We start from the raw sequence: 60948 nt of genomic DNA on the forward strand, positions 1-60948 counted from the left end.
GAATGCAGCTTATGCTGTGAAGCAGGAGTGATGTAGGCCCAGAGGTCAAGTCTAAGGAGGCAGTGAAGCTGCATGACTTACCCTGGAGGAAAAGCGAGACCACGGAGGTCTGGAACACACCATTCCGATGCTTGGTCTAGAGCACCAATCCTGTAGCTCTGTGACAACACACTATTTCAGATACATGAATTTCCATTGTTCTGCTGGGGTTAAATCCTGATAAAAAAATATAGGGGGATGGATTCATTTTGGGGACTGACTTTCCTGGCTTTAGATCAGGCCCTAGATTAAGGGTTGCCAACCCTCCAGGATGGTATTGGAGTCTCCAGGAATTAAAGATTAATCTTTAATTAAAGATTATGTCATGTGATGAAACCTCCAGGAATACATCCAACCAAAATTGGCAACCCTACCTAAATGCCTTCCAGCCAACATTTTCCATCATGTTTTTGTACTTTCATGCTAACTGGAGATGTGTGCTTACCAGAGGAATACAAGTCTGTGTCAGTGTAGAGTAGGAAAAAAAATACATTTTCAAAGAATAGCTTCTACTTAAAAAAAAGTGTTCTATTAATATTTTACCACTAAACTGCGACACTGTAAAAAACATCTATGGAAACCTTGAACAGTGACATAAGAAATCCATTAAAGTCTTAATTAAAGTGCATTTTGCATTACAGCAAGCCTTGGCAATGGAAGTAATCTACCAAATACTATTAAATGCATTTGAGAATTGGGAGGTAAATTTGTAGTCCTTAAAAAAAAATCAGGATATAATTTAATTCATGAGGTAAAGAAAATTAACAGCATTTGACTCGCCCAGTATTTTAAGTTTGCCTGAAATTCTGCATTAGTTATGGAAGCAGATGCTTACTACAATTATTATTTCTACTGTAATAGTGCACAAAGTCTCCAATCAGGCTTGGAGCCACCGTGTGCTCAGCACTGTACAAACATATGGAAAGACATGATCCCTTCCTTGAAGAGCTTACAGTGTAAGGCCCTGATCGTGCAAGCCTAAGTAATATATTAGATTCAATGGGACTTCTCATATACAGAGACAAAAGGTGGGCAAAAGGGGTAAAACAGAAGCAAAGTCATCAGCGTGATTATAAGAATTAATGAGACATGTGCCTTTTAAAAAAATATATAAACTAGACCCAGTTACCCATCTATTAAGTTATTGTTAGTTCATTTTTTAATGTATCTGCTTTCCTTCACCTGTTTTTAAAAAACAGATTCCAAACATTACACATCTGCCTTTTTGTTTATTTTTGGAGGTTTGACAGATTTTTTTTAATGGAAAAAATAGTAAATTTCCTTCCAATGCCAAAGTCTCCTCTCTCAAGACTCTGCTCAATGTCCATTGAGGCAGCAACTCTTCTCCTCTCTAAGGGTCCTTCATAAGCCTCCGTGTCAGCAGCAATGCCATTCCCTCCACATAATAGCCTGGGCATACCTGATGTCCTAGGGGGAACTCCCAGGATTATGACAGTGTGTTCTCGCTCCTCATCCTGCTTCTCTAGCAACCACCTGAGGCAATCACTGGCTTGCCAGGGGGTCTGGGCCTCTGCTCAGAGGGCTGGTGGGAATTCCTAGTGCACGTGGCTATCCTGGAGGAGGTTGGACGTCTAAGGTCTATTTCTAAGATTCAGGAATGGCTTAGAAAACGGCTCATACCTGAGCTAGCACATCACAGTCACACATAGGCAAAAGAGAACAGTTTACATCGTTTAAGAAAGGGTTACTGTATCCTTGTGAAGAAACGTTACGAACAAGGAGATATTTAAGTACTCTGCCAGAGTCAACACTTGTTCCTAAATCTTAAGCCTTTGAAGATAGCAAGTACGATCATAATTTTCCTCTGGCTATAAAAATCAATGCCCTTAGGGGGTGGCAAGATAGCATGCCACATATCATGGCTAGAGAAAGATTTCTTTATTTCAAAACATTCATCCTCTGAAGAGGGTAAAACAGATAACCTAGACAGTCAAACCTTTGACACAGCTGAGAAGGAATAGCTTCTAGAATGGTTTTGAATTCAGCAAATTACCCAGAGCCCAAGAAGAGAGCTGAAAAAGACATCAGCATGGTTTCATGACAGTGCTAACTTTAAGGCCTGCATTTTCAAAAGTTTCAGCATACATCCATAGACACTGGCACACAGGTTAAAATCTGCCTGTGCACTTATTAACCCATCGGGGTTTTTTTTTTCCAAAAAGTTGGCGTGTAAAAACATTTAATAATCAAAGAAAATGCAGCCAAAGGAAAAATGGGCAGGCCTCCTTTCACTTGCTTAGGTACCTGCCCAAGTGACATAGCTGGCCATGACACAGTCATATTTGAAAACACCCTGTGGAACTGCAAATTGTGCCTTTAAGTGGGTTTTCTTAACCAGCGGCGGCTCCAGGCACCAGCGCTCCCGCGGATTCGGCAGCAATTCGGTGGCGGGTACACTGAAGCTGTGGGACCAGCGGACCTCCCACAGGCATGCCGCCAAATCCACGGGACCGGGGACCTCCCGCAGGCGCGCCACCGAAGGCCACCTGACTGCCATGCTTGGGGCGGCAAAAAAGCTAGAGCCGCCCCTGTTCTTAACAGACAGAAATCTGGAGGAGGGGTGCTGCAGAAGCCCCAGTCTGTTATGCAGAGACTGTTGGTATTGTGTCACTGAATAAAGAGGAGCTCTTTCAAGCACATTGGGCTCAAAGTGATTACTGACCACCACACCCCAGATAACTTGAAACGGTGGAACAAGGGAAGAGGCCATAGACGTTTCAGTTCAGAGCAGCAAAGTTAGGTTATTAAATCCTATACTGTGGTGCTCCCGGGGGGTGTCACTCTGATGCTTTGGGATTCAACCCAGACCAGTAAAAGGTTGTGTCACTTCCTGTCCTGAAGCTCTGGACACTTTAAATGCTCTGCTGCTGTGGCTCATAGCCTTGACACCAACAGCAAACAAGTGTGCAGGTCACATCCTGCCTTCAACTGCCCAGTTACTTTATACAGGGAAACCCCAACACTCTCCGTCCCAAGTTTCCCCCAAACTGCCTGCCCTGTGGTGTCCAGCCCTCTTGCTGAACACTTACAGAAGTTATAAAGTTTGCTGCTCCCCTTAAGAGACAGCGCCCACCAGCTTATTACCTTAAATGGGGTTAACACGCAATTTTTTTCAAAGCACTGAATTAACTTACAGTAAAAGAAGAACAAGCTTATTAAATAAAGAGTCACATTCTATCAAACTCTGATTTAACAAAGCAGAGTCTTTTGTTCAAGAAGAGTTTCTCACCAAGTTTCTTTTCCAGCATGGCTGGCCAGATGCTCTGGCCAGGATCCTTCACAGAATTCAAAGTGCTCAGGTCCTTTGTGTCCTCAGGTGAAGGATAATTGTGGGGTTCTCTCCCCTTCTTTTTATAGCCCTGTAAAAATGTATTATTTGAAAAATAAGCCCAAAGCTTCTTTCTTTGTTTATTTGATATGTAAAGTGACCTTCGTTGTCTCCACCTGAAGACCAGGCTGCTCAGACAAGCAAATACATATTCCTTTAGCTAGGGCAGACTGGCTTTATGCATTGTTTGCCAAACACATCAAGAAAATAATTTCAGCACATGTTTATAATTCTTTGTACATATCCCATATATACATCATGCAAGAATATTAATGATCAATGAGTTATTAGTTTTCTAATAATATATTACATGCCACCTTTTGGGTATATATAATGACAACAGTGTGTCAGATGGATTGAGTTTGTCAGGCCTGACAGAGGTTGCTGACACAGAATAGTGAACTGTCAATGGGCCTCTGTGTTACAGTCACCCAAGGTCTGACCAAGTAATAATTTCCAACCAACGTCTTATTTTCTGCTGCTTTCTATCGAGTGTTGTCATTGGCACCTGTGCAAAGTTAGTGTAAAATGCCACCAACTCAGAATTGCTATGGTGATGAGGTCTATATAAGTACCTAGATTGATTCCAGGCACCTGAACAAATGGCTGAAAGGTCAAAACTATCTACTGTAGACCAGCCCCTATATTAGTTTCTGGGTTAACAGGGAACTGAGTAACGTTGCAAAAAAAAACAAGAAGGTAGGATTAAATGAGGTAGGTAGATAAATTAATTAAGTGTGGACATCTTGGATTTGATATACTGTTGTCTTATTAAATAATGTATATTCGGGATTTGAACTGCTTTCTACTTTACTTTTCAGACTCTTTCTACAGATCCCAGCCTCAACTCTACTTCATGATGTAGCAACTTTTATACTGCCACCACAGAATATGGCACTCTAAAGGGGGCCCTCTAGCCAGTGAGGAGATAGCATAATAGCTCAACATCCACCACCCTCCCAATTTCAGGAGCCTGTCAGGACAAGCTGGGAAGAAGGGGGTGCACTGGAACCAGAACTGGGGGGGAACCAAGGGACCATGCCCCCCCCCCCCCGCTTTTTAACATGGGTGTAGTTTGGAGGTGGTAGAGCAACACTGGGGAGAAGGGGCACAGGAGGAGGGTGCAGGGATTAGGGTAGAAGGCACACAGGAATCCACTTGGGCCTTGGCCCTCCCCACCCCACCCCACATCTACAAAGATTCCGGCACTCTTGAGGAAGTGTGGTCAAATAGCAGCATGCTCCAGCTATTCTGCACCAGCATAATGTGCTATGGTGAGCTCTAAAAAGCCAGCACAATTTAGAATAGCCCCAGACAGGGTACAGAATTAGGTTTGCTCATTTTGTGGGCCTCAGTATCTTTCAAAAGATATTGGGGTGGGTTTCCTGTTATGCTTTTTTTAACCATTACACAGTAATCTAGCTGAAAGAGTACATACATTTCAATACATCCTTTGGTTTTCTCCAGATGTTCTTCACACAGATGGCAATGTTTTATCTATTTTTATACGTGTATTTTACTTTGAGGTGGTAAGAAATTGTCACTAATACAGTAAAAAATATTTCTTTTGGTATGCAAAGTTGTTTTTAATCCTCTGATTGGTCTGGATGGTTACATGTCTTCTTAGAGCATTATTTTTGCAGGCCTAATGGAGAAAATGTATGCATTTGGGCAAACTAATTGGATTCTAGCTGAGAAGCAACATTTCTGAATACAATCAATAAAGATTTTTGTCATCTAATATTTTAAGTTTTGTATATTGTGCATACCGTAGGTCAGTGTACAATTATTAAAAGTTGATGGAATGCCTCTTGAATGCATTGGGATATCCTGGGATGACATGAAAGACGTTGCCTAGGAAACCAGAGATGAACCTTTGAGCATCTTTTAGGTGTTTTGAAATTATCAGACATTATAATACAAGAAGTTGTCATGGAAATGAAGTTCAGTACATAGTTAGTGAATAGCCAAGTTAGACAATTACTGGAGATGGCAATGTCAAAATCAGTACAGAATTAAATAACCCTGAAAAATTTCAACCCAAAACTGTGTGGTGTTTTTCCCCCTATGCAAGAAGGATCACTGCATGGTAATAGACGTCTTAGGAAAACAGTCAATAGGTAAATTTCTTTTTAATCTGGATGATAATTTTCCTGCACCAAAACTCCTTGATTTACATCTGGAAACTTCTCAATAACCAGTACCCTGCTTTGATTGTTTCAGGTTCTAAATATACTTCTGTTCTGTTATATTGAGCACAATGTTTGGTGTGTGATATTTTTAAAACTCGATTTCTTGTCTTGATTGGTCTCTTCTATCTGCCAAGGTTTGTTTTGTTGTTATTGGGGTTTTGTTAATTCCCTGTCTCCCCCCGCCCCTTAATAATGTTTTCGTGTTGCAGTTATTTTAATCCCTGTAGCTCCTGTGGCAGAGCATATTGATTGTTTCCCATCACCACCCTGAATAGGGAGTTAGCATTTTATCTCCCTTTGAACGCCTCCATTTCTCTTTGCATCTTTTCCTCCCTCTTGATTAGGAATGATCTGTTTCTTAGGTTTACTCACACTGCTATGGGGCTCTGTAATAACTTGATACTTTTATAATTGTAGCTATCAAATTCAAAAAATCTGCAATCTCTCTTCTTCATAATTTAAATGAAGCCCTGGCATTGACACACTCAGGGAAGCTGGCTGACATAAATACCACAGCTGTAGGGGTACAGAGCACACATTAATTCTGTCAGAGACAAATAGGGTAACATTTCCACTTGGAAATTCTTTTCCCAAAGCTGCCCACGATTTACAGTAATTGTGGTTTCCCAACAAACAAAATTAATTAATCTCTTATTTAGCCCTCTAATATTTGTCTGCTAGCAAGTTTTCCTCTCAGATCAACTGTTTCAGAAAGACACAGTATCCCAGTTTCCATAAAAATCGCTGATTGCTACCTTTTAGAACCAGCATTGTTATGTTAGTTGACAAATACAACAATTTACCCCCAAAAAATTAGTTATTTTCATCTGCCTACTAATACCAATAATTTTAATTCACTTATATTTAAAACTATACACTCTTTTCCTTTGACCTTGGATGCTCCAGGGCAAGACTCATCCCTGCACAGTGATGGAGGAGGTGCAGCTTACTAGATAGAGGGCTGCAAGAGACCCTAGAGGGCATTAATGGGGTAAAGATTTTCCCTGACCATGCCTCCACCCCCACCACAGAACACTGCTGTAGAGGCAACTCAGAGCTGGTGGTGGAGCTCCACCTGCACCTCTTGGGGAGCCCGATTAGGCCATCTGGCCCCATTGCCGTTACTGCACCAGCTATATTAATGCAAGCTAGGCTGGTGCAAAGTGACCACAAAGCAGAGGTGAATTCCTTCCTCCCTGTATCCCACCTATCTGCTGCATTCACAGCCTCCTGTCTATTCCCTCATCCTACCTTTCACTGATCTGAAGATGCGCTAATGTAAAACTGGTGTATTAAAGTAGAGAATCAGGTCCAAAGATTGCAAAGTGTTTTAACAAGACAGGGTGTGGTTCTCCAGCCTTGCGTATTCTTTTACACCTGTGTACAATGCTAGGAAATTAGTGGCAGCTTTCTACACCCTCCTCACAGTCACTTAGCACAGGTGTAAAAAAGGCTACACAAGATGTAAGGCATCCCCAGTGTTGGCAACTCTGGTTATATTTAGTCTTTCCTCAGCTCCTGGAATCATGTTACTTCATAAGAATCTCAGCTTTCATTCCAAAAGTGTCTAGCCCCCATAGTTGTGGAGCAAAGTTTAAGAACATGACCCAAATGCATCCAGAAAGAAAAAAAAAATACAAAATTTATTATTTTTTTAATATTCCATGATGTTGTAGGGGCCTGACTTAAGATTTTTTGAATGGTTGGGTTTGACAATTTTGAAAATCAGGCCTATAAATGTTGCACAATTTTGGCATGAATGTATGCACTTGGACAAAACATTTGACTTCTTTTTGCCTTGTTCATCCCAGCAGAAAAAATGAATAAAATGAGGACAATACTGAGTATCTGATGCCATACTTGAGCTGTGTAGGCTAAAATAAGCTAGGGGGAAAAAATCACTCATTGTCATTCCAATGCCATGGTTAAGACTACGTTGTCATCTTGAATGTATTTTGCAACTTGCATAATTCTGTAATTGCACAGCTTTGTGTTGAGCATAATAGAACAACCTTGAATCATGATGTCTGACAACACAGTCAATTAACTATTTACATGTGGACAAATGCTTGACTATATTCTATTGCCTCTTGATGGTACCTTAAGCTCCTTTCGCACATTGCATTCAATGAATTCAAGGCTGTTGATTGTTCCAATGAATACATGAAGTTAAAGTCCTTTTGAGGAAGGGCACTTGCCTCTTATGCATCAACATTTTCAAACTCTCTGCCCCTGGATACTGTGGAGCTTTACTTTTAACTTTTACTTTTAACATCACATTTAAAGCTAAGAAGTATGGGGGGGGGGGTTAAATGTTAAATTTTAGTTTGAGACACTGAAGAAGGGCAGCAAACTGGTGTTCAGGATTCAAGGGAGGTTCAGTCAGAGTCAGACAGAGATACATAAGCCTATGGACGAAAAAGGTTCAAATGGTTCTGTTTGCTTTTACCTTGGAAACATCAGAATTGTTGGATCTTCTTTGGTTTTGCTTGCATCCTTACTAATGTCCATTGTGAGCTTTCCATCCCCTTTAATTAAGGTCTCAAGATGTGCGGAATCTTAAACAAAGTGAGTCCTTCTCTGCAGGGTTTCTCAGATGTTAAAAATAAATGGGTGTTAACAAAAAGCAAAAGGTCCAGTTGGGAAAACTTTATTCACACTGGTGGTAATCACTTACACAAGCAAAGAGTCCTAATGACATCAATGAAACTACTTACATGAGTAGGTGTTCACCAATGTGAGTAAAAGTTGCACAGCTTGGCCAAAGAGTTCTTAACACTCTGTATAAAAACCACTTGCCCTCTTAGTTATTAAGGCTTCAATTCCTTGGTACTCATAATGTAATTGTGCTATCAGTTTCCAGTCATCACTATGGAGTCTTTTAGGATAAATAAGACCTGATTTTCTTTATAAAAAGAATGGGGGGACCCTTTAATAATAGGAAAATGGTTAGTCCTTCCTCATGCATCACACAGAGACCAAAAAGGATACACCCCATTTCTTTCATATCTGTGGGTTACCTTGAGCCCAGGGTTTGAGGTGCACAGGGTTTGTACACTGGGGTGAATTTCACCTTTAGGTTGTCTCTATTTCAGCTTGCAAAGCCTAAATAAGGAGTGGTGTTGAGGAAATTGAATCCACCTATTCATAGAATGGCTAAAGAGCTGCCAGTTTGGTCTCAGATTAATCAGCACAGTCTTTAGCTGAGAACCAGGTTTGGGGTTTGTTTGTTTTTTAAATAAAATTCAAAGCACAATCCAAAGACACACACAGCTGCTTCTGCAACTTGAAAAATAAGCAAAGAAAACAATGCATGATCAGTTCCCCCATTCTCCACCCACCCTAAGGATACGATACATTCCATACCATTCCAGTGAGCAGTGCAGAATGCACATTAATGTACTTCGTAATAATCAAAACAGACATTAAAATCATTTTGCTGTTAGTGTTCAAATGGTTGCTTGCAGTAATGTGGAGGAGTTGTCCTTGTGCAATCTGAATTTCAGAGTGAAATGAAAAGTCTCTAAGATGATTGATGTCTTGGTGACCTTTTCATAAGGATTCATTCTTGAGAACAGATTAATAGGACCAAAGCCTGTCTTCACTGCCCTTTGCAGGGACGTGGAATGCCTAAAAGGCAGCAGAATCACCAAGGTTCCAAAGAATGAGGAAGCCCAATAGGAAGATTCTATATGTCCCTGAACACCTGGGTCCACCACACAGGGCAGAGGCTGTCTGCACCTGCATGCAGGAAAGTTAGAAACGGGGTGAGATGATGGAGTGGACACAGTAACACTACTCTCCAATGGTCCTAGCTGCCAGAACTTCTACTTGGGTTGGGGGGGGAGGTTCCCCTTCACAAGCATCCCATGGTTAGACTGTCATGAAAAACCATTGAGAGACTACTCATAATCAAATGAAATAGTTTTAATTGTTATTGCACAGGATTTTTCAAGTGTCACAGAGATCTACTAATTTCTACTAGATTAACATCACAGCTAGAGCAAATACTGCAAACAAAAATTGCAGCTATTCATTTGAATTTTTAATCCAATTTGCTTTATCTTTGTTTGTATTTGTCATAGGGTAAGATGTCCCTTTAAGGTTTAGGGCTCAGCTTTACCTGTAACAGGTTTGGCACCAGCCTCCCCAGGTGAAGGGAATGGCACCAAGGGTCATGTGATGATAGCAGGTGATTAGAATCCAGGCTTGCAGGAGACTATAAGTGCGGCCTGTATTCCACTAGTGAGTTTGGGGGTAGGGGCTTAGTAATAGTTCCTTAGAGTTGCCAAGCTGGGAAGGAGACTTGCAAGGAAACCTGTTGAGTGACAAGCTGTAGCTGAATAGCCTGCAGGGTGAGAAACTACAGGGTAGGGCTCTAAAGGACCATACACCTGGAGGGAGGACTATAACAAAGGGGAAGCCTTTGTAAAGAACTGACAAGTGTTTGGAACCTAGGGGAAAGGCTATATGAATGCTGAAGACAGTCCTTTCAATTTATAACAGACTGAGTGAGGGGCAGAGGTTTGGAAGGGTCTGAGTATTCTATTATGGTACCAAACCACGCCTAGAAGGGGAGTATTAGTGGGTGACCACTAAGTGTGGTGGTTTGTGTAATGTAAAATGGAAGGCAAACTGAGGCAGCAGCATGGCCCAAAGACAGACTAAGCCCTGTGACAGTGCCCCTCTTGTGTTCACTTTCCATAAATATTCTAAGGAACAGACTTCACTTGTGTGAATACTCAGAAAAGGTGAATTTTAAATCTAAATGGTTGAATAGTCACTGAAAGCAAATATCTGATTGTATAACTAAATTATACCATTGTTGGTCTTTACATAAATCATCCTGTCATGGAACTAGAAGTAATACCCCAGGCTTTGTGTAACTAACTAATACAGCATGAATTTCAGATTTTGAATATTCACAGTGAACTGTTTGCAAACTTCTGTGGGCCAAGAATTATTCACTGAAGCAATACATGAATAAATCTAAGAGGATTGCAACTTGTTTAGGCACAAAAAGGCAAAATTCCTCAAATTATTCATTATGAATTATCCATCCAGCTCTAATCAGGACAACTGAACATTTAAAAAATCAACAATGCAAATTTCAGTTAGCATAATTCTCCAAGTGCCATCATTCATGTGTTTTTATTCTTGATAAATAGTCTGAGTGTTCAGAACAGTGCTGCCTTCCCAGGAGGTATGTGTTAAATGATAAACATAAAACCAATCACTTCCAGGCTCTTCAAACCAGGAGCAAAATAGAGGAAACTTGCAGTTGTTAATCAGTACATTGGAATCGGTGCTTCAGCCTATTAATATTCACTAGTGCAATTTCAAGTGCTTTGTTTTCTGTGTTATGTGGCATTCGATGACTCCATAGAGGAGGAGATGTCTAAAATAGTTCAGATGTAACACCCCATTAGAAAGAATATGTTTAGACAGACAATCTTGGTAAATAATAAAAAAAAAAAAAAGGAATATTAAGGTTGTGCACCAACCCCTGAAAGAAAGGGAATTCTTCACAATGAAACAGGCATTTATCACATATTTCCACAACATAGGGGCAAATCTTACCATTATTTCCATGCCCCTAGAAAAACCCTGGCAGAAAAGCAGTGTGATTCTGCAGCAAAAGGAAAAGGTTTAGGTTTAGTGAGTAGGTGGGCAAATTATTGTACTCCTTGCATGGTGTGGAGCCCTGCTCTGCAGGAGATCTTTCTCCAAGGGCTAGGAGAACCAAGCCCAGGAAAAGATCTGGGTGGTGCCAGAGGATCATCTGATAAGAAGATTCCTCTAGTTCTCCCCTGTTTGTCCCTACAGGACAGTCCCATAAGAGGTGTCATAGGCTACCCTAGCCACTAGGTTACAGTAACCTCTGTGGGAAGGCTACATTGTCACTCCACCCTCTGAACCACAAATTCCTCCCTGTTTCCTGTCTCATCAGCAAAGAAGGACATCCCCTGTGCCAGCTCAGCTGCATTGGCACAGTGGTTTGGGAGCAGGGCCACAGCTCTGTACTTTCCCTCACCCACTTGCTCCAGAGTGAAGTAAATAGGCATGTAGTGCCCGCTATCCGGAGTGCCTAGATCCAAGGTCTGAGTAGCTCCTCTAGTATGTTCTTATGGTCCTGCAAGAGCGTGTGGTCCATGATATAGGCCTAGCCATAAGCCATTTAGCCAATGCCATCTGGTATCTAGGATTTGAAGAAGCTATAGCTTGATTTTTCACTATGTGTTGCTTACTTTTAAGGGCTTGCATCAATACCGTTTCTTCCAATGTAGTGTGTATATGTGAATATTTTCAAGAGAGAGGTCTGTATTGACTTATATGACTCATCTGGCTCACTGGGGCTACTTGAAAAATGTAGGTGGGTAACAAGGTAACTTCATCTAGCTTGTCTCTGGAAAACTGCAGGTTTAATGTGCAGCATACAAATTTGGTGTAGTACCATATTTTTATTGTTCTAATTTACAGTCGCTAGCATCAAAGGGGGGAAAGAGTGAAACAGAGAGAGGAGATGAAAAAAGCGAAATTTGCATTTTCTTTCTTCCTCTTGGTAATCCTTGTGTCAAAAAACACATGATATTTTTGGAGGATGGATCAGCAGTTCACACATGAAATACAGGTCCCTATTTCTTGTACATGCCATACATGTTCAAGATTGTCGTTTTCAGCTAACCAGTTGACAGTGTGGGGTGGAGGGAACAGGAAAGGGGTGTCAAAATCACCCAGTTTGCTTTTGAAGGAGAAAGTACTGGCCCTGTCCAAAGTCACTAATTATAATAATAACTTAAAGCAGACTGAGGAGTGCGCTTGAACCACTTTTCTCAATTCCCTCTCCACTCTCTTCACACTCCTCAGTGTCAGATTCTTTAACTTTTGCCACAACTTGCTGGTAAATAGTCTGGGCTGAAATTAGGTGTACAGCAAAGGGTGTTACCATCTGCTGCATGTCACTAGTGCTTGATAGCCCAACAACAGTTATTTTTGAGGCTGTTTATTAATTTCCAGGGGATGAGGATGAAGGGCCTCCAGTGCCACCATCAGTAGTTTTCAATATTTGCTACTTTTCTTAGGTTGACAGTCAGCATTGCCATAATGCTGTTTTTCACAAGCACGGTAGCCCAGCGATGCTCGTCTCAAGCACCAATAGCCGAAGAAGAGGCAGTAACATACCAATCGAGTTTAGGTTTGGTTTATGGCCAGTGTGTCTCCCTTCAATATAACTGTGGATAATTTTCTCCTTTGTGATTCTTCTTTCTCTCTCTTTCATTATGTTTGGCACTTGAATCGGAGCATGGCTGGTGAGATGAAATATCACTCAGACATGAAGCAAAATATATGCCAGTTTCAACTACAAACTTAGGCTAACAGCAAGTTGTTGATGTATAGTAGCCTAGGTAGCTTGTTGCATGCTAGAAAAGATAGCACATTCAAGCAAAATAATAGTTATAGTAATTGTGAGGGTCCCTAGATCTTTTTTGTCCTGGTATTTTTATTGTTTAAATATAAAGAAATGAAATAAGTAAAGTATTCTGATTAACACAGGCTGGATTTTCAAAGGAGTTTGAAGGAATTAGATGCCCAAATTGAATGGGATTTAGACTCTTAAATCCTTTATGCTCCTTTGAAAATCCCAGCCCCAGTGATTTGATCTCTAGCATGAAGTGGTAATGAGATCAGCTGCTATGCCCAGTGCAGCGTGTTGCATGTTTACGGAATGTTTCATTAACATCTAATGTAATGTAATCTCTTTCAGTTAGTTTTTTAGGGTATCCATTATTGTAGCATCTAGGCACAATCATCTATGCTTTTTGTCATCCTCATGTTCACCCAGCATTAAACTTAGAGTCACAGGATATCTTAATTGTCATCTGACTTGGACACTCTATTTTCATTCTCCCATTAAAAGCATCTCCAGCAAGGATGGAGCAGGTAAATCGTATGAGTTGCTCAGCATATCTGATTATGATCCAGCTAATTGGCTCTGATAATGTAGGAGGAATTCCTTTAAAAATATCAGCTGGAGCCCTGAGTTACCTTTCTGACGTCTTCCATCACACATGGTTGAGCATGTTCTACCACACATGATTGAGCATGCTGCCCACTTAAGCTGGTGAGACACTCATCTACAAATTAATTAAAATTGTATGTTAGACTAAAATTTTCATCAGAAGTGAACCTTGTATGAAAGGTTCACTAAGGTCAGCAATTAAACGAGTTGGGGAAAGTCTATATCTATTGCGTTACAGTCAAACTTCCAGTTATTCAACTACCATTAAATTCAGGATTCTTGTCTTCACTTTGAAGACATACTCAAGTCTGACCCTCTTTATATGTCAGCTCTTGTCGCACAGCATCCCCCACGCCTTTGCTCTGTGACTGATGCCTTCTTGGATTCCTCATTGGTCTGCTCCTCCTAAACCTACCTGTCTCCATGCTACGCCTTATGGTTGGAATGCTCTTCCTGGACTGATCTGTAGGGCAAATACCCTCTCCTACAAAGTTCTCCAAAAGACTTCTTCCATTGCATCTACATGAAATATGTAGCTCATAAGGGATTGGTTGGGGGGCAGTCAAGTAGAGTTGTCTACAACCTCTCCATTAATGACCCAGTGAAAAAGCTGTGCTCCTCTTGAATACTTGGATGCCTTCACAAAGAGAGAAGGCATTCTAATACTATAGAGGACAACCTCCAGACCAGATAAGACTTAGCCCAAGCCTGACTGATTTCAGAAAATGCTGCTAAACTCAAATTCCTGAAACAGCAGAAGTCAAAGAATGGCAACAACAGTAAATGTGAAAAACAAACAACACTAAAATAATTAAGATACCAAACCAGGGAGAGGCAAAAAGGAAAGAGTCAACTATTGAGTCCTCTGTGAACACCTCTGTGCAAAGGTTAATTAATATGATACTTAGAGTATTATACTAATGGCTTTCCTAGAAACACCTAAGCTAGATATCAAATATCTGTAATCACAATAAACGTGTGTTTCAGATAGATAGGTAAGACACTTTTATTTATCTGGATTTTTAAAAACTGTCCTCATCCTTGCAAACTAGGCATACAGACATTAAACATGAATAAATTACATTGAGACAGATGAGATAAAATTAAGTGGAAAACATTCATAGGCCATATCGCTGCAGTGAGAGAGAGGTGGACATGTCCAGTCTATTCTGTAATTCACAGGCCTGCAACACTGGATGCTTTAGCCTTACACAAAAGGCCATTCTATTCTCAAGAATAGACTGGCCTGCTAAGGAGCTTTCCATAGCCTTCTGCAGCCTGAATAGCTCAGAAGGCCATAGAAGAGAATGGAAAAGGGAAACATTAGCATGTACCAAATTGGGGGCCACATCCTCAACTGGTGCAAACCAACATAGCATCATTAACTTAAATGGAGATCCCTTGATTTAAACAAGCTCAGGCAGGGCCGGCTCCAGCGTTTTTGTCGCCCTGAATTGCTGCTGCTTTATCCTTCAGCGGCAATTCGGCGGTGGGCCCTGAGGGACCCGCCGCCAAAGCGCCGGATGTGCCGCCCCTTTCCGTTGGCCGCCCCAAGCACCTGCTTGGAGCGCTGGTGCCTGGAGCCGGCCCTGAGCTCAGGATCTGGCCCCAAGAACTGTCACTACATTAAACCCAGAAAGACTAAGGGTGTCACAAAAGTGTAGTCTCTACATACAGTAGCTACTGAGAGAGAGAAAAATAACTACTAATACCCATCAGTCTCACACACACAAAGTACGCAAAATGATAAGCTCTGTTTGCTAATCCCTGACTATTGCAAATGAAGATAAGTAATCTTCTCTAATCAGATCTGTATGAGGTTTCTATTTTTTCATAATAAAGCATTTATGTTACAGATGCCCTGACAGATTTTACCATCTTGCCATTTTATTGATTCTTAAATAGGAAAGCTATCATAATTCTGACTGCTTCTCATGAGGAGACTAATTAGATTATTTGATCGTCTGGTTCATCAAAGCAGGAAATACTTAAGTGTCACAGCTGGTCTCAGACTAAATAGCTTGTACCAAGATTTTAAATGAAAACAATTCTATTTTCACTGGGTAAGCATTTCATAAATGGCTAGACAGTAAAAATTATCAAGACAACAACAGATATCATCGGATGACTGCAAAGGAAGTCTAAACAGCACCAGTGCTCATGGATTTATTTTCACTTGCTCTTCTTATTACTGTCATGCAAGAAGATTTTGTATAATAAACAGTCTTTAAAAATTTCAGACAGCTTTTTATATTTCCAGTAAAGACTTAAGATTAACTTTTAAAGACGCAGAGGTGATTTCTACATTTTAACTGATTCGCCAACTCCTGTTACTGATGCAACCTTTGCAAATTATGTCTGTTACTACACGTGGCCCTGCTTTAATGAAAATGAAACATCCTCCACAGACTGAACCCAACTCAATCATCTCTGCTTCTCACCTCCCATCTTTCTCTCTCCAAATTTGTGGGTCTGGAGGGATCTCGTTCACTCTTTAGCATGCATACATCTCTATTGGTTCACAGTATAAAAATCAAACCATGGTGAAAAGAAGAAAAATCTAAATACGTACATTGCGCACCCTAACTCAGTATAAAACACACATTGTCTTACACCTACACATGTGATGTCAATGGGAAATTTGTTCATTTAAAGGAAAAGTTGCATCCTGTTTGCTCATCTCAGCACTCTGGCAGTTAATATGGAATGAAATCCCCTCCCTCTTCTTCCCCCAGGGCCAACACAAGGTCTGTGCGCTTAAGATCCACTTAAGGCCTCAAAATAGCTGTGTGACCTTGGACACATCATTTCTCATTTCTATGCCTCATTTCCGCCCATATGTAAAGTGGGGATAATGGTTCGTATCTTCCTTTGTAAAGTACTTTGAGATCCATAGACAAAAAGTGTTATGTAAGAGCTACGTACTATTATTATATAATAACTAAGCTATGGAATGATGGTACAACCCTAGTCTTTACAGGCTGTAACATAGTTCTGTAATATGTTGACAGACAACATTCAAATTATGTGGTAACACTGTTCCCTCATGGTAAATGTTACTGTTCAGATGAGCCCTGCAGCACTGTAAGAATTGAAAGGTTGCTCCATTGACCTTTTTTCTTTAACTTGTTGATGCTATTCTCTCTTATGTGTTTTGGTTTTTGTTGTTTGCCTAGAGAAGAAAATATAATAAAGGTTCACCATGCAATGCAATTTATAGCTGTATTTAGATTGGTGTTATGTTCTTCCTCTCTTTGTCCTTATCAAAATCCAGAAGTCCTTGTAACTTTGCCCATCAGTTTGCACAAATTGCCCTTTCTAACCTAATCCAATTTATTTGTCTTTAATGAGTTTGGCCATAGGCCTCACAACTTTTTGGATAGAAAGCTAGAGCTGGTCACTTTGATGTGGGAAAGTATTATTTTTTATTGCAGAATTGTCTCTTTGAAGTGAAACGAATCAGTAGATGAGTCATGAACTATAAAAAACAACAGCTACTTTCTTCTTAACTTGACCTAACTTCAGGAGTATTGTAGTGTACAGCAGGGGTTCTCAAACTGGGGGTCATGACCCCATGGGGGGTCGTGAGGTTATTATGTGGGGGGTCGTGAGCTGTCAGCCTCCACCCCAAACCCCGCTATACCTCCAGCATTTATAATTGTGTTAAATATTTTAAAATGTGTTTTTAATTTATAAGGGAGGGGTCACACTCAGAGGCTTGCTGTGTGAAAGGGGTCACCGATACAAAAGTTTGAGAAAGTGTGTACAGAATAACAGAGGATACAAAAGTGATACGTGTAGTACTTTGAGGGGCTTAGCATTGTCATAATGTTATTTTCAATGAACTACCTCTTTCAAAATTGTAATTATTTATCCTAGTATAAATATTTACTATGTATCTATTCAGCAACTCTGAAAATAAGCCAATTGTTAGATGCATAAATAAAGACTTAGGTGGCTAGCTATAGACACCAAACTTTGAAAATTATGATCCATATGTCTGGCTGATTTTTTTTTAACCTATGGTTGTTACAAGTAACCCTTAACATGGCTATCCCTGAAAGAGATTTGAGACAAAACGCTTCATGATTTTGTTTTCATTTATTTCCTCTACATTTGAGAGTAGTTTGTCAATTTCCTGTTTTGGTTACAGTCACCTATGCAGTTCACATGAATAACATTACTCGCACACATTAGTGTTTGCAGATCAAGGCCTTTCTTTTATGTGGGCCTTTCACTCAACCAAATATGTGGTGGTGTTTTTTAAAGGAGGTGGGTGGAATATGATTGTAAAACCACACAAATTGGCAGGGTACTCAGAAGTCATTTTGTACTTAAATCTTTTTTGACTAGATTTTCAAATTTAGGGTGTCCCTTGAATTGGCAGAATATCACAAATCTTGTTGTCAGCAGTGATTGAACTTGGGACCCGTGGATCTAAAAGCATAAGCTTTTGTTAAAAGACAAACCTCTGAAGTTTGTAGTGATTCAACCCTGCATGTGATTCAGCCATTAGTGGGGGCTGCAGAGCCACACTGGGTAAGTAGGCTGCAGTAGCACTTCCTGTATGCTGAAATTGTAACCTTTGTTATTCCTCAGCATGCTGGACCTCTGCTTCCAGCTTCACCTTTTGTTTCCTGCTGTATAGTCTCCTTTTCTTCTATATTCACTTTAATGGAAGAACTCCCTATGGGGAGAGAGAAGATGGAAGAAAGAGCAGGAACAAGAGTGTGATGGGGTGTACAAACCCTACACTGGAAAGGGAAGAGTTAAAGAGCTACATTGGTCCCTGGCAGCTCTCATCCTGCCACACCTGCAAAGCATGCAGGAGGAGCTTAAAAGGGAGCTGAGTAGCACAGTAATAGGCAGACAGTAGAGATGAGTTGACATATGCTCTGAGCTTCTGGGAAGGAGCACAGCACAGCACGAGTGCCTACTGCCTGGCTGTGACTGCTTGGTCAAACCCACAGAGAAGGGACTTGAGACTCTCAGAAGGTCTGAGACTTTACCTTTGATTTCAGTTATTTATAGTCTTTACTTTACCCACTAGGAAAAGAGGGGACTGGCAGGAAGTGATCCAGGAGGCAGCAATATTCACTTTGGGGTGAGGGATTTAGCTGTTTACCACTGGGCCCTGGATTGGAGGGTGGAGAAGAGGGTGGGCCCAGATTCATTTACCAACCCCTAGCCAGTGCTGGAGATAGTAGCCTGCCCCCGATATGGGGAATCCAGTTGAGACAAGATGCTGCAGGCAGAAGTATCAAGATCATGAGCTCTTGATCCATTGGCAACCCAGAACTCCTTGCTTAACCCAGAAGCCTAAGTGCATTGTTGGACTACTTATGTATCCCCAAAATGGGTGGACATAAATATGTGGCCTGGCAAGAAAGCTGAGTCACAGAAGGGGCAGACCACTGAAGAGTTCAAGTAGCTATGAACACGGGTGCCAGGAAAGGCTCTGACCTTGCCTGACCAATAGGCAATACCTGCGGTGAGTGATCCCATCCAAAGGAGATATCAAGATTCTTTTTGAATGTATGACACTGTCTCATAAATGGTCAGAATATCCCATCAGTCCAGTGTGATTACAGAATTTGCCATTTCCACCAGCTTCATTGTGGTGCAAAAGGCGAAGGTGCATTATATTTTTACCAGTGTGTAGAGGGATTATTATTAGTATTACATTGGTTGGTTGGTTTTTTTGCACAACTGCAAGATGAGTCGCAAGAAGAAAAATGTCACTAAAAATATCTACCTCTCACCATGGGTCTGAGTAACAATAGCAAGTTAAACATGAAGATCATGTTCTTAGATGATTTGAAATAAATGATCTATTTGCAGTGTCTTGCTCATCATATTCCTTGTGCTCCCTGGATGATACCTTGCTTTGTTCTTCTGTTATCACAGAGCATTGCTCCTGATATTTCATAAATTAATTCCAGCTCATTGCATGCATTCATGTCCTATTTCTATTGAAGTGTTTCTACTCATGTCTTAATTACTGGTGGTACTTTTCAATTTCTATTATTTCACTCACATGGAGATGGTAATACATAGCAAAAATTCAAAGGCAGAAGAAACATATGGCTGAAGTATTATTATGCATTGTGGTAGTACTTAGAGGCCCCAAATTGAGACTGAGGTCCCACTGTGTTTTGGCACTGTATAGCACAGAAAGAGACAGCCCTTTGCTACTGTGTGTAGTTCAATTGAAATGATAATAAAATTCATATGGCTATTTTCAGGATCCATGCCTTAATAACAGTTTGTCCTCTACAGGGGAGATTTTTACTTTCAAAGAAAGTTGGGTATCTGTCTGTCCTTGGAGCCTTTGAAAATCTCCCCCAGATAAACTCTTACAGTCCATACACTCCCTCAGTAACCCCCTGGGGCCAAGATTGTACTCCAAGTGTGAAGTTAACAATGTGTATAACTCAATGGTTCTGAATATCTTTAAAATTATTTTATATTATACAGATAAAAGTTGGGTGAGGAAACCGGCAGGGGGAGATGTTCATCTGTTAAAGAAGGAGGAGGAAGGAATAGAGGACAATGCTTATAGAAAGCTATAATTTATGGCCAGATCAAGTCATTTTTGCACTGCTCCAGTGGTGCAAAGGGGACTTAAATCTGCCCTAATGGGGTCATTGGGTATTCCCTTGATGGGGTTGGAAGGAAACCACCTGGTTGCCTAGTTACTTACATACCACCTGCTCTCCCATGGAACAAGGGCATGATGGGGACAGGGCCACATGAAGAAACCACAATGCAATGATGGTGTCTGTGTTGCTCTTTACATTACAAAATCTCAATACCAGAGAGATTAATAAGACTGGGACTTTTCAGCTTGGAAAAGAGATGCCTATGGGGATATGATAGAGGTCTATACAATCATGACTGGTGTGGATAAAGTAAATAAGGAAGTGTTGTTTACTCCTTCTCATAACACAAGAACTAAGGGTCACCAAATGAAATTAATAGGCAGCAGGTTTAAAACAAACAAAAGGAAGTATTTCTTCACACAACGCACAACCTGTGGAACTCTTTGCCAGAGGATGTGGTGAAGGCCAAGACTATAACAGGGTTCTAAAAAGAACTAGATAAATTCCTGGAGGATAGGTCCATCAATTAGCCAGGATTGACCAGGATGGTGTCCTTAGCCTTTGTTTGCCAGAAGCTGGGAATGAGCGACAGGGAATGGATCACTTGATGATACCCAGAGGGAATGAACAGAACAGGTTAAGGCTACATGCCTGTCATGGAGGTCATGGTTTCCATTACTTTCTGTGACCTCTGTGACTTCTGCAGTGGCCAGTGCAGCTGGCTCCGGGGCTGCTCTAGCAGATCAGGTAGCCCCTGGGCCAGCCGTTCCAGCCGCTGCTGGGGCAGTTTGGGTGTGGGAAGAGGCTCAGAGCTGGGACAGAGGGTTGGGGTGCGGGGTGGCACTTACCTGGGTGAGTCTCCCCGGAAGTGGCAGACATGACCCTGCAGCTCCTAGGAGGAGGGGCCAGGGGGCTTTGTGCGCTGCCCCTGCCCACAGGTGCCACCCCCGCAGCTCCCATTGGCTGCAGTTCCCGGCCAATGGGAGCTGTGGAGCCAGAGCCTGTGGCGGGGGCAGCGTGTGGAGTCCCCCCTGGCCTTCTCTCCCACTAGGAGCTGCAGGGACATACGGAGCCAGGTAGGGAAGCTGCCAGCCCCTCCCCCCCTCCCCCAGCACCAGCGGGGGTCCTGTGCCGCACACAGCCAGCTGGCCCCTCCTCTCAGCATCAGCAGAGGTCTCGGGCCACCCCCCGCCCCAGAGCACCTGCAGCACCCCAGACCAAGTTTTAGTTAGGAGTATATAGTACAAGTCATGGACAGGTCACGGGCCATGAATTTTTGTTTACTGCCCGTGACCTGTCCATGACTTTTACTAAAAATACCCATGATTAAAACGTAGCCTTACCTCTGGGGCACCTGGCATTGGCCACTGTCGGAAGACAGGATTCTGAGCTAGATGGACCTTTGGTCTGACCCAGTATGGCCGTTCTTATGTTACCATTGGTTTAAAAAAGTACTATGTGACACATATACCCATATCTTATAGTTCAGTCAAGAGTATAGACTATGCTTTCAGGGTAGGGCTAATCAAATAAATGCTTGTTTCCTTTCAAACATTAACATTAAAAACACTGGAAAAAACACCTTCAAAAGGATCCAATTTTCAGTAGTGCACAAGAATTTTTGGCTGTACCTAATTTAAACAAACAATAATGTTCCCCTCTAAACCCAGATTTTCACACACAAATAATTCTCTGTATGCGCAAAGCAGGGGTTGTACACTGTCATAGATACAGGGCTAGCTAGGATCCTTCTCTGGATTCTCCAAGTGCACCCCTCCAGATGACAGGGCCCCTGCCTTTGCCTCCCTCAGCATGGAATCTCACAATTTGCTCACTCTTATATAGGATTCCCAGGCTGCAGCCTCCTGTTTATTTCCTGTGATTACTCAGCAGGCCTGACTCCTGGTCTCTCCTTTGGGACTTTGACCAGCTGTTAACATGCAGTGCTCAGGCAGCCTTCTCCAAAACAAGTATTGCTTACTGATCAATAGTAGGAATACAGTGCTGTACAAAAGAGTGAGGAGTTTTATGTACTGTGCAGTACACACACACACACACACACACACACACACACACATCTAGCTTATTCTTGCTCTCCTTCTCCCCCTCTCCCCGCAATCCTCCATAGCAGCCATGAAGGTCCAAGTTAGCCAGACTCAACCACAAGAACTGTCTCTCTAGGATCTCTCTCTAGCAGGTCACTTTTTAACTGTTTAGTGTCCATTTGATCTTTAGGTTCCAGCCTTGGCAGGACATAGGGGTAGCTGTAAGTTTTAATTGCACTGTTAATAGAATACCAATTGAAAGTTATTAAATATTTTGGATGTTTTTCTACATTTTCATATACATTGTATTGTAATTGAAATCAAATATTTGCAATATAAAAATGATAAAAGAAATAGTATTTTTCAATTCACCTCATACATGTACTGTAGTGCAATCTCTTTGTCGTGAAAGTGCAACTTACAAATGTAGATTTTTTTTGTTACATAACTGCACTCAAAAACAAAACAATGTAAAATTTCAGAGCCTAAAAGTCCACTCAGTCCTACTTCTTGTTCAGCCAATCGCTAAGACAAACAAGTTTGTTTACATTTACAGGAGATAATGCTGCCCTCTTATTTACAACGTCAGCAGAAAGTGAGAACAAGCAAGCATTTGCATGGCACTTTTGTAGTTGGCATTTCAAGGTATTTACGTGCCAGATATGCTAAACAACCGTATGGCCCTTCATGCTTCGGCCACCATTTCAGAGGAAAATGCTTCTATGCTGATGACACTCGTTAAAAAAATGTGTTAATTAAATTTGTGACTGAACTCCTTGGGGGAGAATTATATGTCCCCTGCTCTGTTTTACCTGCATTCTGCCCCATAGATCATGTTATAGCACTCTCAGATAATGACTCAGCACGTGCTCATTTTAAGAACACTTTCACTGTAGAGTTCACAAAACGCAAAGAAGGTACCAATGTGAGATTTCTAACCAACCCAAGGTTTAAGAATCTGAAGTGCCTTCCAAAACCTGAGAGGGACGAGGTGGGGAGCATGCTTTCAGAAGTCTTAAAAGAGCAACACTCCGATGCAACTTCAGAACCCGAACCACCAAAAAAGAAAATCAACCTTCTGCTGGTGGCATCTGACTCAGATGATGAAAAGGAACATGCACTGGTCTGCACTGCTTTGGATTGTTATTGAGCAGAACCCATTATCAGCATGGACACATGTCCATTGGAATGGTGGTTGAAGCATCAAGGGACATATGAATCTTTAGGGCATCTAGCATGTAAATATTTTGCGACGCTGGCTACAACAGTGCCATGAGAACGCCTGTTCTCACTTTCAGGTGACATTGTAAACAAGAAGCGGGCAGCATTAGCTCCTGCAAATGTAAACAAACTTGTTTGTCTTAGTGATTGGATGAATAAGTAGTAGTACTGAGTGGACTTACAGGGTCTAAACTTTTACAGGGCCTAAAAATAAATATATTTGAAAATGTAGAAAACATCCAAAAATATTTAAATAAATGGTATTCTATTGTTGTTTAGCAGTGCGATTAATCACGATTTATTTTTTTAATTGCTTGACAGTCCTAACAATACTCACAGATTAATGCAGAGCAGCTCCACATCCCACCCCCCCACCCCCCCACGTGCAATAGAGTTGATGTGGAAAGATATAAAAAGATAGCTTACTTTGGGAACTTTTGGTAATCAGGGCCCAGATGTAACCTCATGACACAAGGTTTTACAGAGAGTCAAGCAAGGCTCTTCCACTCAATAAAGATCTGCCAATTGAGTCATCATGACTCTTATAACAGTTTGGATAAATATGATCTCAGATCTTGCCCACCTCTATCAATAATTTATATTTAAATACAGGTGTAAAATGGTAAGTAGTCTCAAATGATGTGTTACGGTTGATGAACACAATACCCAGAGCATATTTGCAGCTGTCATCCTTGTATCTCCTGAATTATCACCATGTCTTGGAAGCAATTTTTCACAGCTTTTTCTTTACTGTCCTTGCCATTTACATAGACTGAAAACTTATGGAAAGAGAAAAAGCACATTAGACTGCTACTTCACTTCTAAATAAAGTTTTATCTTCTCATAACAGAAGCTTTGTAGTGTTAGTGGATAGTTTCAACAGGAGCTCATATCACAATCAACACCTAGAAATATAACTATTCCAGAAAGTATCTTAACAGTATAAAAGATTTTATTTATTAGATTTTAAAAATATAAGTAAAGGTCATATGATAATTTGACATTTCAAAATCATATTCAATCCTTCAGCTTCATAAAAATGTTTAACTCATTAATTCTAAATATGAAGACAGCTTTAAATGACTTAATATTCCCTTTATGAGCTAAGATTTTTATGTAATTGTATAATTCTCAAAGGATCTTAAGCATTGAGCTTCTGCAATTCTTCCTCCAATAAACCTTCATATTTTGATAATAAAGGGATATTCCAATTTAAAAATCTCACTTGTCTGAAAATGACCTACTGTACTTCTAAAGGCCTAATATTGCCACAAGTGAAAATTAGAAAGAAAAATATTCTTCAGTGTATGTTTTGTTCATTAGACAGCACTCTGCATAAAGTCAGCATTCCTTGTTGCTGTGTTGAGACCCATGCAAACAACAAGAAAGAGGAAAACCTTTTAAAAATAGGAAAATGATGACAAAACAACATTTGTCAGGAAAACTAAGGGGCACACAATACATAGGCAGCTGCTGTGTATCACACTGAATTGAATTAAATTCATATCTTGTGCTCCTTTATGTATTTCCAACTGTTCTGTCATTTTATGCCTAGGTTGCAAGCTCTTTGGGCCAGGGATTGTCTTTTTATTCCACGTTTGTATAGGGCCTGGCACAATAGGCCGGGGTTCCTTTCGCTATCACCACAATACATAATAGTATCTGTAATTGCTTTTTAAAAAAAAAGTAACTAGATTTCAAGTTGACAGAGGTCCACTTAAATTCATTTGATTTTACTCTGCTCTAATTTTCAATGTGCATCAGATATTTGTATGGACAACACAACTGGCATTATAGAAAGATTTGGCAGCTGGTAAGAGACAGATGGAAACTTTTTGCAGCCAGGAAAGTGTGGGAAGCAGTTTGGGATTATGGGACAAACATAATAGCTGGCTATTTCTGCTAAAATAATCACTGACAATATCAGTGTCATTAGGTTTCAGAGTCAACTGTTCACTGAGAAAATTAGGGCAACTCATACCTTGTTAATGCCATTGTTTTAGATCTGTTTACACTGGTTCATGTTTGGAAGTATTTCTCCACAGCCATAAGGACTAGGAATGTAGTGGTTTTTTAAATAAATTTTTGACTCCGCCACATAAGACCTGATCATGGATAAATCACTTAAGCCTAATCTTTCAACTTTTGGCAGATCTGATTTTTGAAGATGAGCTCATGGTGCATCTGCTGAGTTCAACTGGAACTCTGGATTCTCATCTTCTAAAGATCAGGTCCCAACTCTCTTTAGATGGAACCCTGAAATTGAGAGACATCTAAAACTAGTTGACATTTTAACAATGAAGGTGCCAGTTCTGTGCAGGTGGACTGTGGCACCCATCTGGACTCCACAGATTTCAGTGCGGGTCCCCGCTGGTCCAGAGCTCTGCCTGCCTGGAGCCAATAGGAGGATTAGGCCCTCAGACTGTAATCTCTAGGGGTGAAAATATGTTCTGTGCCTACAAGAGGTGCAGCACAAAACAACCTCTGTGGGGCCCATGGTGGCTTTATGCTACTTTTGACTTCTCCGTATTCTGGACTGCTATGGCACCCAGAATAAGTCACACAGCCCTGGAAGGCAGCCTAAGTTATAGCAGCCTGTTGCCAGCTGCCTATGGGTGGTAGCGGCATCTCAAATCCCCAAAATGCTAGGTGCTGTAGCCCTTCCCCCAACACACCCTTCTCACCATTAACTCCATGGCACCACACCCCCTTGCTGGTGCTTGTAGAGGTGGCTTTTTAGAACTGCACAAGATGTGTTAAACAAAGCCCAGAATAAGTCTCACAGCCCTGGTACCATGGAGCTTATTTAATTACATGTTTATAAAAAAAGTCTCATGAGATTCTCAGTTTGGGAGCTGCTCTAGACATTCTGAGTTTTATATAGCATTTATTTCCTCTTGTAACCCTTGACATTCAACTATCTTAAAACCATATTCTACACTTACTCTGTAAGCAAAGCTCCCATGATATCAATAAAAGTTTTGCATAAACATTTTGCCCTTAATGATTAACACAGAACAATGTTTTTTAACTAAGAGTTTAGCTTCCTAAGGGAAGCCTAAACAAACCCAGGGAAAATGTAATATATACACATAGACATATTAAATGCCAATTATATATATTGTACATACTTAGCGTTTTCCCCCTTACACTTTGGACAATTAGAAATCCATAACTATTATTTAATACTATAGCCAATAGAAGGTTTTTGCCTACTGGTAGGATTATAACAGCTTGCACTTCATTGTTGAAATATTTGCGTACATTTTTTGTTTTAACTGTATCTAGTGTAAAAACAACCATTATTTCAGCTTTGCTAAGTCTACTGCCCAAATAAAGAAAAAAAATGTGAAATTGAACCACAATATAAACTATAACAAAGAAATTAAAAACCTGTGAATAATACACTGACAAAACAAATTGAATTTAAAAATCATTGTGTTCAAGTTACAAAAGAGACAACTTGTGAACATCAGGCTTTGGTTAAAAACAATCAAAAGTTTATTTAATTTGAGGTGTATGATTTATTTTGCTCCTTGTTATCAATAATGGCAATTTATCTTCCGAGGATCACTTTGCCTCCAATGTTGCATACAAACAGCAATGTTTCATTAAAAACAGTTATCTTTTTTTATAGTAAAACCTAAGGGAAGCAAAGGACATATGCAGTACATCATTCTAAAAATAATTTAATTATTGCTGAAACAGTTATCAGTTCAAAAGAACAGATATGAAACTTATAATAAATATTTTTCAAGAACATTACAAGAAAGAGGAGCTAAAAAAGTAAGTTAGGTATAAACTGAAACATGAAGCATAGCTTAGTTTTTAAAATGTTTTCAAGAATGAGGAAACAAGATTTATAAAATATTTATATTCTGCTAAACTTTTACCATACACATATGCCTTAATATGCAGAATTTGTAAGATGTTGAGACTATACTCAAAGTATTAACAGCATTAAAAGAAGATGGAATTGTTGACTATTTTAAAAGTGTAATTTTTAGAAATATAGAATATGTATATAGAATATGTACCAGTCAACAGTCCACATACCTATTAATGTGGGCATTGCTCCCCTTATCTCAGAGGATAGAAAGACACATGACTATGTGGTAAGATATGTTGTATTTATACTTATTTACTTCAGTTTCCCTTGTTTTCTGATTGGTCACCAACCCAAAGTAGTATTTTCTTTCAGAAAAATCAATCCGATTCAGAAGCATGTACTTCAAGTGATCTGCCCTACTTCTCAAGGGGAATCAAAATACAGGAACACCTTGTGAAACTGAAGACACCACCATAATCTAATCAGAAGGCTAATCACTACAAGGATTTCAATTTAAGTGTCTGTTTCATTTACATTGCCTTTTGAGTGTTCTAGAACTATGGGGAGTGGGGAAGTTTTCAAATTAAGCTAAAAGATCCTACTTCATTTTCGTTGTACAGAGCAATGAAATAATCAATGTGTTGGAATTTAAGAACCTCATTTCCCCAACTGGTCCAACCAGGTTGCAGGCAGCGAGCAAACAACTCCAAACATTCTGCATCAGGTTTGATATATTTTGTCAGAATCTCTGTGCAAAAGGAAAAAAAAGAAACAAAGATGATGATGAAAAAGGAGTGTTTAAAAAAAAAATCAATTTCCTCTGAGCTGTTGGGAGATGAAAAAAGGAATGTTTCATTAAAAAAAAAGACAGCAAATTAATTTCAAGGATTTCATCAACCAGCTTGACTATTTATAGTCAGAAAGTCATTTGAAATAAGTGCCCTCGAGATTTTGAACAATACTGTCAAAGCCTTCAATAGCCCTGATTTATCGGTTTTCATTTGGAGTCAGGGAATGAGGATTTCAGTGCCTACATAGGTGACTTTTCAATTTTTCAATATTGTCATCATAACATCTCCTGAGTACTGACTTGACTCGCTTTTTTAATACATGGACATTCAAAAAAGAAGTTTTCTTTCTTAAAGAGCAATTGCTTCTGATTATTTATTAGGACTGCAGTGCTCCCCACCCTTCACAACACAAAAAGGATAGAGCAATTAGAATCATAGAATATCAGGGTTGGAAGGGACCTGAGGAGGCCATCTAGTCCAACCCCCTGCTCAAAGCAGGACCAATTCCCAACTAAATCATCCCATGAATTAGTGATGACATCCTGTAAAAAGGTGAAAGAGAAACACCAGTTCAAGCATCTAGTAGTTAGTAGGTAGTTAATACAGAGACGACGACTTCTTCATAACACTAGAACCATTGTATCCTGGAAGCATTAGGAGAAAAGTCTATAAAAGTGTTCTTTCCTTTAGTGTTACAAATATAATCACATTTCTTCTACAATTTAGTATTTTTTAATGTTTAAATCTAAATAAATTGGTATTTTCTGTTAAAATACCAATTATTTCACTTATTATGAGGAATATTTGGTATGGGAGGGGCAGGGAAGGTATCTTGATTCATTGATTTTATCTGAAAGGCATTATTGCAAATATTTCTTACATTTTTGAATGGGGTACTTGTCAGACAGATCAATATAGCTCGCTGCTGGGTCAAAGGGATTCTTAATTGTTAAGTTTCAGGGAGAAGGTTTAAAGTACAAAAAAAAAAAAAGCTTATTAAGTAAAAGGGTTTAAAAAGTGACATAGTATGTAGGAGTGGGAAAGCCTGAAAAATACCCCCAGAACAAAAATATGCCCCAGCAATGTAATTTTAACTTCTGACTGTTACTGACTAGAAAATTGAAAAAACTCCCCCTTTCTAAACTTTCCTCCAGAACTCATTCAGAATTTTCACTATTCCTCATGAAACATGAGGCATAGAAAACAATTCATTATTATAACAGGCATTTTGTTACCTGAACTGATCTCTCCTCTCACTATCATTTCAGAAAGTAGAAATACATCTGATCAGCATACATCAAAGCAAAGGTGAAAACATTTATGGCCAGAATCCATTGTTTGATTTTCGGGTCAGAGTTGCCCATCAAAGAATTACACTTTCAGGTAGGTGGCCACTTGCAGATTTCCCATCTGTTCAAATGCACATCATGAAATGCTCCTGCTGCTGGAAGATGAATATGCTCCCAAAGATCTACTGTGTGGCAATCTTACCACATGCTTTTTCTACCCAAACGTTTTCCCTTCTCTGAAAGCTGCAACCCACTTTAAACTCATTCTAATATTTTTAAAATATCTAAGGTTTTTTCCCTTTAAAGTTTCCATACCTCTCATATTTTGGTACAAGCACAGGTCATGTAGTCCTGCCCCAACTCTTAAAAAAAAAAAAAAACCCACAGAAATTCTACAGGTGACTTATTCACACTGGGGTTTTTTTTGCCACATAATACTGCTATTACTAATAATCTCATATTGGAAAATCTATTCCTTCTAATAAGCAGGCTAGAAAACCTAATCCAATCTAACATTTGCATACGAGTCTAGCAGCTTTAGAACAAAATGTGCATTCTGACAGCAAGCCTGCTACACTGCTCACAAGCATTTCCCTCCCTCTAATTAGACAGCTAGATAGTACTCCTCAAAAAAATGTGCCAATATCATTTTGCAAAGCCACCACCTTAAGAAAAAAACAAAACAAAAACTGTCATTCTTTTCCATGCTCTCTTTAGTTAAGGATTGTTTGTGTACTGATCTGCTGCCAGTATTTTAACAAACGTCTCCTAAAAATCTATCCCCCTGGTCATCTAAGAAAGCCCATGTAAGAGTGAATCTCTAAAGCCCCAAGCTTTCAATAAATTCTCCCTGGGCAGAATTCTGCTCTTTTGACTTCAACAGGGACCAGCACATGCAGAGCTTATTGAAACATCAGAGCTTTAGTTTCTTTTCCACATTTAAAAATAAAACCCACTTTTTATAACCAAAAAATCCAAATAAGAAACCATTTGGCCAACAAGGTTTTATTAAATTTATATTTTCGAGTACTTGTATTTTGTTCCTAAAAAAATTAATTTTTATATATATATATATATACACACACACATACATACACACATACATACACACACAGAGAGAGAGAGAGAGAGAGAGAGAGAGAGAGTGTGTGTGTGTGTGTGTATATATATTGATGATGCAACAGGAAATCCAGTGGCACTAGTATTACTAATTATCGAGCACCAAAACTTTCATCTTCTGAAAAGAATTTTAAAATACCTACTATCTGACACAGCACAAGGGAGAAATTACTTCTGATAGGGATTTAACCAGAGGTGCGATGCCAACATTTCCATCAATTTTGGCGACAGAATTTAACCAGGGGTTCCTAGGAGTCTCTCCCACTTTCCCTTCCCCTATAGCCCCTAAAGATCCCACTCCAGAACATGATGACTGTGTGCACAGATGCAGCCAGATTATATTTACAATAATTCAAGCTATCACAATATAATTTTTCATAGCTTGGATTGGGTATTTACATAATCACATCAGGCAATAACCCTCAGTGCAATGAAAATTAGCATATATAGAGGGAAATAATATGGTCGTATTTTGTTGGTATAAAATCTAATGCCACCAGTTTACCTGAACATTAACTTTCTATTTTAAGCTATAAGTCCTACCTTCACAAGTATATGTTAATATACTCTTGGGACTGATCTTTAGACATTAAGCAAAACTCTTTAAGAGAGTTAAATTTGTGCTTAGCACAGGACCAGGAAAGGGTGGGGAGGGAGTGTTGTGGGTTGGGCAAAGGTGGCATTATACCACCTTGCCTTTGTCTAAGCCTCCAGTTGGCTGAGTTCCAATTTATGCCTGGCTGCCAACAGCCCCACAGACTATTGGACAGCAGGGTATCACATGGGACATAAGGACTTCTTTAATTCCCTCTCAGGCATGTCTCTACAACATGGCTCAAGGGGGCAAAGAACTGCTACAGGAAGCAGGTTTTCTCTGGGCTTCCAATGCTTTGCTCTGCTAGAGCAGGGCAAAGTGGCTGGGGAAGACCCAAGAATAAAGCCCAGGATTTTTAAGTTGGCTGTCTCTTCATAGCCAATAACTTCTTTACAAACTGTGGAAGAAATCTGAAGTCTCAAGAGCCAGTCTAGGAACCTGTACAAAAACACAAAAAATCCCCAAAACATTATTTGAAATTCAACATTGGTCAGTGTCCTCCATGTAAGAGAGCCACCCTTTATGTATCCTAGCAGCAACAATGAATTGAACTAGAAGGAAAACCTGCTGTTATTTGAAACAAAATCATAAGTGATAAAATTTCATTTTAAAGTATTTGCATAAACCAGTTTAAGTACATCTATAATGACATATTAAAGCTGTGAGCACTAAACGCAGAACATGTATCACCAGAAACCCCTACAGTCATGATTTCGTAGTTAAATGCACTGCAGGAACCCGAATGTCTCCTTTTGATGGCTTGCTTTAATTTGCATCTTCCTCTTCCCCCAGAGAAATAAATTGTTATAATCAGTCATTAAATGGCTACGTATGTGCCAACATAAAACTTTACAATACTAACAAGAAATCAAGTGCCAGACAATAGCAATAAATACTAATATTTTTGGCTTTGTTGCTACTTAAACAAAACACAAAGAATGTGTGTGTGAGTCAAGTTTCCTTCTCCCCCATCCCCAAACTTCAGCTTCTGTTCATATTGTTCTAAATAATCTAGGAATGTGGATCAGCTGCTCTCTACTGGCAAATCTAGAATACTGCCTTAAAAAAAACAAACCAAATAACCCTGTGTAATACTACTACAGTACTAAGAACATCTGCAATATCTTTAGACAGAAGCAACACCTTTATTCTTTAATTTTTGCTGTTCTAAGAGTAACCTTTACTTATTGCAAATATACATGTACATTAGAAAAAAAGTGTGTAAATCACTGGCCAGATGATCTGTTCTCAGTGGTAAATTTATTCTTCCAGCAATAAAAATGAATAAAGCACAATAGGCGTGCAGCCAGTCTCCAAAAGAATTTTTGGCATGTAATATACTCACCTTACACACATCTACATCAGATATTATGTGAAAGCTTATTTTATGTACCTTTAAAGGAATATGATGTGGAACTGTCAAGTGGTGCGGTAAGGCTGAAGAGCACAGTGAAACAATGGTACCCAAAATGAGTATCTTTTTTTGCAGTTCTGGAACCACTACAATATGACTGACTATAGTTTTTACTGTTCATGTTAATGTCAACACCTTAATGTGGTGTTTATTGGTCAAAACTACCAAACATCAATGTATTGAAGTATTTTTATTGTTTTTTCATGGGCAAATATTTTTTCCAGCAATGATTTTGCCATGTGCGAAATAGCTTAAATGGCAAATATCAACATTTTGCAATATACTAACGTGAAATGTTTTCAGATCACATTCTTAATTGTCAAAGTATCTCATGAGTGATAAGTTTTATATTTTCAGTTAAAATTTGCTGAACAGATCAGTCTCACACTGAAGATTGTCTGCCTATAGCACTGCTCTACAGCCAAAATGCTTCTGAAATAAATGTAGTCAAACTTTACTAATCCTGGGTCACTGAGAATGAAAATGGTGCTTAAAATTGTTGATTGGCTCTAGTTTTCAAGATATGCTATTGGGTCAGTATATACGACCCTTGACTTGGGAATGGCGGAGGATAAGTGAGTTATAAAGGGAAGGGATCTCAATTTAAACCAGAAATGACTAAAATACATCTTTGACTGGATCTATGAATAAATCTATGACTGGGTTTGGACAGTATTTGCTTTTTAGGCAAAACAATGAATGATGCAATCTGAAGCTGGTATTGCGTCATACATGATATGAATTGCATCAGGTTATTCCTAGAAGTCATGGATGATGCAATCATAACGAAGCATACATCACTCTGCTGAACAAATTGCCCTATATCAGCTCTAGAAATCATACAGTGTCGTGCTCTCTTATTTGTCAGTGTTTGATTTTGCAAAGGGACACATTTCTGTTTAGCCAAAGTGAGCAGAGATGCCTCGTACTTGTGTGAACAGTGCAGATAACTTCTGCTCTGTTTGTGGTGAAGTGACTTTTGCATCACAAAAGCGCAGTATAACTACTATGGTTAAGAAAGCCTACCACCTTTATTTTGCTGCAAAATTGGAGCTCAGGACAAGAGGTGGGCCCCACACATATGCTGCAACAAATCTTCGCCAGTGGTTGAACAGGAAAAGGAAATCTATGCCTTTTGCAGTGCCAATGATTTGGAAAGAGCCAACAGATCATACCAGCAATTGTTACTTCTGCATGGTGCCTCCAGTTGGGAAAGGTGTGTCAAAGAAGAAAAAGTGGACTGTGCATTATCCAAACATTCCATCAGCTATACGCCCAGTACCCCACGGAGAAGGACTGCCGGTTCCTGATGCACCAGAATCATTCTCACTTGAGTCAGACGAGGAAGAGGAAGAGGATGAAACTTCTGGTCCTGAACCATCAATGTCACAGGACCCACATTTTCTCCCATCCTCCTCCTCTGAACCACACCTCATAACACAAGGTGAACTGAATGACCTTGTCAGGGATTTGGAACTACCCAAGAGTAAGGCAGAGCTGTTGGGCTCCAGACTACAGCAGTGGAATCTCCTGGCAGGTGATGTTAGGGTTTCCATGTTCAGTGACCGTCAAAAGGATCTTGTCCCATTCTTCTTCATGGAAGGTGATCTTGTAGCCTGCAAAAACATCGATGGTGTGATGACAGCCCTCAACATCGTTCACGATCCAGATGAGTGGAGACTGTTCATTGATTCATCGAAGACGAGTCTTAAAGCTGTTTTACTGCATAATGGCAATGTTTTGCCATCAATTCCAGTTGGTCATGCAGTCCATATGAAGAAAACCTATGACAACATGAAACAACTTTTGAGGTGCATAAACTATGACCAACATCAGCGGCAGCTTTGTGGCGATTTGAAGGTTGTTGCTCTCTTGCTTGGTCTGCACACTGGATACACAAAGTACCACTGTTTTCTCTGCAAATGGGATAGTCGTGCAAGAGATTACCACTACATCAAGAAAGATTGGCCACTCCGAGAGTCATTGGAGCCTGGGAGGAAAAGTGTTCAGCATCCACCACTTGTTGAATCAAGGAAGATTTTGTTACCACCCTTACACATCAAGCTGGGTCTGATGAAGAACTTTGTCAAGGCCATTGACAAAACACAAGCAGCTTTCAAGTACCTCCGTGGAAAATTTCCAAGGTTAAGTGAAGCTCAGATAAAGGAAGGTGTCTTTGTTGGTCCTCAGATTCGTGAACTTCTTCGAGATGATGCATTTGACCATGCACTGCGTGGCAAGGAAAAGACGGCATGGAAAGCCTTCCAGTTAGTGGCAATACATTTTCTCGGAAACAACAAGGCAGACAACTACAGGTTGTTGGTGGAAAACCTCCTCAAGGCATACAAAAGCCTTGGTTGCAACATGTCACTAAAGATACATTTTTTGCACTCTCATCTAGATTTTTTTCCACCGAACTGCGGAGCAGTGAGCGACGAGCACGGCGAGCGATTTCACCAGGACATTGCAACAATGGAGAAACGCTATCAGGGCAAATGGAGCCCATCAATGCTTGCCAACTATTGCTGGACAGTGACAAGAGATGCTCCATTTAATGAATACAAGAGACAAGCCAAGAAGCGCCGAGTAGACACTGAATAAGACTAAACTATGTACAGAATAGTTTTTTGCCTTTTGTTTCATAATAAATTTTATTTATATAACCCTTTTGCTGATTTTTAAAGTGTTACATAAACAGGACAGGTGAAATATTATCATGTAAAGCAACCATAAACACATGAAAAGACCTAGGTTTACAATTTATGATTAAAACTCTACTATCTACACAATATACATAGACATAAAATGTAAAAACTTAAATATCTTAGAAACAGTAGCCAATCAGTTGTATTAATTGTCATATTTGAATTCAGCACATCAAAATACATAATAAATAGCACATTTTATCTCTGAAGCAGACGACTTCTCAAAAATTGTAGACCAGTGTAGTTTGTACTACATAGTGAGCAGATATAAATGTACATGAATTTTTAACACAATACTTCCCCATTTGTAAGCTTTTGTACATACAATGTAGCCTCTAGTCCAGTGGTCCCCAACCTTTTTGTGGCCAGTAGCACATTCATGTTTTCAGAAGAGTGTGGCGAGCGCCAACAATTTTTCAAGGCTTATTTTGTATTTGTACATTAAATAATATGAAAAACATCATATTTAATATTTCATAATATATGAATCCAGAGAGAAGAGAGAAGCTGGAGAGAAGCCGCGAGGACAAAGAACACCGGCGCCCGCAGCCCCGGAGTACTCTGTCCCCAGCAGGCGCGGGGCCCTGGCTTCTCTCCCCTGCTGGGCACTAGGCGGGCCCCGCGCCTGCCGGGGACAGAGAACACCGGCGCCCACAGCCTGTAGCCCCGGAGTTCTCTGTCCCCGGCAGGCGCGGGGCCGCGACTTCTCTCTGGCTTAAGCTGTGGCCCCGCGCCTGGCAGGGACCGAGAACACCGGCGCCCGCAGCCCCGGAGTTCTCTGTCCCCGGCAGGCGCAGGGCCGCAGCTTCTCTCCCCTGCTGGGCACTAGGCGGGTGCACATAAATGCCCCAGTGGGTGCCATAGTGCCCGTGGGCACCGCGTTGGGGACTACTGCTCTAGTCTGTCTGGTAGAAGGTTTTAATTTGTAATTGCCTATGCATGCAGTACTAACCTTTTAAATATTCTAGAAACTAGCTTTTTAATTCAGTGACACATGCATAAGTCAGTGTTAGAGATCATAATATACAGCTTCATATTATGAAAATGCAAAAGCTATGAGAGAAAGCAGTGGCCTAATGAAGTAGTGAAGACAAAGTCCACAAACAAGTCCTTGCCTCTGCACTGGAGATGAAGAGCACATACAGGGGTCTCGACTGAAAATAGCAGATGCTAGTGGAAAAACAAATTGAAAGATCTGTGAGAGGTGCACTTGATTTTCATGGGACATGTAGCTTCTTCAGCCCAGTCAAGAAATCTACCATCAAAACATTTGCTGACATGGCGAAAAAGACCAAATTTAAGTCTGGCAAGGGAGGGACAATCACAGCAGCTATCAGTCTTGAAATTGTTTTCCGCAGAGCCCAATCCTTAGCAAGATACAGAGATGATGTTTCAATACCAACTATTCTTAGTCTCCCATGTCCCTCTTACATGCTGATGTAACAGTAAGAAGCACAGACAAAGCTGAATTAGGGCATCAACTGGAAGCTGAAGCTGAAAGAATCCATGAGCTAAGAGCATGCAACAAAGAAACCACAGTGTATAGCAGAGATGCCATGGCTGTCATACAAATGATGGCTGGACACAAATTCCACACATTTGATGAACTGGCTGCTGAGTACTTCAGGTACAGAATTAGCTTTTAGGACCTGACTGAAGTCTGACAGAAAACTGCAGAAAGACAGCACCAGACAGGATCTAAGGTTAGATGTAAGAAATACCAGGTGACTGGTGGACACTCTGTGCTTTCATGTTAAGAGTTTTTAAACATGTCATCCAAGAAGCAGTTACTTGTAAAATTTCTTTGTGAATATACGGTTCAAAATGCACCTGAGAGTGTAGGAGTATGCCAGCACAAATACTCCTTCTTGCTGGATGTTTTCTCAATAGTGAAGTAACGAAGTCCATCACCACTAAATGTGTCGAAGAAGCCCAATGGATCTAAGCTACGCAATTTGAGTTACGTTCGTAGCATAACTCAAGTAGACGTAGCTTAGATCTACTTACCGGGGGGTCCACACTACGCTATGTCGACGGGAGACACTCTCCCGTCAACTCCCCTTATTCTTCTCGTTCCAGTGGAGTACCAGAGTTGACGGGAGAGCGATCTGCAGTCAACTTAGCGGGTCTTCACTAAACCCGCTAAATTGACCCCCGGTGGATCGATAGCCGCAGCGTCGATCCACCGGTAAGTGAAGACAAGCCCCAAAACTTGAACAGTACTCAAGAGGAAGTGGACACAAAGATGCTTCTGCACACTGTATGTGCCAGAGTGGCTTTCGGGTTTCTTAGGTTCAAAGGAACTATAACAATTAGATCATCTGACACACCTGATTTGGACTGTGCTGTTCACTACTTTCCAAAAATGGAATATGCAGATAACACGTGGCCTAAAACAGGCACCACTACAAGCACAACTAACAAGCGTTGCTTCATACTTGTGCACACAATTTGTGGCACACTCACTCCTGACTTCCGCAACATACCTCCTGCTGTACATGCATTAAGAGATATAACTGTCTCATCCCTATTTGGTATTGGGGGGGGGAAAATCTGTGTTTAATGTTGTCAAAACAAAGGGAACTTACCACTTCAGAGATCTTGCCAAATTGGGAGAGTCTGACAGACAAGCTGCAATTTCGGCAGCAAGGCAGTGCTCTATGACCAGAGCGAGAAAAGGAAACCCACAGAGACCTGAATTGTTTGCACCTCAATCTATTTATCAAAAAGGAAAAGTCACTGGCCAAATTTCCCCCATGTGAGGACCGTTTTGAATAGCATGTCAAAAGAGAATCTTGCCAAACAAAGATTTGGATGTCTTCGCATATAGGTAAACCACATATTGGATCATCATTGTAGCATATATGGAAAAATGTGTATGATCTACTTCCTGTATTCTTCACTGGACTAATGGCATCCCAGCTTCTGTGAGACCTTATTTGTGCCTGTACCAGTAGGCATTGCTCTACAGTTAAGTGTGTCTATAGTCAGAACAATCTTTCCTTCATAGAACTGCATACATGCCTAGGCAAGGAAGACTGTGGTAACCCACACACTCTCAATAGAGGTCAGGAAGATGATGATAATGATGTTGACTAGAAATGTCACTAGTCGCATTTCAATGATACCAGTACAAATTTATTATTAGATTTTGTTTTACCCTTTAGATTGTTGTTGTGATGCTTTAAAGTCACAAAAAAAAAATCCAATTTTGTGTCTTGAAATAATACATAGAGTAATTACACTAACAAAAAAAGGCAAATATTTCAAAATGGTCATTTTAATTTGATGATAGTGTCACTATTTATTCCTGTGTCTGTGGTAATGGCATCACCTGACAGCTCTGCATCATCTCTCATCTTAAAGTAGACATAATAAGCTTTCAAAATGATGTATGATGTGTGCACACATAGTGAGGGGTACATTAAGTCTACCAACTCATGGTGCCTGCCACTCGCCTACAATGGCATTAGTACCAGATATATGAGTGACAAGCAAGAAGCACACAAATGAAAGATGAATTCTAATCATACTTACTTGACTATAATTAATTTTGCCAAATCCATGGCTTTAAATACTTTTGCTAATCCCCAAAGTATAATATTTTGTTTTTAAGTCAGTTTCAGACCTGAATTCATACACAGGAATTCACCAGTGTCATTTCTATAATTTGTATCAGACACATACAGTATGAAGGAATCACTCTAGTACAGGAATCCTGAACAATCTATACATAGCAGTGCCACCATCCTGCACAGTGTTGATATAAGGCACTAATGCAGTGGTTCTCAACTTTTGTACTGGTGAGCCCTTTCACACAGCAAGCCTCTGAGTGCGGCCCCCTCCCCTTATAAATTAAAAACCACAAATTTTTATATTAAACACTATTATAAATGCTGGAGATGAAGCGGGGTTTGTAGGTGGAGGCTGAGAGCTCACAACCCCCATGTAATAACTTCACGACCCCCCTGAGGGGTCACAACCCCCAGTTTGAGAACCCCAGCAATAAGGGAAATCAGACATTTTGAGATGCAATATCACCAGTGACCTAAGTCATTTTTGACAGAATTGGATGCCTAACCAACGTCCGACACAGAAACGAGACAGTTGGCTGAAGTTCAATCCAAATAAGAAACTGGTGGGTAGGGAGAAGCCTCTGGAGGGTTTGGTAGTGGTGGGGGTTGCATCTGTTCCCTCAGGGGTTCTGTCTGCTCCCCCGATTCCTGCATCTACCGATTTCAAAATTGCCCACTCTCCCCCTGCAATAGTACGGGCTTTGTGCACCCCCTTTCCCCATGCCAGGGTCTCTGCCCCCCATTTCCCCTTCAGCACTGTCTCTATCTTCCCTCCATCTCCCACCCCCCCAAGCAGGATCTCCCTTTCTCAGCACCATGCCAGGGGTTCTGTTCCCCTATTCCTCTCTTCCCCCACACCATGGGTCCTGTTCCCACCCATTCCTCTTATGCCATAGGCTGTGTGACTCCCCTCCCTCAAATCATACTCATAGAATCATAACAGTGTCAGGCTGGAAGGGACCTCGAGAAGCCAAGTCCAGCCCCCTGCACTGAGGCAGCAGCAAGTAAATCTAGACCATCCCTGACAGGTGTTTGTCCATCCTGTGCTTAACCTCCAATGACTGGGAACCCACAACCTCCCTTGGAAACCTATTCCAGAGTTTAACTACTCTTAGATTTAGAAAATAGTTCCTAAAATCTAACCTAAATCTCCTCTATTTCCGATTAAGTCCATTACTTCTTGTCCAACCTTCAGCGGACATGGAGAACAATTGATCACCATCTTCTTTATACCAGCCCCTAACATATTTGAAGACTTTTTTTAACCTTGTGTCTTTGGCCAGCTTTTCTATACATGTTGCTATTTTTGTCGCTCTCCTCTGGAGTCTGTTCAAAGTACCTTTATTCCCCCTGGACTGGAAGGGAGGGGAACACTTCTGCCTCCCTCCCCACCACAGAGCAGAAGTTGTGGAGACAGGACACTAGAAGGGAAGAATGAAGCCTTCTTCTCTCCTCTCCCTCTGGCTGCCCCTACTGGCTGAGCATCTACACCACAGCTCCCATCAGGAAGAGAAATGATTTCTCTTCTGTCTGTCTGGAAGACAAATCAGTCAAGGTGTCAAACACATTAAATTCTATTGGGAGGATGAGCAAGGGTTATGCTGGAAGGCATTAAGGGGTACCTTCAACAAGTTGTTTGATCTACAGACAAGTGCAGAGGTACCTGAAACTGTGGCTTCGCTGAACAGATGACAGCAACTCCATATGTTCCCCATTTTCCCCCAGATCAATAGGGTTCTGCCCACTGATAACTAGATCACTCCCTGAAATTTTGGAATTGATCTGATGCACCGTTCAAAAGTTATCACATTACATACACTCAACTCGACTGCATTTCTGTTTGTCTGTAAAGTCTTTCCAAGTTTGGCCAGTAAAGTCTTAAGAGGTCTGAATCCTGGCTGCTTCAGTGACCATGAGCCTTGCAATCATGTAGATCAGCCCAGGAACCCCTGTTAATCAACCAGAAAGACTTAGAATATAAGGCTCATTGCAGGACATTGCTGATAGATGGTCATGGATTCAAGCTTGCTTATATTTCAGATTACTAAATTGTGCCCAATTACTTGTCTCCAGACACATGTATATTAACACACACTATTAACAACAACAAAAAACCCTCCAAAATAAACACTGCAAAAGGAGTTGAGACTAGTACCCTAGCCACGGACAACTCTGCTCCTCAGACACAATGCAACTTTCTACCATAAGAGTAAATCTTGACAGTGCAGGAGACAGAGCTTCTTGGGGGCTGGTCCAAGAATGTGGAACAAATTCCCACAGGAACCAAGAATCACCTCCAACCTAACCACCTTCCACTCCAAGTGCAAGGCACACTTCTTCAACCTGCCTTCTATACCAGAAATACATAGCATTGTATGCATATGATTTTTAACCCTACCATAACTAACACTACACTGCACACACAATTTTCTCCCTCGGGAGAGGATGACCTGAAGAACGAACTACACATGACAAATGTTAGTCATGTCATTTAATGGACCACTGGAAGCTGCTCAGATACTACAGTAATGAGGTCAGTATAATTACCTATATAGAAGAGTAATCAAATTAGGATTTTGTCAGAAGTGTGTATGGAGAGAAGGGTGGGCTAAATTAAAGTTGAAAGACTTCTACTTTGCACACCCTGTCACCAAGTTCTCACCACATTTAAATTCAGTGATTTAACTCAAACTGATCTCATTTATGGTGGTTCAAGGTGAGAGACACAGTCTCTCCAACAGCCAAGACCCAAACCAGTTAGAGCTTTATAAAATCCGTCAGTACCTGGATTTACACCCAAAACCTAATATGGATTTAGTGCAGTGGCCAGGGAACGAGTCTAACAGGTTCCCTGTGGTTACTGGCACCTCCTGCAGCAGATGGAACATGAAGAGTCTTCAAGTATAGCATATTTCAATGATATAATCTATAAATTCATAGATTCCAAGGCCAGAAGGGCCACTGTGATCACCTAGTGCAGTAACATAGGTCCACATTAGATTTGGGTGAACTACAGTTTTGAATTAAGTTGAGATATTAGCATGAGCAATGGGCCCAAAGCATGTGACCAAAAAGAATGAGTTCATGCAAAAGAAGAGTTGTGTTAAACTTGTAATGACCCTTCAAAATATCAGTGTTCTCTTAAAGTATGGGCTAAAGTAACAGAAATGAAACACAGTTAATTGGATACCAGGTGCAGTAAGTAATTTGCTATATAAGAAACTGCTTCATCTGGCCTTAACTGAGGTCTGATAATTGGCAATGACATCGCTTGTTTGTTAAAAAGAGTATAAAATCAACTCTTAAAGGGTTCACTGCTAATACCTGCCTGACCAAATTGAAGACAACCAATATCGGTCTAAGCACTCCTGGAGGTTAGCCCATTTATAAGTATCTTGATCAAATGCTTAGAAGTGTTTTGTTACAGTTTGGATGTACTAAATTGCTTATTGTTTAGGCATGTTTAGAGCAATTATAAATAGCATTTGGCCTTTCGTTTTAATAAATGAATTTATGGTTACATTAGTGTCATGGAAATACCCTGCACAAATAATACTTCCAACACTTAGTCTGTCTGACCTCCTATATAACACAGGCCATAGAACTTCCAAAAAATAAATTCCTAGAGCATATCTTTTTGAAAAACATCCAATCTTGATTTGAAAATTCATCATTGATCCGCCAGAGCCCCAGTTTTCAGACCCTCATGGCATTGTGCAAAGGTGATGAGATTCTTCAGACCTAGCATGAGCAAGGGCTTGGATGGGAGGCACCTTTTGTCTAACTGATTGGTTGGAGATCAACTCCTGTAATGTATAATGGATATTGGTAATTAACATGGGTATGGTCTACTTGCTGTCAATTACAACTCTACCTCGATATAATACGACCCGAGAACACGAATTCGGATATAATGCGGTAAAGCAGTGCTCCGGGGGGGGGGGGGGGGGGGGGGGACACGACACACGGACGACTGTGCACTCTGGTGGATCAAAGCAAGTTCGATATAATGCGGTTTCACTTATAACGCGGTAAGATTTTTTGGCTCCCGAGGACAGCGTTATATTGAGGTAGAGGTGTATTGTCAGTTTGTTAAAAGTCATTTTTATTAAATTTGTGGTTTTAAAAAGATATAAAACGTACCCAAGGTTTTGTGCTATATGTGCATATTCTATACATTAAATCTCTTCCACAATTAGGTGTCCCAGAAAGAAGAGACTGGTGGTTTTAATTAAATAAACAACAGACAGTCTATTTTATGTATTCCCAGCCAGGGAAATGCTGCTCACCACACAAAGGAAAGAACTCAGGTCAACTGGAACTCTTTTACACAGAATGCAGGAACAGAACAATTTTGAAGTAGTTATAAACTATAAAACAAATGCAACTTTTTTTTTTTTATTTAAGACCTCTGTCCAAAAATTTCAAACAGAGATGCCCAAACTTTGGTGCCTAACACCCATATTTAAGGAACTAAAAGTGGCAGGATTTTCAGATATGTTGAACACTTGTCATTCCTATTGACTGCAATTGCTTGGCATCTCTGAAAAATCAGGCTACTTATTTGGCACCTATATATGGATTTAGGTGCCTAGCTTCAGACACTCAAGTTTGAAAAATCTTGGTCAATACAAACACTATATTGTAGAGAGGTGTTCAAAGAACATACCAGTAAGAGGAGGTTTGTGTGAATGAAGAGTGCAGGGTACGCTGACAATTAATTTGTGGTCTGGAATTGGAAGTACTTCCACATCTGATTTCCTGTTGTATAAAATCAGAAGAAAATAAATGAGATTTCTCAATCAATACTGTGATACAGGTACGCGTTTTCATGGGGTTTTGTTTCAAATGGGATATAAAAAAATACAGAGTACTCGTTCACTATCAGACTTCACTGTAAGCCTTGGGGAAGCTAAATATCTAAATGTTGAGTATATTTGTTTTCCTGAAAGATAAAGGGCAATTTATGAAATTTCGGAGGCTTTGGAGAAAATATAGGTAATAAAGGGATAAAACAAGAGGGGAAAAATATCCAAACTAATCGATAGTTCTGTCACTTTTCAACTGTAGAATATCACCTACTTTAACCAAAAGAACCCAAACCACACCCCTACATTATGTGCATACATAAATACATACACACAGCTCTCTGCTATGGTGGAGAATGCACAGCACAACCCCACCCACTTATTTTCCTCCTGATTCTGGGCCACCTGTTCATTGGACTGGTCCCCCAGTAAGAGAGAGAACAGACAAAGGACTGCTCTAACTTCTAACGGCAGCCAACAGCCCCAAGCAGGTAGGACTGCAGCTGGGAAGTGCCAGCAAAGGGAAGCCCTAGCCATGTCCCCTTTCCCAGAGCCATGCTCCATACACAGGCAGCTGGGAGAGACACGAGTTGCTTTGGTCACTCTGTGCCACTGGAGAATTCCCCTTTCATTGGGATGATGCTCCCAAGGGCGGCTGTGCCAGTTTTAGGTGCAGTATGCACCAGGTGAGGGGCAAAAAGTGACTGGCATGGCATAGATACATGCCTTAGCGTACAGGTACAGTACCACAAGTGTAATTTGTAAAGTCAAAATGACTAAGAACTTAAAAACTGGATTGTAACACATCACAAATCCTACTGATGATTAAACCTGGTGATATTCTGAACAAAAAGAGCTTTCAGACATGCTTATAGCTGTATATTTCCATCGCTTCACACTGACTAAACAGAGATTCTAGGCTCCAGAGTGACACACAGTGACAACCCTGGAAGCTTATTATATAGCTTATATAAGAATGACACGTGCAAAAAGAACAACCACTTAGAAAAATACTTACTAAAAATAGTCTCTCCTACCTTAATGGCAAATTTATACTTCCTTGAACTCTCCCCAACACAAGAACTTCATAGGGTTTTTTGTGGGAAGAATCTAATGGAAATACAAATTCTCCAGATCTGGTAATCTGACAAAAAGAAATGAGAAATAAATTTTGCATGTGACTTGGTATACAACAGCTACATTTTTCTATTAGTTATTATTAATCTCCCTCCCCCCCCCAATACAAAATGAAGATATAAAATTACTGCATCCCAGTGAAGTAGTAATGACCTTTAAATACAAAAAACACTAAGGGACAGAGAAATTACTGAAATATGCAGAAAAGCACCATGTTGCATGGCCCACCCACCAAAAGCAAAGAGATTCATAACTTACTTTCACCCAGTGCCACTCAGCAAGAGTCTTCACAGACCAATAAGGATAAAGTTCATCCTTAACAAAACGTAGGTGCTTCTGTCTATTGGTCACCCATGTGACCACAAGACAATTTGGAGCAGCTAGCGATGGTATGGGAATTTGCTTGATTTGCCATGAAGACAAGTGGCTGTATCTGTACCTCGGTATATTCAAAAAGCGTATTAGCAAATACAAAACTAGTATAAAAAACCACAACAGTGAAAGGGGCTATATAAAGCCCCAACTCTGACATTCTTCTTTAAGAACCATTTCCTGAATACAAATAAAACCACACAGTAAAATAAACTTAAATATGAGTCAAGAGTGACATCCAGTGGCCAAATATGTTGGATGCTTACAAAACCCCCCACACATATGGATATATATATATATAAAAATAATACACACACACACACACACATATATATATATATAATATCCATATGTGGGGGGGGGGGGTTTGTAAGCATTCAACGTATTTGGCCACTGGATGTCACTCTTGACTCATATTTAAGTTTTTTTATATATATATATATATATATATATATATATATATATATATATATATATATATATATATATACACACACATACACACACACACACATGTTGCAATTTTTATCTAAATATTTCTCCCATTCCCAAAATATGTCAGGTCTGTAAGAATTTTACTTTTGAAAAAGGCTGAGTTCCAGTCTTAATTTTGACAATGATTATTGCTTTTAATCCAATACTCTCATTTGTACACTAGAATAAACTATTTGATGACACAATAGTTTCTGTCTATATTATAGCTTCCACTCAAGTCAATGCCATTCACTCTGTAATAAGAAATCTCCCATCTGAATGAAAAGCAAATGGAGTAACCTATAAGCACAAGAACAATGCCAACTTGGATTGTCAGGTTAAAAGATCAAAACAGTAATCACTTCTCAAACCATATACAAAAGTAATTTATAATTTTAAATTAGTATTTCTATTAGAGGTAAAGTAGGTTGCTCAAAATAAATCTGAATACTGTAAAGTTAATTTTACTTCAGTGTGAAGAATATAGAGAGGTTTTCAGATCATGTCTCTAACTTATGGACGTGGTTCTTTATTGTTTTGAATGCCATGCTATCTACACTAGTAACTAGTAGTTTTCATGAAACTCACTAGTCACTCAGGATGCAGTCTTCCTATAAATGTTGCAGAATTATTTCTTTTCAGTTAAGCACTAATCTCAATATGTATTTCTTCTCTGGTTTAATTATTTTAATCATACAGACCAAGATCCTCATGTTGAATGGGAAGCTAAACCTCATTCAACAAGTTAGTCCACTGATCTGCAATGAGTAAAAAACCTGAAAGGAATCTCCACTGAAGCCCTTGGATGGCTTCCAGCTCAAAAATTAAGCACTTACACTCATTGTGGAAGAGTGTGCCTTTCTCAAAGGGGATAAAATAGAAAGGTGCATCCTATTATGAGTGGTGCAGCTATTTCAAAATACAAACCTGTACCACATTCAAGAACAGAAGTAACTGAGTTTTCTGCTTTGACAGAAAGTTGGATGTTTTATTTAAGGGGAAGGGGAGGGATGATGGGGATGTGTTTTTTGTTACTAAAAAAAAAAAAAAGGACAGACTGTATTATTACGTATGACCCTGGTAAACCAGGTGCCAGCTCTTGCCAAGTCTGTAGGCGTCAGGTGACAAATTCATAGCTGGAAAACAGACCAGCTCACCTACATGTTACTATTGTTCAAGATAGGTGTTAGACTTTTAAAGATATTTAGAATGTATAAAATGCTGCCTGCATTAATCTTACTTATAATGTCTGTATTCCATGCTACAATGTAAAATATAAAGTTTGTTTTATAATTGTAAAAATGCCTGCTCTGAATTTGTGAACTCAGACAGGAAGAGTGGCTGCCTCTACCCACCCAGGAAGGCTATCAAAATTAATTTTTTTGTATTGTAGGACATAAGCTTTAATTGCCCCATGGAGAAGTATGTGCAGAAGGCCTCGTCCCATTGTTTTGAAAGCTGGAAGAGGGAAATAAAAATAGCTGATATGAAGATTTTTCATCTTTTTACTGTTTACACTCTTACTAGGGCTGTAGCTAAGAAACAAAGCACACATCCTCAGTGTCAACCTGACTTAAGCCCTGAAAAGACATTCAATGCTGACAGATTGCTACAACACTGTCACCTTTCGGAATCATAGACTGAACTCAATTGTTCATATATGTTGTGTGCTTTAACCTGTAAATAACATTTTCCCCTAGTTGTTAAATCCTTAATTAGTTTACTATAGGATTGGCTACCAGTGTTGTTTTTGGTGTGAGATAATTGATCTGGGTTAAGTGACTAGTCTCTTGGGACTGGGAGCAATCTGAATATTGTGTGATCTTTGATGTAAGTGACTATTTATCACAAAGTCCATATTGCCTGGGTGGCAAGATAGAGCCTAAAGGGACTGTCTGTGACTTCATAGTAAGACTGTTACAGTAATCCAGGAGTTCACACTTGTTAGTGGGTTGGTGAAATCTAATTATAAAACATATTACCAGTTTGGGGTGTGCCCTGAGGTTGGCACTCATGGTTCTGAACCACTCCAGACAGCATTAAAAAAAATAATAAAATAAAATTGTACATAAAGACAGTAGCTCCTGTTCCCCTCTATTTCCCAATGCCACACAACCTTAACTGACCAAACCAAAATGTCTTACTGACAGACACACTTCACTTGAAAAGTCTGTAATGTGTTACTACTATTTAAGAACACCTGAAGAGAGTTAATGTTGTGCATATGAGTGTGATTTTCAGGATTGTATTGGTATGTATTGTCTGTGGTTCTATGCTAGAGCAGTTTATTTCAGAAGAGGCATCTGGAACACTATTTGGATTTTAGGATTAAGAGGCAAGGCATGGGGTGTGGATATTAATGTCCTAAGTAACAAATTACTTTAAAAAAATCTGACTTCTGATATCACAGGATTAGAGTGGTGTTTTGAAACCCACACAAAAAATTTGCTAACTCAGGAAATACACTTAACTTCAACTCTATCCTGTCTGTGCAATTTTTTTAATTTTTTTAATTGCAAGCTTCCAGAACTACAGGAGAGAAACTATATCAATATTCACTTTGGAAAGTTATATGTCCAAATTCTCCACCATTTTCACCACTTTTACATGGTGGTGAGTCTATGTAACAAACTGAGTCCTGTTGGAATAAAATGTATGTAGCTCACTTAAGAAACAGGCCCATAAATTCTAATGTAATGACTTTGCAAACTAGAGTTCTCAGCAGCTGACCCCATTGTGCCTGAGAATTTCAGTACTGTATTATTAAATTTTCTACTTCTACTGATCAAGCAGAGAATCAAACCTACAACAAAAAGATTTTGAAGTTTCCAAATTGGGCCCCAGTCCCGCAAACACTTGTGCAGGCACTTTCCTTTGAAATAAACGGTATTACTCATGGTATTAAAATTGAGCACATGCGTAAGTATTTGCAGGATTGGGGCTTTGCAATAAAATTGGCTTCAAGCTCTCCTGGAAAGTAATTTAAGTGCCAATCCTATAAGCCCTTTGGCACACGCTTAATTTGAAGCATTTTACTAGTCTCAATGAAATCCATGAGATTACTCACATACGAATATGCTTCAGGTTAGGTAAGTGTCAAAATGTTTGCAAGATCGGGGCCAAAGCTAGCAGTTATCAATGTGTTGGATTGCATTACCATATTATATCAACTGCATCTGTGTGGAGGTAAAAAAAACAAAAACAAACACATAATCAGAACTTTGCAGGAATGCTGCACTAGCACGTGAACAAAATCAAATGTGGGGTTTGGCGGATTTTTAAAAACAAAACAAAACACAAAACAGGAAATACATAAATTTACAAAAAAGTTACCGGTTACTTCTTTTAACAGACTTGTTCTGCCATGGTGGATCTATCACAATTACATCATATTTATTCTTATCTAGAAAGAAAGTAAAATTGAAAGACTAGTTTTAAAACGAAAGCTAAAATTGTTCCACAAAGTGTAAGCAACCTAATTACAGAGACCAGAAGACTAGACTGTGCGGCAGAGGGGCGATATTCTATTTTGCTTTTAAAAATAATTAACTAAAATGCTTCAACTTACCACAATATGATAACTATCATTTTGAGGAAATTAACGAAAACCGATAAATGTGTCAGAGTAAGATATGTTTCTGTTATGATGGTTCACTGGGTCAGATATTAATGATTTTTAAATGGCTGATCAGTTAGAGATGGTTTTAGGCTACACTCGGACTCTGCTATGTTATGTCATGTTGGTTACAGGTGTATTGTAAACTACTACTACTAATCAGAGGGGTAGCCGTGTTAGTCTGGATCTGTAAAAGCAGCAAAGAGTCCTGTGGCACCTTATAGACTAACAGACGTATTGGAGCATGAGCTTTTGTGGGTGAATACCCACTTCGTCGGATGCATGTAGTGGAAATTTCCAGAGGCAGGTATAAATATGCAAGCAAGAGTGAGTCAGGCTAGAGATAACAAGGTTAGTTCAATCAGGGAGGATGAGGCCCTCTTCTAGCAGTTGAGGTGTGAACACCAAGGGAGGAGAAACTGCTTTTGTATTGGCTAGCTATTCACAGTCTTTGTTTAATCCTGAGCTGATGGTGTCAAATTTGCAGATGAACTGAAGCTCAGCAGTTTCTCTTTGAAGTCTGGTCCTGAAGTTTTTTTGTGCAGGATGGCTACCTTTAAATCTGCTATTGTGTGTCTAGGGAGATTAAAGTGTTCTCCTACAGGTTTTTGTATATTGCCATTCCTAATATCTGATTTGTGTCCATTTATCCTTTTACGTAGGGACTGTCCAGTTTGGCTGAGGTATGCAGCAGAGGGGCATTGCTGGCATATGATGGCGTATATTACATTGGTGGACATGCACGTGAATGAACCGGTGATGGTGTGGCTGATCTGGTTAGGTCCTGTGATGGTGTCGCCGCACCCCGATCCCCAATTTTGTGAGCATTCATGGCCCGCCATACAATTTCCATACCCAGATGTGGCCCTCAGGCCAAAAAGTTTGCCCACCCCTGGGTTAGACAAACACCTGTCAGGAATGGTCTAGGTATACTTGGTCCTGCTTCAATGCAAGGGGATGGACTAGATGATCTCTCTAGGACCCTTCTAGCCCTACACTTCTATGATTTCCAGATCCAGATAGATGGTTTCTATTCAGATATCAACTATTGAACTGAGGGAGGTATCCTGAATCTGGACAGAATCTGCCAATTCTTTGGAAATAGTCGAAATAGCTACTTTTGGGAGTAAGGGTTACAGGAAAATACCTGAGGCCATGCCATCATGTTAGATCAGGAAATTCAAGAGAAGGTTAATCCTATCTGATCTCTGATTGAGAGGATCCAAATGGTGTTAAATGTGCAGCAGTAATTTGAGGTCTGATTTAGAAAATACAAAATATCTTCTTATTCTTTCATGTACCTCAATGTAGTAAGCCATTTTGCTCAACAGACATACAGCTTGAACTCCTAATTTGTCAGGGGAGAACTGTAATTGTTAGGTTAAATTCCACAGCTTGCATGTCTTTCTTATCAAAACATGGGTGATTTCTTTTTAATTTTAAAATGGAATACTGGAGAGTGGGAAATAAAAGTAACTATCAAGTCACAGATTATTGGTTACAGCCTAAGTAATTTGTTCTTTTGGTACTACACATGAAGGAATTAATGCTGGGAAAAAAATTATTTCTCTCTTCTTAAATACCTTGTCATATTGTAGTTATAAATTATTCAAATGAGTAAACAACACAAATTCATTAAATGGATTATTGGGGAAAGCACAGAAATAAAGAGCGTAGCTAATTAAAAAAGCATTCGTCTATTGAGTTTCACGCAATACACGGCAGATGAGATTTTCAAAGGAGCCTAAGGGATTTAGATACCTCTCACAAAGTTGGGCAACTAACTCCCATATGCTTCTTTGAAAATCCCAGCCGATCTGCATGAAGAATAGCTCATTCTCAAACTTCTAATGGTAGCAGCTTGCTAGTGTGTTCCCTACTACCAATACTTCAATCTACATTGAAGTCTAATGTCAAGATGATTATTTGAGAAGTGGCTCTGTGGCTTAACAGACAACATGTTCCATCAGCGAGCAGATTGACGGGCTACTGACAAAAAGAGGAAATTTTAATGAGTAAAGATACTTACAATTCAGAAGTGGTTGCATACAGGAAATATCAGATAAAAGGAAACTGCTTTTTGGCGGCACCAGGTACTTCTGTCCCATTAAATGTATTATCTTTGCATAGTCTGTATTGTTCTCTGTAACGCATGAAAGCAGATCCTGCTCTGGAATGGATGTTTCCTCATCTACAATTTGTGCAGATCGATGGTCATTTTCATTCACAGAAGGAAAATGTTTTGCCATTTCACATAATTCAGCCATCCCACAGCCAACATGTCCTGTAATAACATTCTTGACGCTACTTTGTTTTGCAGAAATGGGGTGAAGAAAACCACTTTTGAGTCCTTCTTTGATTAAACACCTGGTGCCTTCCAATATCAGACCCCTGATCTGTACAGTAACAAGACATACAAAGCAGAGGGAAAGGATCTTTGAAATGTCTGGTTGAGATCTCTGGAGAATTAAACAGAAATTTCATACATATTTGCTACATTGCGAATCTGCAGGTTATCATCAGGACTCCTATTGAGACAAACAAATTTACAATCAGGAAAACTGAGGATGTCAGTATCCAGGAATTTTAATATGGTACTTTCCAGAACCTTAAATTCACTTTAAAAACAACATATTTTATGCATTAAACTAAGAATGATAAAAAAAAATTAGTGAGTCAAATTATTATAACTTGTTTTTAGTGACCATCTAAATGACACCCTCTTAGGCCCTGATCCTGGAAGTCTTTCATGCAGGTAGTTCCTTGAACCTGCACAGAATCCCAGAGACTTTAATTGAGAATCTGGTTATGCACATCTCATCAACGATTCCGAGCCTAAATTACTCCCTGCATCCATCATCATCATGACCTCACTATTTTCAATTATAAACCAAAGAATACTGTCCATTTATCAGTGTTGCCAACTATCATGAATCTTACAATATTTATTATTGTTTTTAAAGCTCCAGCTCCTGGAATCATGAGATTATGTGGGACTCAACTTTTTTTTTTTAAATAAATTTCTAGTCTTTATGGTTACAATGAACTTTTAAAGGATCAAACATGAGAAGGCAAATAACAAGAACACCACATATATTATTTGTAAAATCTCATGAGTAAGCCAATCTCAATATTTTTGAATGCTTGGGGTTGGCAATATTGGAATATAATTATAGCCTTCATGGTCTTAGCATACACACATTCAGGAATACCAATGAATGTACAAGGGGTTCCTATAAAAAAAAAAAAAAAAAAAAAACTTTAAAAAATGCAGTTTCTCTGTTCCTACAACAGCGATGAATAAATGCTAAAACAATTTATACTGACTTCTCATCCCATGGAGAGGAACAACCTGGGGAGGTTAGCTTTTACTGCTATAAATGCGAAGCTTAATTTTCTAATGGTTTAAAAGGAGGCTAGCAGAGATTACAAGTGTTTCATTAATAGCTACCGTTTGTTTACACCTTCATTAAAAAAACCCAAAGTTGTGCACATAACTAATATAGGCAACCAAGAGATTTTATCACTTGTCCATCTTTCTCACTCCCTCGTGCATTGTTTTTATTTAACCCCAATCTTGCAAAGTGCTAAACATACATTTAACTTCACAAACAGTGATCTCATTGAATTCAGTTCATGAAGTAGATGCACAAGTCTTTTCAGAATCAAGGTCTGAAACTGTAAGCAATTTGGAGCAATGCATTTGTATAGCACCCAGCATACTGAACCCCTAATCTGACTGAGACCCCTGGATCCTATTATATTATAAATAATAAAGATAACCAAAGTTTAAAGCATTCTGAGATCTGTAGATAGGAGATGTTACCTGTATAAACAGATCACAATGTTTGGTTGGAATATACAATGGGGATCCTATAAAAATATTGTGATGTAATATAGAGATTATAGATCTTAATATTTTAAAATACAATTTCAAGAGAAAAATAAAAATTAATACAGTGATTACCACCAATATCAGGAGAAAGGAATGCAAACACACCTCTCAATTGAGGAAAGCATTACTATTCAGGAAACACATAAGCATGTGCATAAGTGCATTCCTGCATTGATGCCTTAAACATCTATTGCTTTATGCTTTTTGCGTCTTGTTTATTTTTTAATTATGTCATATGAAAGGGCCAATGTTTAATCATAGGATCAGTGTATACTTGCTACAAATGTAATCTAAAAAACATATATTTCTAGCAATGTGATCATGTATAAAAAATATGAATCCATCTGGCACCAAATGTCTTCTCTCCCATCCTGTTGCCAATATCAAGTTATTCTCCACATCAAAACTGTGTTTGATCATTCTTTCAATATATTTTATCTACTTTTAAAACTACACAAACTAATCTTTTACAACTCTGATTTTTGTTTGTTAGTAATAAATTTTTTGCAGTCTATAAGTGATATAGATCTTGTTTGAATCAAACAGAACTGAGGAAACTAACATTTATATAACATTTTTCTTGCTTTTTACAGTCAACAAATTTTTACATGAATTAGATTCAGTGCTGGCTAGAACACAAACCATCACTTTACTGTGCATTTCTACTCTTATAAATGAAATGTCAAGACTAAGTTCCTACTCAAAAAAGGAAATTAAACTCTCTCACACATCCTCCCAAGCCAACTCACCTTGGAAGAAGAAGAGCACAATTTTTTTTTTAAAAAGCCACATTTAAGTAACTTCACATTTCTACAATAATAATTTTCCATGTACATGACTGACATGTTTAAAGCTCAAATCGTTTTACAAATGTTAAAAAAATTACATCTAAAACTATAAAGTTTCAAAAAGTAGAGCAAGGAAAATTTTGGAAACAGCATGGGCAAATCCTCAAGTGGCAGAAATCAGAAGTCAGGAAGGTAGAAATCTGAGAGTACCAGATTAAAGACAACTGTAAGCAGAACAGAGATCAGAGACAAAAGTCAATGGAGCAATGATGATTTACACCAGCGGCATGTTACTTGCCATGATGGAAAAAAACTGCTATCAAGTAAAGCAGTGGAGGAATCAATTATCCCAACTTTGTGGCAGTTTTGTGATATGAACAAATATGTACTAGAATAAGAACATTAACTTCTATTACTTAAAACATACACAGAATTCACCAGAAGGGAAAGGCTAGCATTGTAAGCCACTCTACCAGTGAGCAACCAAAAAGGTGCCAGAGGAAGAGTTTCGAAATGAATGGGGATTTGGTCACTGAGCAATTATGAAGTTCTGAAATGGTTTGTCCTTTCTCCAAGCTACACTGATTCTCCATTTCTACCACTGTTACTCCAGAAAGGACTAAAAGGAAGAAAATAAAATTTAAAATTTTACCATCACCAAACTAGTCACCATAAAAATAAAAATTCCTATTATTCGCATCCCATCATGCTTCCATGCCAACCCTAATTAGTCATTTTTACATAACTCGTCTGTTACAAATAAACTGTACAGCACAGACTAATTTTATCTTGTCTAAGACTTTCTTGCTACATTACATGACACATTTTCCAAAACAAATTGATAAATAAAAGTGTTCAGAAAGGCTCATTTGTCCAGAGATTCAATTTTTAGATTCCATCAGTACATCTCAGCTGGTAATGATCATACCTCCAAAGGTCATGGCTTCAAACCCACATCAAGACATGGGCCCTAACTCATTCCTAACACTTTACTGTAGCAAACAGGATACTATATATAAGAGGTTAAAGAATGGGTAATTCTGCCCCTCTCCAGTGGATGTGACACAGCAGAGCATCTTTATAAAAGAGTTGGGGAATAATCTCAGTTCGGCGTCCAATATACACATCATTAGAACTGTTTATACTGCCAAGGCTCAAAACCAGCATCTGTACCATTTTCTTGCAGACATTGCCTAGCTAGCTAACTCGGTGCTTACTCCAGGATGTTCAGCTACCTAGAATATTAAAAGGTGTTATGTGAAACCAGTTTCTAGCTCTTTGAAATTTCTCAGCTGCAGTTTAATTTTTATACAAAAAACAAACACACACACTTAAAATAGTCCCAGTATTGAGTCCTCCACTTGGGGACTGGTGAAACCAAATATTGCTCTAACTGTAATGAACTGAAATTACAAGACTCATGCTCCATATATTTTGGAATAGTTTCAGAGGGTTTATATTCATAAATTACCTACAGATACATACTGTACACTTGTCATTGTTACTTACTATTGCTCAGGCTTACCTTTGTATGGTATTCTAAAGCATCCAGTTCACCTTGGTTGAACACACTACACTTTCTTTTACGTTTCTGCAGTGAACAAAATATGGGGGGGGGGAATATCAGCTGTGCTACTACATGGCAAAAATATGCTAGAGAAACATATACATGCCTTCAGAACTTGTAACAATTTGCCATACCCTTCTTTTTATGAACTGAAGTCTTTTGTCATAGTCAGCTTCTGATGGTTCCACAGTAATTTTAAAATACCGTATATACTCGATCATAAGCCGGTTCGTTTATAAGCCGACCCCCCCCCCCCCAAGATGGATAAGTAAAAATGGAAATTTTTTATAACCCGTTCATCAGCTGACCCTATAATTCAGGGGTCAGCAAACTTTGGCTCCCGGGCCATCAGGATAAGCTGCTGGTGGGCAAAGATGGTTTGTTTACCTCGAGTGTCTGCAAGCACAGAGGTAAACCTAAGTAAACAAAGTGTCCCGGCACACCAGCTGCTTACCCTGACGGGCCGGGACAAAAACTGGTAGAGAATTTGGGGGGGGGGGGGGGAAGGAGAAGCTGGAAGTCAGGGGAGTAACCCCTGTGACCATCCCCCACATGACCCCACCCCTAGCTCGGGACCCCCCACACTCTTCTCATCCCATCACTTCCCACCTTATCTGGGGAGGATGTCTCTGGCCTGGCTGGAGCTGCTCCCTGCGGCCACAGCCTGCTCTGGCGGGCCAGACTGGGCGGTGCGGCCGCAGCATGTTCCAGCAGGCTGGGCGGCACAACCGCAGCGAGCTCTGGCGGGCCGGGCAGCGCGGCCACAGCCTGCTCTGGGGGGCGGGGCAGCGCAGCCACAGCTTGCTTTGGGGGGCGGGGCAGCTGCTTCAGAGGCTGGGGGGAGAGCAGCATGGCCAGAAGCAGAGACACTGGCCCCGCCTCTTCCCTTCTGGCTGTGCTGCCTCTCCTTGCTTCCTCTGTTGGGGGGACGGGCTGTGTCCCACCTCTCCCTCTCTATACCTGTTCATAAGCCGACCCCCTTCTCTGGTGCTTCCCTTTTTTACTAAAAAAATTCGGCTTATGAACGAGTATATATGGAAATCTGTGCTATAAGAGCCTGTATCAGTCTGTTTGCCAGTGCTATTCAATGATATGCCACTTCACAGCTCAGATTAACTCTAATCTTCACTGCTTAGTTTTTCAGTCTCCAGATGGAAATGCTATGAAATCTTTGTTTGGTTGCCAAGCCCAGGCTATTGCGAACAAGAAAGTGTCACCTAACTCCAGAAAGATACAGCCCATACATTGATTTAGCCCATACATCATATACACAAAATTTAAAGGGAACAGATGCACCTCATATTTCTGTATTTCAATGAACGCTACATGCAACACATCAGCAAAATTGTCATGAAAACTTTCAAGCCCAGGCACAAAATATATTTACACACCCTTACCATGTTAATTTAAAAAAATAACCCTCAGAACTACTTAATCATCCTTGGCAAATAATTTTTCTTTAAATACAGTCTTGTGAAAAGTGTTAGTCCTGCAGTTGTAAAACACTATTTGCAACTAAAGTAAAAAAATATATATAAATTTTTATTTTTTGGGTCAATAAATGAAGTGCAATAACAATTGACAAAGTCCAGAGATCCATCATTTTCCTCATCTTCATTAAATTTTCAATAATACAGCATGAAGAGACTTTAATATATACAGTAGAACCTCAGAGTTACGAACACCTCGAGAATGGAGGTTGGTCGTAACTCTGAAATGTTCGTAACTCTGAACAAAACGTTATGGTTGTTCTTTCAAAAGTTTCAAAACTGAGCATTGACTTAATACAGCTTTGAAACTTTACTATGCAGAAAAAAATTCTGCTTTTAACCATCTTAATGTAAATGAAACAGGCACAGAAACAAAACTTTTCCTTTGTTTTTTAGTAGTTTACGTTTAACACAGTACGGTACTGATTTGCCATTTTATTTTATTTTTTTTGGGTCTCTGCTGCCGCCTGACTGCATACTTCTAGTTCCAAATAAGGTGTGTAGCTGACTGGTCAGTTCGTAACTCTGGTGTTCATAACTCTGAGATTCTACTGCAGGGGTCGGCAACGTTCGGCACGCGGCTCGCCAGGGTAAACACCCTGGCGGGCCGGGCCAGTTTTATTTACCTGCTGACGCGGCAGGTTCGGCCGATCGCGGCCCCCACTGGCCGCGGTTCGCCGTCCCGGGCCAATGGGGGCGGCGAGAAGCTGCGGCCAGCACATCGCTCGCCCGCGCCACTTCTCGCCGCCCCCATTGGCCCGGGACGGCGAACCGCGGCCAGTGGGGGCCGCGATCGGCCGAACCTGCCGCGTCAGCAGGTAAATAAAACTGGCCCGGCCCGCCAGGGTGCTTACCCTGGCGAGCCGCGTGCCGAACGTTGCCGACCCCTGTTCTACTGCATACATCCTAAACCTATTCAGTTACTCCAGTGGACATACTGCATATCCAGGCACACTCAGAGTGTAACAGGTTCAATATAGAATAGCAAACATGCCAACAAATGCTGTAAAAGGTGTAGTAGAGTCAGAAAACTGAGTGTAATGAAAGGTGCTTTCTAAACAACATATCTGCATCAAGAGCATTTTCATAGGTATAGCTGTTTCTTTGACTAACAATGAGTTTTATTAATTTAAAATCAGTAGTGAGTTGCATTCTTTTCAGGCTTACATATAATCAACAAAATTGTGAAGTTTCACTTGCAGCTTTGTTATTGATGGTTAGGCGTTAGCCAAAACAAAAACAAACAAAACCTCAACAACTTGACTCGCAGATCCGAGACTAAGTTTGTAAAAAATAGTTGTTAAAAAAATAGACACGCCAGTTATTTGTAAATTGAGCAAGTTTAACCAAGGAGTCATTCAGAGTCTAACAAGGAGTCCAAAGTTATTTTTTACAGAACATCACTACTGTAAGGTTACCTAAGCATCTAAAGTTCCATTACAAATCTTTCTTTTCAGTCTTTCCTTCCTAACATTGCTCTTTTGGGCTGAAATGATTCATGATGGATTTCAGCCAAAGGTACTCTTTTTAAAAAGCTTGAGTAGAAACCACCCAGCCATTTTAGAAATGTTATTTAGAAGAAAAAAAAATAGAGACTATCAGATATCAACATAGCTCCACTTAAATCAGTGAATTTACACCATCTAAACATCTGGCCACAGATTTATTTTAGAGTGGATTAATTATTTGGGGGGAGGGGTAAAAATAATTTAAAAATAGCAGAACACAAAAATTCCAACTCTGTATGTGGCTAGTTCTCCCTCAAGAAGTTAGAAAACATTAGAAATCAAAAACAAGCAATTAAAAAGTCATTTCTAAGCTTGCTGGGCAGGCATCTACTAATTTTCAGAGGGACTGAGCAATTCACACTGAAGTCAGCTCAGCACTTCTGAAAATTCAGACCGTAAGTGTTTAGCAGATGCATGCTAAATGATATAGGACTGATGCCTTGAAAATGGGGTCATGAGCTACAAGGTCCTAACATCATCTTGTTAAGGAGCTGGGTAAATCCTTGTGAGTATCTAGCAACGGCTTCAGTTTCATACAATTTTTAAGTGCAGACCTCGTTCACATTTTGAAATTTGCTGTGGATATGCTTCCTCCTTGCCCCACCCCCCAACAATTTGTGCTTTAAATTATTTTAGGAAGTAGCAAGACAATTTTCAAGAAGTTGTTATGGTAGATGCATAGTTATTTTATTAATGGTCTTTTTTTTTCTGTAGACCATACCTTCCTAGCACTGGCAAGGGAATCCCCATCACTGTTCTTGGCTCCTTCGTGCTGCTCTGTTCCATTGCCACTGTCCTTCCCCTCCCTTGGACCAGCATCAGAGCTTTCTTGCTGGGGCTTCTGTTGGGGAGCTGAAACTATATGGGGCTTAAAAACATGAAAGAACTCTTCCCGAAACACATATTTTTTCTTTAGTGTTGCCCCTGTTCTCTCTACTGCAGCTCCAGTAGAGTAAGTAGTATCAACGGTGGAAGGAGCAACAATATCCTCTGTAGAAGGGGTGGAAGGAACAGGAGCAACATGAGGAGCGGAGGGAGCAGGGCACTGGCAGGAAGGGCAAAGCTGGTAACTGGCCTTGTTGATGAAGGAAAGATGATCCAGTAGCCACCCAACTGACAGCTGATGCACCACAGACATCACAGTCTCTCCTTTTCAAGGACAGTCTCTGAGAAATTGGAACTGAAATTCATACTTGCTTTCCAGTTTAGATTTTTCCTGTAATTAATACAAAAGCAGACTTTATAGAATTACTGAAGTATATTAAAACAATGCCTAAAGTGTGCTAAGCATTTCAAATATACAGTCTGTTGCTGACCCCCACCATGCACTGTTAATAACTCTGCAGAAACTCCAGCCTTTAAACTCTCTCGCCATAGCACTCTTACTGTATGCTTATTTCACAAGCGTCTCTATAATATACAGAATAAATGCCTGTTATAACATGCCACAATTCTCTACTCCATGATTATCCCATTAGCAGCTCTGACAGTGTTTAGGTAAACTGAGAGCTTGTGCTAGACAACCCCCGACACAGGAAAGCGCGAGTCTCCCTTTGAAAATAACGTGCCACGAATTTACATACAGCCTGGCCAGACTTCTGCAGCTTTCTGGGTGGGCAGGGAAGGGGGCTGATCCTGCAGCCCCCAGAGAGGGTGTCGGGTCACGCACACCTCGAAGGGCCAGGCTGGGCTTGTTCTGGGCTGCAGCGCCAATCACAGCCAGCTCTACGGAAACCCAGATTGTGTCCCGGTTGTTGATATGACCTCGGCCCTCCAGCCACCTGCCCCTGTTTCGCCCAGCAGCGCCTGTTCCGGGGCTCTGCCTTGCCTCGCTAGCCCGCGACCTAGGCAGCACCATGATAGGGCGTGGGCAGCTCGGGGCCGGGCAGCGCCTCTAGGGTGAGAGCAAGGCCGCTCGCGGGACCCCTGTTCGGGTCCCAGAGAAGCCCTATGTGCCCTGCCTGTGGGAGCCCCACCTACTGGCCCCTCATTCTCGGACACTGGCAAGCGAACGTCCGGTTGTGTGAGGAGAAGCTCTTCCCACCTGAGCGATTAGAGCTCACACTGAGCGCAGCCATCTTGTTGTACGGACAAAACAGCTGTATCAGGCTGTTGTTCCCTAACTTCCGCTAAAGCGCGACCGCTACGACTGCTAGTAAACCCGATGCTAATGAGGGATTTTTTAAAAATGCCATAACTATTAGAATAAATACCGTCCGGAGGAGAACGGAAGTGAGGTCACCACTGTTAGACGATGCTCCTAGCCAGTGGCAGAGTCGCCTGACGTAAGACGCTCGGCTGCGCGCATTGGGTAGGACGCAGAGTGCGTGACGCCGAGTGACGCAGGTGGCGGGTGGATTTGAAATTGGGACGGGGACAAGAAAAAGTTGCGGCGGCTGTAACGACGACAGTGAGTGAGTGAGTGGGTGGGGGATGGCTCCGGCGCGTGCGGCCCCACCGTCCCGGCTGCGGCAGGAGAGGACGGGAGGGAGCGAGCCTCCGGGGGTT

At 40.2% G+C, this 60948-nt stretch overlaps 1 protein-coding gene across 3 annotated transcripts; it reads right to left on the bottom strand.

Moving 5' to 3' along the window:
* Window positions 1-27618: 27618 nt before the first annotated feature.
* On the bottom strand, window positions 27619-60736 carry METTL4 (methyltransferase 4, N6-adenosine). 3 transcript variants are annotated; one of them, XM_065397868.1, is made up of 9 exons: window positions 60654-60736; window positions 59162-59656; window positions 55401-55466; window positions 51222-51588; window positions 48910-48979; window positions 44989-45163; window positions 44631-44737; window positions 43455-43546; window positions 27619-28045 (listed from the first exon to the last, which is right to left on the bottom strand). In XM_065397868.1, exons 2-9 carry the CDS (start codon window positions 59576-59578, stop codon window positions 27876-27878), a joined length of 1464 nt encoding a protein of 487 aa, XP_065253940.1. In that variant the 5' UTR covers window positions 59579-59656; window positions 60654-60736; the 3' UTR covers window positions 27619-27875. The 3 variants fall into 3 exon arrangements, with proteins under 3 accessions (XP_065253940.1, XP_065253942.1, XP_065253943.1); XM_065397870.1 differs by lacking the exon at window positions 60654-60736 and adding an exon at window positions 60485-60561; XM_065397871.1 differs by lacking the exon at window positions 60654-60736 and adding an exon at window positions 60024-60088.
* Between the last annotated feature and the right edge of the window lie 212 nt (window positions 60737-60948).

Source organism: Emys orbicularis, chromosome 2, assembly GCF_028017835.1.
Source record: "Emys orbicularis isolate rEmyOrb1 chromosome 2, rEmyOrb1.hap1, whole genome shotgun sequence".
In the NCBI taxonomy this organism is placed as follows: Eukaryota; Metazoa; Chordata; order Testudines; family Emydidae; genus Emys; species Emys orbicularis.

Bases quoted from the DNA above. Each gene is read 5' to 3' on its own strand.
- METTL4 (XM_065397868.1), bottom strand. From the start codon at position 59,578: ATGTCTGTGGTGCATCAGCTGTCAGTTGGGTGGCTACTGGATCATCTT. The intron at 51,589-55,400 runs GTAAGCCTGAGC...GTTACTGTACAG, and splicing joins CTTTAGAATACCATACAAAG to ATCAGGGGTCTGATATTGGA. The intron at 44,738-44,988 runs GTAAGTTATGAA...TCTTTTTGTCAG, and splicing joins CTGAGTGGCACTGGGTGAAA to ATTACCAGATCTGGAGAATT.